Source organism: Aedes albopictus, chromosome 2 (genome assembly GCF_035046485.1).
Source record: "Aedes albopictus strain Foshan chromosome 2, AalbF5, whole genome shotgun sequence".
NCBI lineage: Eukaryota > Metazoa > Arthropoda > Insecta > Diptera > Culicidae > Aedes > Aedes albopictus.
In genome coordinates, this window is record NC_085137.1 from 119,129,858 (window position 1) to 119,201,946 (window position 72,089).

Here is a 72,089-nt window from a genome sequence, read left to right on the forward strand (position 1 = left end):
AGTGATTGAATGCAATTTCTTTGTTCCCTTCGATGGCATCGGCCGGCATTGGTAGGGCCGTTGTCGCTGTCGGCATTCCGGGTTGCCGTGCGCGCCGACGTTTACCTAATCTCAGGTCGTGAATTAGAAGTTATTACTCTACGTTGGATAAATACGTACATACTCCCATTTCGAGGGACCCACGGTTCCCGATGCCGGAAAGCCATTTGTTCTACTTTTTCCCGTCAAACAGCCCGAGATTATGGATTACAAATATGAACTGGGTCTCTCATGAGGTTGCATGTGCTTGGGACAACTTCAAAAGCGTGCGACGCAGCACGGTTGGTCCTATGCCGTACTGACACACCACCGCACCGGTGCAAATAGTCGGGTCAGCAGAAAGTGCATCGTCGCTGGAGAAACTTCTCGGCCGGATGCTAAAATTCTCACCCAAAATCAGAGACGCACGCGGCTCGTTTCAACGCGAGGCGTTGATGTGCAGCGGAAAACAAACGACACGTTATATATTGGCAAACAAAGCGTTCGGCTTGTTTTATGCATTGGACAAACAACCGCACTGCAAGGGGGTTAATTTCTGTGAGAAATGCAAATTTGAACGACAGCCAGTGGAAAATTTCCGAATGCATCCTGCGTGAAAAATACCTTTTAGTCACTTCTAAGTACATCAGCGAGCGCACAAACCCCGGATTTGAGGTTAAGAGCTGCTGCCAGACCAGGAAAGAAAACATTTCGTCCCCAATGAGTTCCCGGTTTTGGCCGTCAAGCATGTTTTGATTCGCTCGCTCTTCTACGAATTTGGAATTGTTGATGCTCTACAGTTGGTCTACACTCTCTACGGCTTCACCACCGTTGGAATTAACTTCATCGATCGGACCACCACCTCCACTTGGACCTAGATGTTATTTTTGTAGTTCAATTTAATGCCCGTCTCTCCCCGTTCCAAACCTCGGACCACTGCCATGTGCCAGAGGTATCTTCCCTAATCTAGCATCTCGGACGGCGTTTCGAAGCTTGGGGTACTTGAAATCAATTTCAATTTTGTGATAAGTTGTTTTTATTACCGGTTCGGCTCAAGTGGCCAAATCTCTCGGCGATGTTTTTCTTTGCCGGTGGAGGATGCGAGATGCATGCAAGCTGCCGGGCTGGTCATGGGCCTCAGCTGGGCTCGGGCTGTTTGGGCTCTGCACGCAGCAGCACGCAACGTTTTTTCAAGCCGACCGAACCGAAGCTTTGCCGTGTGGGAAAGTAAACTTTGATTTCGTTGGAACGGAATTTGTTGTCAAGTGGTTTATGCTGCACGATTTATAAGTACTGCCAGATTGGGAAAAGTGGGTCTGACTGGCGTGGACTTTATATCAGTTCAAGCTCTACGTAGGATAGTGGATAGTTTAGATTTTGTATTTGGGGTATTCAGATGGCTGCGGCAGCCACTGATGAAAAGTGTCATCCTAAAAGGATTACAGGTCGGGCTCGATTATCCGGAGTCGGATTCTGAAGTTTCCCAAACATACAGAGAGTGGCCAAAATGTTGAGAATAGGCATTTTTTTCTCACAAAACAGTTCAACATGCTGTAACTTTTCATAGAGTGCATCAAAAATTCTACAACTTCGACTGTTTGTCAACCTACTATATATGCATCATTGGTACAAATTTGAGCTCATTTGGTTATTTTATCGCGAAGCTAGAACAATTCTACACTATTTTTTAGACTAATAATTTTTGAACTGTCATGTATCGGAAACCAATGAACCGAATTGAATGAAATTTTGAACATTTACCAACAATATATTACTGCTTCACAAGTTTTTAAAACATAGGTGCTTTTTGAATGTTAAAAAAAGTTATGATGGATGGTTTTTTTTATCTTTCTCGATAAAAAGTAATTTTATTTACAACAACGTCCTTTAATTTAAGTTTTGATTTACAAAGATTTTCTATTTCTATTCTCAAGATAGCTCTAGTAAGATATATTAGAGCCTATTTGGATTAAAGGAAGAACACATTTAGTAATTTTTGTGTGGTATTGTAAATTTGACATATTTTCCTCTAAGGTACACCGGTGCAAGTTAAAACGGGTGGGTCAAGATGAAACGCGAAGTTCTGAAATATATTTCAATATAATTTGGAAATTTATCCTTCGCTAAAAGATTGTTTGAATTAAAAATTATGTGTTATGGCAATCAAAATGTTTATCATCATCAGAAAACATCATGTTCACCCGCTGTTTCATCTTGCCCCGGTGTATAGGTAAAAATATCGAACTGGTGTAACTTTGTTCGTCGTGTGAAAATATTACATATGATAACGCAGGAATCAAGTATTAATATATTGTTGATACACGTTCAAATTCTCATTCAAATCGAATAACTGGTTTCCAAGATATGACAGTCAAAAAATTAGTTGTCGAAAAATAGTGTTTTAACAAAACGGTTCTAGCTTCGCAAAAGATTAACCTATCGAGCTCAAATTTGTACCAATGATGCACATATAATGTTTGATAAACAGTCATAATTTGAGATATTTTTATGCACTCTATAAATTACAGCTTGTTGAATATTTCAGAGAGAAAAAAAAAAACAAGTTGTATATCCCATACATTTTGGCCATCCCCTGTACTGCCCCCACTCGCATAACAGTCCCATCTTTGCTGGGATTCCTATTCATATGGGACAGTTATGCGAGTGGGGGCAGTGTATATCTGACAAACGGAATGCTGTACAAAGTTGACATTTTGAGTACTTACTAATCAAAGTTAGCTTAACAATATGTCAAAATTTCAGCTACATACAGGGGATAGACAAAATGATCGGGACAGGCAAAATTTTCCCTTCTCAAAAAATATTCAAATAGCTGTAACTTTTCGAAAAGTGCATCAAATATTCTCAAATTTTTGCTGTAAGTGGGTCAACTAGCTGTGTATTAGTGGACAAAATTTGGAAAAGATCGGGCTATTCTGCACGAAGATATAAAGATTCTAGAAAAAGGTATATTTATCCGATAGCCAACTTTGAGCTGTTATATCTCCGGATTCAATGAACCGAATGCAATGAAATTTTGACCATTTATGACTTCTATAATGAGCTCTGAAAAACGTTCGACTCAACTTGAAATTATTCACAAGAGAAAAAGTTATAGCGATTTCATTTATTTTATGATTTTTTAGTAAAATGGTCTATTTTTAATATGCTTCCCATTACTTTTTTAATGAATTGCCGGCTATGTTGTTACTTTCTTTCAAAACATATTTATATTCAAGACAATTAGAGGGAACATAAATGAACTATAATTAGCATCATGAATTTTGAAACGATGTTGAAATTTAAGAAAATTTAGTGTTTTATTAGAAAAATAATCTAATCGTTATAATTTTCTTGCGTGTTAAGAATTTTAAGTTAGGTCAAAAGTGTTTCAAAGCTCATTATATAAGTCATAAATGGTCAAAATTTCATTGCATTCAGTTCATTAAATCCGGAGATATAACAGCTCAAAGTTGGCTATCGGATAAATATACCTTTTTCTAGAATCTTTATAACTTCATGCAGAATAGCCCGATCTTTTCCAAATTTTGTCTACTGATACACAACTAGTTGATCCACTTACAGTAAAAATTTGAGAATATTTGATGCACTTTTCGAATAGTTACAGCTGTTTGAATATTTTTTGAGAAGGGAAAATCTTGCCTGTCCCGATCATTTTGTCTATCCCCTGTATGATATTCCATTCCCGAAATATATGTTTTTTTGGTAGCTTCAGCATCCGACTCTGGATAATCGAGTCCGACCTGTACCTTTATGGTTCTGAGTCAGTTGGACCTGTTCCGGTCGCGTAGCAGGCCGGAACCGATTCCAGTAAGGACACAAAGAGAAGATCCAGGAGGAATTGCCATAGGAATTTCTGGAGGAATGCTGGAGAAATTCTGGTGGAAATACTGCAGGAATCATTTTAGGAATTACTGGAGGAATCTCTGGAAGAATCCTTAGAGGAATCTCCGAAGAAGTTCTTGGTGAACTTTTCTGGAGGAATTCGTGAAAAAATTTCCGGAAGAAGCTCTAGAGGAATCCCAGAAGAAATCCCTCGGGGAGAAATTCTGGGGAGAATTACCGAATGAATTCCTGGAGGATTTCCTGCAGAAATTCCTGAAGGAGTTGCTGTAGGAATTTCCGAAGAAATTCCTGGATGAAATCCTGAAGAAACTCCTGGAGGAAATCCTTACCTGAGTTAATTCCTGGAGGAATTCTTGGTGAAATTCCTGAAGGAGAAATGCCAAAGGCATGCCCCGGTGAAATGCCTGGATGAAGTCCTGGAGAAATTTCTGAAGGAATACCTGGAAAAATATCTGGATATTGTGGAGCGGACCTGGTGTGATGGTTAGAATACTTGACTATCACGCCGAGGACCTGAGATCGAATCCCACTCCCGACAAACTCATAAAAATGTGGGTTCTTCCTTCGGAAGGGAAGTAAAGCGTGGGTCCCGAGATAAACTAGCCTAGGGCTAAAAATCTCGTTAATACAGATAAATAAAAAAAATCTGCATAGATTCCCGGAGGAATTTCTGGTGAAATTTTTGGACGAATCCCTGGATGATTTCCTGGAGGATTCCTGAAGAAACTCTTGAAGGAAATTCTAGAGGAATCTCCGGAGGAATTCATGCAGGGATCCCCCGAGGAATTCTTGAAATAACTCCTGGATTGGCTCCGGAATGATTTCCTGGAGAAGTTGCGGTAGTAACTTCAGAAGGAATTCCTGGATCATTTCCTGGATTAATTTCTTAAGGATTTCCTGAGAAATGCCTGGAGAAATCCCTATAGAAATCCCTTGAAGAGCTTCTGGAGGAATGCCTGAAGGTATTCGTAAAAGAATTCCTGTGAGAATTCCTATAGTAATCCCTTGATGAATTCCTGAAGGAATGCCGGGAGGAATTCCTGGAGACATGCCTGTAGTAGTTTCTGGAGGAATCTCTAGAAAAAATCTTTAACAAATCTTTAGAGGGATTCTTGGAAGACTGCAAAAATTCCATGAGGAATCCCTGGAGGAATTCCTGGAGAATTTCCTTAAAGAATCACCGGAATACTTTCAGGAGGAATCCCTGGAGAAATCGCTAGAGGAATTCCTAGAGGAATCTCTAAATGTTTTTCTAGAGGAATTCCAAAAGGGGATTCCTAGAGGAATTCCTGAACGAATCCCTTTGGGAACTTTTAGAGGAATCCAAGCAGAAATTCGCAGAGGAATCCTGGAAGAACTCCTGGATGAATTTCTGGAGGAATCCCTTGAGGAAGAATTCTAGAAGAAATGCAAAGTTCAATTTACGATGGATTTTCAGGAGGAGTTTCTGAAGAAATCTCAGGGGAAGTACTGAGGAAATACAAGAAAAGTTCTTGTACCGACTTTTCGAACCCTCTAAGCAGAATACCCTCTTCGAATGAGTGCAATCAGTTATTGTACCATTTAATTCCACTCTCTATGGAGGGCGGAATTAAATGTTACAATAACTGATTACACTCATTCGAAGACAAGAAGAGTTCTTGTGGGGATTTTGGAAATTATCCTGAAAGTTGTTGGCGAAAGCATTACAGAAGGAATTCCCGGATAAATCCCTGGAGGAATTATTTGAGGAATTTCCGTGGAACCCTATGAGGAATCCCGCAAGCAATCCCATCAGGATTTCCTTTGGGAATCTCAGAAGAGCTTTCTTAGCGAATTTATAAAAGAATTTCTGTAGGAATCTCTGATTTGAAAAAACTGAAGAAATCCATGTCTGCAGTAATTTCTGGACGAATTATAGTAGGAATACTTATATGGACGTCTTAATGATTTTTGGTACAAATTTCTCAAGCAATTCCTGGATTATTTTTAAATAATCTCTAGTGAAATTTTCTGGAATTCATTACTGCAGAAATATTTTGAATCATTCTAGATGGAATTATTGGAGCACTACAGAGAATTCTGGGAGGAATATAAGGAGAAATTCCCGTACAAATCTCTGAAGGAATACATGCAGAAATACCATGAAGGATCTGGAGAAATTTCTGAACGAAACCTCGAAAAAAATAGCACTGGAACAAACATTGAAGGAACCTCTAAGGATATCCCAGGACAAATCCCCAAATATATTTCTGGAGAAATCCCTGGATGAATTTTTGAAGGAATCTTTGGAGGAATCTATGATGGAATCACTGCAGCAAACTTTGGAAAAAAATCTACGAGGAATTGTTCATACTCATATAGTATACGGAATTAGGAACAAATCTTAAACAGTCATTTTGATTCCTCAAAACAGCCCCCTCAAAAAAAAATCCTAGCTACGCTGCAGCATGGAACCCGCGGCAGAGATGCCAGATATACAGATTTTTCTGTATTATACAGATTTTGAGAGGTTGATACAGACAGGATACAGAGTACAGAAAAAATACAGATTTTATGATCTTGATACAGATTTTTCCTCCACATATTTTTTTCCTCATACATTCATGCAAGATGGAGAATAAAGTAATAAAAATTATTGATAATACAAACCCATTAAATTATAGATATTTTTCACATTTGACCTCAATTTTCAATCATTTCATTACAGGAAGTTTTTCTTTAGAATTTAATTTAATATATCAAATATTACGAAACATAAAATGTCCTAGATATGTAATAAGCATACGTTAAGGGCGTTTTTTATGTTTTTATCACGTTGAAATCTTAATCTTGTAATATAAAACTTTTTAAACTTCGCCCAAAATGAAGTTTTTAGCAAGTTTTCGAAGATTATGTTAGTATAAGGAACAATCGAATAAACTATATCTTTGCTGATTCTTTTTTATGTGTATTGTTGTTTGCTTGACAATTTGCAAGAGTCGCGAATTTCCAGTGAAATATGAAAATGTAAGGAAATTCAAGCTTCAGTACATGAAAAATGAAATAAAAGTTAGTAACTTTGCTAAGCAAAATACATGGTTTTCTTTATGCTTTTCATTTTTATATGTTGAATGAAAATAATGAGAAAACTTACGAATAGTGTTTTCGTTGAAAATTGAAAATAATGACAGATTTTTAAAATAATAATATCGAATCGAACCTGATAAGAAATAGCCAGTACACACCTTTTCAAACAACTATAAAATTATGTTGAAGATAGTTAATAGTAGAGGTTATAAAGTAGGTTGTTAATAGTAGAGGTTATAAACTATAGAGGGAAAATGTCGCTGGCGTTGTTACCGCTACATCTCTTACTGGAGGAGATCTAAATGAGAGTATATTACAGGTGGGAAAGAAGAAGAGATGACTATGAATTAGTAGGGAGAGATAAATGTAAACACAAACAGTGACGTCACTATTTGACACGCGTTCTTATGGGAGCTCGCTTTGCTTGTATTACTGAGATGGTTTGCACCAACCACGGATGTTACACACGCAAAGTATCTTCTTCCACACCTTTATTAGACTTTCACTGAGGAGATATGCAGGGATATAAGTGTCAAAGTGAAAAAGTATGCAGTTACACAGATAGATATCCGACATGTTTGCGAATGAGAACAAAGGGAACAACAGCGACATTTGTTGTATTTGTATGGAGTGTATGCTTTGGCCAGACTCCCCACCTTGAAGTCTACGTGGTATATCAACGGTCCCTCAATGGTGGCTCTTCAATAGCGATGAAATGTTAACCGACTTGAAGTTACTACTCGAAACTTCCAAATCGGCACCAACATTTCAAAAGGGCGTAACTGCATTTACAACCAATGTCTTCTCACAAAGCTGTGGAGCGTATCCCATCCCTCTCGAGCAATCCACTAGCACAAATAGAAAGATAAAATCCTCCTCTTTCGATTAATGGATGTGAGAAGGCATTGATTGCAAAAGCAGTTACGCCCTTTTGAAATGTTGGTGCCGAAATCTCTTCAATACGGCTTGATGCTGAGTTACTGTGTTGTACATATGGCTCGAAGCTTCTATGCAAGCCCTATACCAATGAATCTGGCGAACTTAATCCACATGTATATGCTGTGGAAGCAGCTTCTATGCCACCAAGTCATATCTCTTCTCTCGGCTCCTATGAAACCACTAACTGAATAACATCTTGAGAAGGCGCTTTTTTAGCCTTTTCACAGTTGTTAAATAATAGTTATACGACATCCCCAAATTAATCGATTAAATATAATTAGGATATGGATACCGTGACGAAATACATGTGGAATTGGAACTATCGTTTTTAAAATTGAATAATTAAAGTACTTGCCATTACTTGGAATCGAACTCCCGATCTCCGTATCCACTAATCCCGATGATGTCCTCGCTGCCACACTGCTATATATAAATAGCATAGAAAATAGCCCGTTTTGTTTTACTCCAGACAAGGCTTTAGAATTGTGCCACAAGAAACCTTACCCAACTTCATCATGCTGCAAAAGCTTGTGAAACGTCAAACGCAATAATGTTTACATTGAACAAGCTGTGTGATTGCGCCAATAGGTTCTTCGTCACAGCTTCTAGCTGAAAGAATGTTCTTTAAACTGCTTCGAAGCGCTGCTGTTTTGTGTTTTTGGCAACATTACAAAACGTACTGCACAGTTCGAAAAAAACCTGTAAATTTATGACGAATCGAATGTAACAAAAGGACCCCGTCATATATGATGGAAATTTTTGTGCGATCTTAAAATTGCATTGCAGATATATCTGTTAGAAAACATAAAGAAAAATTGAGCTCCGAGCGAGAATTGAACTCAGATCCTTGGGGTGTGAGTACCACGCCCGAGCTCTCTCGGCTATCCCAGCTTGTTGAAAAGCAGACAGTCAAAGTTAAACTGCTTCTACCATACTGCACGCATTCTCGACATGCTCCGGCTGCTGCAGAGAGTACTGAGAGAGACAACGAGGAAACCGCCACAGCTGCGAGCAGCCGTTCATTTAGCTGATGACGAAGAGTGGCTGGCATGATTTATAGCAGATACATGTAAATTTAAAGCGAATATGCTTTAAAATCTGTAAACAAGCCGTCTGACCAGCAGCGGGCTGCTCGGCTGACGGTCAATGTTGGTGATTTACTTTTTTCTGCCGCAAATTTCAGTTGATCTTCAATTTACGTGCTGTTTAACTTTCATATTTTTTTGCTGTGTGTATAAAAGCAGCTGTTTTATTTGTTGGGAAACTTATTCGATTTGCACTTCTTCCGTAGTTGGATTAAAATGCAATAAAAGCAACCCAAATAATTTCACAGCAAAGAGATGGATAGCTGTCAAGTATTTGTGTAGTTGCTATATATCCCGCTTAAAGTTTATTTTGACAATAATGTTTACATCCGACAAGCCGTGTTGGTTTCTCTAATACAGCTTCTAGCTGTAACAATATCGCATAATGGCCATCAAGGCACTTTGGATTCGTCAGTATTACGAATGGTACTGTATAGTAGCAGCTGTTATGTTAGTGGGGACTCCTGTTCGATTTGTTCAAGTTTTCACATCTTCCGAGAGATCTCCCGGAGTCGGAATAGAATGCAGTAAAGACAGCCCCAGTGACAAATGATAGATTTCAGAAAATCGAGTTTGGTAGTTGAATAGTGCTCGTTTTGTAGCCGTGTATTAGCTTATGGTTTACATTTGATTAGCTTCCCTTTTATTCAGCATTGACTGCTTCAATACGATTGTTATACAACAGAAAGCAAATGACTGAAGCTTATATCGCTAAAAATGTTAGTTGGTAGTGACCTATGATAATAGAAATTCAGAAGCAAAGAGGTGGGCGGCCACATTCTCAGCAGAGGCGGAAATAGAATCTAAAAGCAATCGTTGGTATGGAATCCAAAAGGGCATGTCAATTCAAGTGCACAGCAAAAAAATATGAAAGTTAAACAGCACGTAAATTGAAGATCAACTGAAATTTGCGGCAGAAAAAAGTAAATCACCAACATTGACCGTCAGCCGAGCAGCCCGCTGCTGGTCAGACGGCTTGTTTACAGATTTTAAAGCATATTCGCTTTAAATTTACATGTATCTGCTATAAATCATGCCAGCCACTCTTCGTCATCAGCTAAATGAACGGCTGCTCGCAGCTGTGGCGGTTTCCTCGTTGTCTCTCTCAGTACTCTCTGCAGCAGCCGGAGCATGTCGAGAATGCGTGCAGTATGGTAGAAGCAGTTTAACTTTGACTGTCTGCTTTTCAACAAGCTGGGATAGCCGAGAGAGCTCGGGCGTGGTACTCACACCCCAAGGATCTGAGTTCAATTCTCGCTCGGAGCTCAATTTTTCTTTATGTTTTCTAACAGATATATCTTCAATGCAATTTTAAGATCGCACAAAAATTTCCATCATATATGACGGGGTCCTTTTGTTACATTCGATTCGTCATAAATTTACAGGTTTTTTTCGAACTGTGTGGTTTGTATAACCACTATGTAGTAACATGTGATATAATTGATTGCAAAAGTTCTAGTGATATGAAGCATTGTAAATTTTCTTTTTGATCTTTTTTATATTGATTCATTTGAAAGAAATGACACTAAAACCATCGTTTATGATAACTTCAAATAAATTTCACCATTCTTTTATCATGAGCCAGGGTCCTTTATTTCCTCATTTCATTTCCTCACCTTTCCCCGAACCAATACACTACATTCTAAATTCCAGTCATCACTGTACCTAAATGAACTGCATTTCTCAGCATTAAAAACACAAATTTATTTTCTGTCAGAATTGTCACGATAACCCACGGGCCGGCCAGGACCAAAATGGAACGAATCAACGAAGAATATAAGGGCAACGAAGAGCCGAGCCGCATCTCCACGGCTTCTTTACCTTCCACTTACCTAATTCCTGTGCCGCGCTAGAAAGTGAAATAGATTCTTAATAGGAACGAATTGAATGACGGGCGCGCTGATAAATGTCCGAGATAAATTAATGTCTCCCAGAGCCCGTACCCTACCTTGGCTGGGTGCATTTGGCTTCGCCTTGACTGGGCAGCGTCAGCGTTCTCTAGGGGGAAGGGATCAGTACTCCTGGTACCAGTCTGGTTGTGCTTACTGCCACCCCGAATGAGAAGAAATATGCGGAATTTGCTACGTAATTTAGAACATCAGTAAGAAAAGTTGAGTAAACGTTGTAATAGCTGAATTATAATTATAATTATAATTATTACTACCTGTGATTTACTTATGCAGTTTTAGCAGCTATATTCATAACACGTGCACAAACATGCACCTGAAAACCTGTTGTAATTTTATCTAAACAAGTCCTTGATTACTAGGCTGTATAGTTCTTCAAAGTTGACGGGTTTTATAACAACATCGAAAATCTGCTTAGACAAATATTGTAACTAAATATGTAATACGTTCTAAACTAAACACATTTCCAAAATCGGGAAATAAAACGATCCAATTCGATTGAGGCGTGAGTGACTCATGCTGGGTTGACTGTATCGCGCTCATCGCTTTAGAACCATCAGGTCAGGTGCATACGAGCGAGAAAAAGTTTTGACTGACGCTGCTGGCGAAGGAGAAAGAAGCAAAGCGCAAGATTAATGGTGTGCTTTCGCTTCCGAGTGTCTTTCTAAGGGTTCGGGTCAGAGCTAGATCGAGATGTGGCATTTAAGAATGTTGCCATCAGGTACCTACTAGCGGCTGGAGAAGGAGAGAATGCGGCAGAGACCTCCCAAAGGGAACGTAACAATCCTTTGTCCCCAGCCAGGTTCGGGGCGATTTAATCCGCACCAAAGGGAAATGTAAATAATCAGATAAAGGAACTATTTTGAATAAATGCGATGCGTGATACTCGTCATACGGTTCCGAAGCGAAGGCGTTTGCATTTGAATAATGATGTTAAATGAATGACATTAGATTAGAGAAGAGATGAAGAAGGCAAGTCAAACAAAGTGTTCACAGTGGATTTCACAGCAGATGGTTTCACACTCACCGTTCTTTTCTAAGGTTGGTGTGTGCGGCTTTAGAGCAACAACTCTTTAAAGTAACTTAGATCGATAATGCTTAAATAACTTTAGCAGGATTTCTTTCCAAGCATTATTGGTCATGTAGTTTACCACGACTTTATCTAATCGCAAACATAAACTTTATCTTGGTCGAATTCTTCACTGCCCTACGATTGAAGCCTAGGAGATTAATATCGTCCGCAAATCCAAGAAGCATGTGTCACCGGCTACACATTTCCAGGGATCATCGACAGGAGGTGAAAATCGGGAGCCGGTTCAACACATGCTGACTGGAAGATGCTGCGGTGAAAAGGTCTTTCGTCGAGGAGCTGGAGAGCCGTGTTGCAGATATTCCAGAAGGGGTAGCGTAGAAAATCAATGGAGCGCCATCAAGAACGCCTTCATAGCTACTGAATAATTCGGATGAGCTACGCACTCAGTGAAAAGAAAACAGTGGATTACAGATGATACCTGGAGGAAGATAGAGGAGCGAAGGAACGCCAAAGCCGCGATAGAGCGAATGGAAACACGAGGAGCCAAAGACGCAGCCCGTCAGCGGTATTCAGCTCTCGGAAAGGAAGTGAAGCGCTCATGTAGGCGGGACAGAAAAAAAAACCGGGGAGAGGGGGGTTGGCGACAAAAAATACTTAGTGGGACAAAAATGAAAGCTCTGACCCGGCTGACCAGTTGAAACGCTGGTTCGAGCACTTTAGAAACCTTACTGGATACAAGGCGTCTTGGTAAAGGTACTCAAAAAGGGTGAGCTGACTGTAATTGGCGGGGCATCATGTTACTGTGTATCATTCTCTAAGCCCTATGCAAAGTGATCCTTATCCAGATACAGAAGAAAATTGACACACAACTCCTCGGCGACGGTAGCAAGCAGGATTCCGTGCCCTATTGTCATGCTCCGTATCTTACCTTACCTTAGAGGTCATATTAAACCTGCGTGTCCTCTGCTGCACGTAGAACTTGGACCATGGATGTGCGTCTCCAGTCACGCACTCTGCGAAGGGTCTGCAAATCGTCCTTCACTATCGGATTGCTCTCGATTGGGTTTTATCCGGCATCCTGATGACGGTATGGACGGTTCTCACAGCAGCTGATGCCTTGGTTCATTCTACTTCTCCAAGTCCCGTCTTAGAGATGCAACCAACACCTATCGTTCCAAAACTCCAAAAGGCCGTTGATCCTCTACACATATAAGCCAAGTTTAGTGCACATAGAGGACTACTGATCTAATCAGTTCTTTTCGATCGTAGAGTTCTGCGGAGTCCAAAGTAAGCTCGATTTACTGCCACATTGCGTCTCTGAATTGGAATGACTAATCCGATTTGCCGTGCTTCATTCTTCAGTCGAATATACGTTTACTCTATCGTCTCAAATTTCAATATCATCAGCGAAACCAAGCAACTCAACGGACTTTATGAAAATCGTTCCACTCGTGTTTATCCCCACTCTCCTTATTACACCCTATAACGCAATGTTAAATAGCAAACACGAAAGACCATCACATTGCCGTAACTCTCTGCGAGATTCGAAGGGACTCGAGAGTGTCTCTGATAATAATCGAACTACGCACATCACTCCACTATGGGCCAGAAATCAAAATTTCGCGACAAAATTCAAGAAAGTTGTTTTTTTTTTAAGATCAATCAATTTTCATGTTTGTATGATTGTTTGGGCTATGTTTAATTGTATACCGACTGATTTTTTTGATTTGTAATAAAATTGTATCGTTTTTTGTATGGAGAAACTTCTTATAAGCGAATATTCTCTTTAAGTTTAAATTACAATTTTACAATGTTTACTCAAATTGTACAGTTTATTTACCAATTTCTTCAAAAAGTAAAAGTATTCGACCGAATTCGATATGCAACCGATATAGGAAGCTAGTTGAGACTCTTCTTTTTCGGATGCTAACGGACTTTTTTGCGGGAATTTGCTAGAAACCGAGATAGAATGATTTAAGCGCATGCGTTGATTTTACAATGTTTTACGCTGTGATTTAATAACCATCCATTCTTAGATAAACTTTTGGCATTATGACGCAATCTTTTTATAGCTTGCGAAACAATACACATAGCAACATACTACTATTATTCTGGAAGGTTTCGTTTCAGGTAGGACTGTGAATTGTAGACGTTGAAATCAATATCACACACTTACTCAAAGTGCAAAGTTTCGGTACATCAATTCGTGTGGTCAATTATGATTTTTAATAATCTCAATTTATGTATAGATGTCATGTATGTATAGTTTTTGGTGAAAAAATTCGCTGCTCAGGTGTTTCAGATGTCCGGCATTTGGCAGAATGCCACTTGGCCGAATTATGTTCAAAATAATGCAGAGACCTCTTTTCACATTATAACTGCCAATTTGATCATCATTAATTTTTCCTTCTTCCTTCCTCCAATCATTGACTATTCTTTCTTATTTTATAATTCAGGGATTAGTTGGCGTTAAAACTGTCAATATTTTATCAGAGATTTTTCCTCCTTTTAATCAAAGGGGATTATTTTGAGTTATACTGACGTGGAAAACAGTGGTACGATCGTTTCTTCTTCAGCCAAACGGCATTCAGCCAAATGACACTCGGCCAAATGACTTGGAGTCGGTATTTGAACAATAAATTGTGTTCGCTCTTCGATCATATGTACAAGTGTAATGGATATATTTGTGATTAGGGAAAAGATTAGATTTTCCTTATAATAGGGTGCCGAGCCACTTGGGCGTGGCTTGTTTTTTGAGCACTTTTCCGCTACAACTCAGTAAACTTCGAACCAATTAACTTGAATTTTAAACAGGGCTAGATACTACACCTATCTCACCGCGTTCCAAAAATTGTGTCAATTGGTTCACAATTGACTGAGTTGTAGCAGAAGGAGCCCAAAATAGAGATTACTTCCCAAGTGGCTCGGTTCCCTATTCCAAATGCCGTGGTAGCTAAGTCGGTAAAGCACTTGTGTAGCATATAAGGGTCGTGAATTCAAATCTCACTTGATCTGTGAATTTGTTCCTAATTTCACTAATAATGTATCCATCTGTACATATGTACACACTTAATTTTGATTACCGAGTTCGGTAATTTTTTGACGAGATTAAAACTGCTGAGCACCGAATTCGTTCAGCAAAAATGCATTGTTTACCTTTTCCATACGATTTTGACAGTTGTTTTACTGAACCTCAGTAAAATCGATTACCGAAACTACCGAGATCGTACTGCTGTTATAATCTCGTCAAAAAAGTACCGAACAGGCAATTCAGAAATAAGTGTGTATGTACGTTGAGTTTATTTAAAATTCTTATTTTGATTGATATACCGAAACTTTGCACATTGAGTAAGTCTGTGGTCTTGATTTAAAAGCTTATAATCACATTTATATTTGAAACAAAACCTTCCAGAATGAAAGTTGTTTGTTGCTTTGTATATTGTTTCGCAAGCCATAAAGTCATAGCGTTGTAATGGCAAGAGTGGATGATTATTGAAGCACAGCGTGAAATATTGTAAAATTTAAGGAAGCACTAAAATAACTCTAACTTGGCTTCCCGCAAATTCCCGCAAAAAAGTCCGGTAGCATTCGAAAAAGAAGAGTCTAAACTAGCATCCTGGACCGGTTGCATGTCGAATACGGTCGAATACTCCTACTTTTTGAACACATTGGCTAATTTAACCGTAAAATTTGAGTAAATATTGTAAAATTTATTTTTAAACCTAAAAGCATCGCAACTTGTGCATCAAATATGCAAAATATACTAAATTTACTTTTAGGAAATGTATGCGTTATATTTTTTAATCACATTTTTCACCACAAATCACATTTTTCTTAATATTGATTAAAATCGAGAATTTTCGCTCATAAGAAGTTTCTCCATACAAAAAACGCTACAATTTTGTTACAAATCGAAAAAATCTGTCGGTATATAATCAAACATAGCCCAAACAATCATACAAATATGAAAATCGATTGATCTTAGAAAAACAACTTTTTTGACTTTTGTCGCGAAATTTTGATTTCTGGCCCATAGTGCACTCGATCCATCGTCGCATGTGATTGGTCATATCAGTTAATCCGGGAATTAGCATTCGTGCATAATCTCCCATAGCCAATCACGATTGATTGTGTCATACGCCGATTTGAAATCGATGAACAAGCGAAGTGTGGGCACGTTGTATTCGCGGCATTTCTGCAACACCTTGCGGATGGCGACCAACCAGATTTTTTATTTAATTATTTAAAATATAACAATATATTTCCTAATTTTTTATATAAAAATATTCTCGCAGGATTCTAAAGGATGATTCCACGAAGAATTCTACCAAAAAATCCTCCAGTTATCCCTTAAGAATCTCTGCCCATGTATTTCTTTGAACATTTCTTCAGCTGTTCCTCCTGAAATTCTTATAAGAATTCCTCCACGGAATATGCCTAGGGTCTTTTAAAGGAGTTTCTCAATAAATTTAATGTAAGGTTAACCCTGAAACTAGTCCCGAGCTTTTTTCAGAAATTCCTCCTAGAGTTTCTTCAGGGATTCTTTAGGAAATTTCTTTAAGGATTGGATTCCCGTAGAAAGGCGTGAAGGAATTTCGGTAGTAATCTTTTAAAAGTGTTGGCAGAAACCCATGCAGAAATTGCAGAAAAAGGTACTGGTGGAAGTTTTGACCAAACCGCTGAATAAATTTTTGAGGGATTCCTGGAAGAACTCCTGGAGATACCAGTGGAGGCATTCTTGGAAGAATTTCTTATACAACTTCTTTAGATATTAGTGCACAAAAATCCAAAAAGTATTGCCTGGAGCAATGCTGTACAATGTCATGGAAATGTCATGAAAAAAATTTCATGACATTTTCTAGTTCCATCATTTCCAGTGTAAATTTCTGCCCGTGAACACAAACCTGCAATAATGCAGGTTAGTTCTGGAATAAGAACGACATCATCGATTAACACGTCTTACTAAGGCCAGTGAAATTGGCAAACAAGTAAACGACATCTTTATGACATTTTACATCCCTGGTCTGTGGTTTTTTTTTAAATCTTCTGCAACCAAAAAAAAAAACAGATTAATTCACCTAGTGGTGATAATACCTTTCTCGTCGAATATGTATTCAGTCATTCCGTCGACACAATCAATCTTGCCTTAGATCGGCCGCAAATCTCTGTGCTTTGGAAACGGACGAGAAAGAAGAAATTTTGATTACAGCGACCTGGGACTGTACCACCTACGAATTTATGAATCCTGAGAATACTTAATTTAGAAAAGAAAGAATTTTATCAAAGTCATCATCGAACTGGAGCACTTATTTCGGCCTTATGTTCAACGCATAGGCAGAGCTGAAAATATCACTCCTCTCAGTTGACTGCATGACCACCTTCACTGGAGGCCGATTCACACCAAGATCACAATTACAAGCTAGGATATAACTGTTTTCACAAATCACTTTGAGGTCTTCGACAAATTTTGCTCTGTACACTTTAGGCTATATTTTATTATCATTGGTTACAAGATTCATGTAAAATTTGTAATGTAGTAATTTGTACTGCCAATTCAAAATCCCATTCAAATCTCAAACACATTACAGAGCTCACTCTCCAGTCACATAAAAATTTTGCGCAGTAATTTTGGACGTAAAAGGGAATTGAAAAAAAAAATGTTCGGGGTTCATGTGCTTAAGTTTGAATTTTTCCATACAATGTTGACGCACCCTACTGTACATTTACATCTCAGGAATCTAAAATAGCGTGATTTGATGAGATCGCTTTAGTTTTTTTTTTAGGTTTTTGGTTCTCTTACACATACCTATCGCTTGCATTGATTTTGTTCACACTCGTAATTCCGCTGAAGCACCCAACGCTGCTTCTGCAACACCATCGGTAGCCTCTTATGTAGTATGAGCCTATTTTCTTGCTAACATTTCATAAGCTTATTGAAATGGCACGATTTGATATGTTTCATGCATGAGTTTGATGTACTTTATATTTGGCCACTTTCGACAGGGCACCCGGAAAAGATTCCGGAACATTACCGGTATATTCAAAAGTGATCTTTGCTTATGTTAATGCTAACTGTTCATCAGGTTATCCAGAACACTACAGTAACTTCTGTAGACTGTGCCTATTATCTTATTATTGTCAGTTTACTGACAAAAAAGCGATTGATGTACCGCAAACATGGGTTTGGTTCACTTTTATATTTGTCCACTTTTGGTGGGACACCCTAATCCGGTTCCGAAACATTTACATGGTCCATTTTTACATTAGACCCGGTTGTGGAACACTACCAGTTATCTCTAACGTAATCCAAGGCGATTTGTTTTAGAACCGTTCATCAGGTTATCGGAAAAGCCGTGATTTGATGTGTCGCATGCATGGGGTTCCGTTCCCTTCTACATTTGACCACTTCCAAAGGGACACCCGGAACCGATTCCGGGAAACTACTAGATTTCCCAAGTATGATCTGAGATATTTTTTTTTGTTAATTGTTAATCAGGATACCTTAAAAGCCATTTGATGTGTCGCGAATATTGGTTTGGTTCTCTTTTACATTCGGCCACTTTCGGCGGGACACTTTGTACACTACCAATTGTTTCTAATGTGGGCTTGGCCTATTTTCTTTTAAACCGTACAATTAGGTTATCGAAAAGGCCACGATTCGATGAGTTGCATGTATGAGCTTGATTCACTTTTATATTTGTCCATTTCCGGCGGGACACCCGGAACCAATTCCGAAATGCTACCGGTTCAGATATGGTCTGAGTCCTGAGACTATTTTTCTGTTTACCGTTCATCAGATAATCGAAAATGCCGTGGTTCAATGGGCCGCATGTATGGGTTTGTTACATTTTCATATCTGGCCCCTTCCTGAGGTACCGGTCCGGACCACCTGAATGGCAATAACTTCGGAACAGCTGGACCGATCGGAACAATTTTTAATAGAAAACAATGGGGCAATATACCCCGTCGAATGAATCATCGGTCGTTGAAATCGGTTCATATATTCTTTTTCTTCTTTATGGCTCGACGTTCGCATTGAAACTTGGCCTGCCTCGCTTCAACTTAGTGTTCTTTGAGCACATCCACAGTTATTAATTGAAGGGCTATCTTTGCCTGCCATTGCAAGGCTATCTGGAGACCCAAATCGGTTCATATTTACTATCTAAAAATCGTGACCTTTTTGTACACATACACACACACATACATACACACAGACATCATCTCAACTCGTCGAGCTAAGTCGATTTGTATATAAGACTTGACCCCTCCGGGGGCTCTATCCCATTTTCGTTTATGGAAAGAACATTTAGCCTTTCGGTACGGCTTAAGGGGACAGACCAAAGAAAAATTGGAATACATGAAAAAGTGATCCGAATTTGACAGAAAAACCTTATGTCTTTCGACTTTTTGTCATAGATTATTTCGGTACACCTTGGTGCATGAGAAAGGCAAAAATCAAAATAATTGTTTGTTTAACCTTTGAAAGAATACCTTGAAGAACTTGACAATCTCTGGAGAAATTCCTGAAGCATTACCGGAGAATTTCTGAAAGAAGCCCTGAAGACAGGTCTGTATAAATCCAATAAAGCAAAACCTGGAGGAACTTCTGAAGATGCTATCAAAGAAATTTCCAAAAGAATCTTTGGAGATTTGTTTAGTGGAATTTCTGAAATGTCCCTTCATATATGGAGCATTAACTGAAGAAACCTCTCTGGAAATTGCAACAATTATTTTTAAAAAAGGCTAATGAAAAACAAATATGAACTACCGAAGGAAAACCCTAGAAGATTTTTGAAAAGAATCTCCGAATCTCTGTGAATCTACAGAAGTTTCTCATGAACTTTTGGACTCTAGGCGGTATCTTATGGAGTTTCATAAAATTTTAGAGGGTACCTTGTAGGCAGCATTCTATAGTGTGATCGCGCGGTGGTTCCTGTCGCTCTTTTTGTAAATGGGTCACACGATACCTTCCATCCATTCATCCTCCCAAATCTTGCTTATGATCCAGTGCTTTCACCAGCGCTTTCCCACCATATTTCAGAAGCTCGCTTGGTAGTTGATGGGATCTTGAGTATTTGTTGTTTTCAACTGGTCAACATTCTCTTCAACCTATAGATTTTTATATAAATAAATAATATAAATATATTTTAGATCAGGGGCCAGAATTCTTTCATCCTCTGCACGTACTCATGGATCAGTTCGGTGCTTGCAACGTCACTCATGCCCGCTTGTGGCACATAGCCTCTGTGCGAGCGGTTCAGCGGTTCTCGAAGGACTTCCATATGTCCTTAGCGCGGTGCAGCTCTTGCAAGTAAAAAACCTTTTTCTTCTTCTTTCTCATGCTACGTTCCATCCAGGACAAAGCCTGCTTTTAGCTTGCTGTTCCATGGGCACTTAAACGGTTGATAATTATAGCTTTATTTACAGTAATCACTAACTTGCATTTGTATATCGTGTGAGGGACATAATATTACTCTACGCCCAATGCAGTCAAGAATATTCCTATAACGAAAAGATCCTACAACTACCGGGAAACGCACCCATCACCGTCAGTATGATCTTGCTGAATACCCGCGCGTTTACCACGTTGGCTTTAAGGGCCCTTAATTCTATGTAATTCCTCCACGTATCGTGGATCCCGATATGAATAAAAAACAGAAACAAAGAGCATAACGGCGGGGAGAAAGCACCAAGCAGCGAGCGATGAATGAGAAAACGTCATCCAACCAGCAATCATAATGACGACGATGACGAACGATGACTGACAAGTGCCACCATCGCATTGCCGCCACCCGGCCATGGGATAAAGAACACCCCACATTATTGGTCCGGGTCCCCTCCCGGAGTGGTGCGGGACTACCGTACGACGCGCCCGGATACTTTTTTTTTGCCAACTGGTGGTCGGTAGCCGGCCGCCAAAGAACGCCTTCCGAGGCGGGGCCAATAAAGTTGGCTTATATTTTGTTTTAGCTCCGCGTCGTCGATCGTCGTCGGTCGGTACCGCAAACACTTCATCATCGCGGTGGCGCGCGACGGTGTGCGACTTTGGCATCTGGCTGGGGACGACGACGACGACGACTCAAGAGTGAAAGAGACTGAGTTTGCGTCTTGTGTTGTGTGTTGTGTGTGATGATTGTTGTTGGCCAGGAGAAATGAAAGGGGACTCTCCACATAAGCGACTAACAAGACAAGAGTTTCCCGCCTGATCAGAGCGCAGCCCGCTATAGTAATTAAGAGGCGCGGACCCAAATCGATTAGCGCCGGAGATTTTAATCGGACCGCAGCACTGCTGCTGCTGCTGTTGCAGTCATTCCCTGTTTTGTGCGATCTGGCTTCGATCGTCGTTGTCGTCCACCACCTGCGAAGCACGATGTGGGTAATTATTGGGTTGTGGTTTGAGCAATGCGCGAATCGAAACCGCCATACGGGGAAGAGCCGGGACCGAGAAAGATAATTGGACTATTTATGACATGATTGCAATATCTCAGAGCGAAGGGGGCCGAACTGCAGAGTCAAGTTTCAATTATGAAGACAAAGACGAGTGTAAATATTTTTCCTCTTTGGCATTACATTCCTACTGAGGCAGAGCCGGCAATTTATTTTAGTGGTTTCTTAGATGCGAGGTGCTGAAGGAAAAGAGGTGAACGAAAAGTCTCATAACAATCACCACGTGGCAGTTGGGGATTTTTTGTATTACCGTACGGGTTTGGGCCAAACGGTCTCAGATTTTCATGAAACTTTTTTTACAGGCAGGGCTCAAGGCGGCTCATTGGCGGCTGTTCGGGCCCGTATGAAGTTGATCATCAATATTAACTTCTTTTCTCGATCAGCCTAGATAGCTGTGAAGTGTCGGTAGCGATTGTCTCAATTGGCTAAGAATAACACTACGGACCGCCTGTTACGGTGGTAAGAGTCCACCAACAGGTGACCCCTAATTTATGGTGTGATGTGGCTTCATGCTTACCGTGCCTAGGAATTAATGGCTAGGGGGGTCTAGTAAAAACCTAACCGCAAACGGAGCCTGTGGAGTACTAGGGCGCCCTCCACAGTATGTTGGCCTTACTGAGCTTACCGGAGCAATGGTGCAGTGGATCTTGTGTTTCTCCGAGACAATCAGCTGCCCTTCTTTAGTCTCACTTGAGGCTAAATAAGGGCGGGATTAGGAAGATATTGTTAATTAGTTTAAATTTTCACCTATATGGTTTCGCATTATGCGATTTACACAGTGTATTCTGTGTATCCTCGCCTTTGGCGTTTTCCAATCGATACTGATCTGGTTTTGTTGCTGCTGTTCTTTGTTGTGCTGTTGTTGCGAAGAGTTAAATCTTGTCTAGTTTGGGTAGTGGCTGCGGTTAGGATAGCTCAGATAAATCTTCATCATAAAAAAACAGCAACAATCAATCTTTGCAGACTTATGCATAATGGTTCAGCCCAAGTGGCCTTGGTCCAAGAACCTTACTTCCGTAAGGGGAATTTCTATCTAGGAAACCTTGGGAACCCGTTGTTTACTACTTTCAGTAAACATGAAATGGCAAACTCGCTTGTCATGCCTCGAGCCTGTATGCTTCTCAACAATGCAATAGTTGCTACACTCATCTCTGAACTAACCACCAGAGATGTATGTGTTATCACAACTGATGTCTCTGTTGGAAATCTCAACAGGAAATACGTCCATTGTTCGGTGTATTTACCGCATGATGAACCGCCCCAACGGATGCCCTCACACAAGTCATCACATACTGCACTTCAAAAGGTCTTCCTCTAATTGTTGACAGTAATGCCAATGCTCACCATATAATCTGGGGCAGCTCAGACATCAATCTGAGAGGCTCCAGTTTGATGGAATACTTAAGTAGTACAGATCTTGGATTACTTAACATATATAGGCAACCGCCCAACCTTCATGGTATCTGCTAGGGAAGAAGTGTTAGACATAACGCTTTGTTCTAGCGGAATTAGTCACGAGCTGACCAATTGACATGTGTCACATGCAGAATCTTTATCTGACAATCGCTACATCTTTTTTGAACATGTGAATGTTACTTCGCAAACTTTGCGTTTCAGGAATCCCCGGTCAACCAACTGGGACCTCTTTGCCGATTTGGTTGCAGCCAAATTTCATGGATACTCACCATCCATTGACAACCCAAGTGATTTAGATGACGCCTTTAATACTACAACGGCCTTCATCATGGAAGCTTTTGAAGAAGCTTACCCTCTGCGGTCTGCGAAGACCACAAGAGGAACCCCTTGGTGGAACTCTGATCTGGCGAAGCTCAGGAAACAATGTAGAAAGAGTTGGAACAGACGACGTTTGGCTGGTTCGGAGGCTTTTAAATCGGCTCGCAAGGCATACAGGAAAGCTCTCCGGTCTGCTGAACGATTCGGCTGGAAAAATCTTTGCACAAATGTTTCTTTTACACAGTGTTGTTTACGACGATATTGAGAAAGCATTCACTCAAAAGCAATCTTGTTTGGGTGTTTTCTTAGATATCGAGGGTACTTTTGACAACGTGGTTTATATGCCATATTGGAAGCCGCACGGAGTCTTAGTATATCTTCGATGCTTTCCAATTGGATTCATCAAATGCTTAAAAACCGATATCTCTTCTTGGCATTGCGTCTAGCAGGGATTAGGAAATTGAGTGTTTGTGGATGCCCCCAAGGGGGAGTCTTATCAACACACACCTCATTGTTTCTACTTTTGGTGGATTGGGATGAAGTTGTCCTTGCTCCAAAAGATCATACAATTGCTTGTAATTTTCCACGAAATTCCCTTCCCGGGAAGAGAGGACATCTGATTATCTGGAGAGAAGTATTTCAGAAGGCATCGTAGGCTACACTGATGGCTCACTTCTCGAAAGTCGAGAAGGTACTGGTGTTCACTCTCGTGAGCTAAGACTACATCAGTCTCACTCACTAGGTAGACACTGCATCGTTTTTCAGGCCGAAATCTTTGTTCTTATGTGCAGAGTGCAATCAGCACTTCAGCAGCACGTAATGGGCGAAGTCATATACATCTGTTCAGATAGCCAGGTTGCTATTAAAGCACTTGCTTCGGCCAACTCTTGGTCAGAATTAGTTATCGCTTGTCTAACCCAAATCGAGGAGCTGAATTCGGCAAATGCTGTTCGCTGTGTATGGGTACCTGGCCATTCTTCCATCACTGGAAATGAAATGGCTGATGAGTAATCTCGCACTGGAGCATCACATGATTCCATCAACTCTGAGCCAGCTATTCCGATATCGAAGTGTTGGATGAAGCTTCAGACGGACACCTGGGCTGCCACTCAGCACAAACAATATTGGAATAGTTTGGAGTCATGTCGTCAAACTTAATTTTATTGTACTAAGCCATCTCCAGGGGTGGCGAAGTATATAACAAAGCTGTGCAAACAGAATTGCAGCATGCTCGTCAAAGCATTGACGGGTCACTGCCGACTCAGCTATCACATGGTGAATATTCAGCAAGTTGATCCATTTATCAGCTATCAAATCCCTTTCGTGATGAACCAGCACAATTGTGCTGTTGAGCGGTAACAGTTTTTCATATTTTTTCATCTGTTTATACCTTGTTTTATGTGATGTAAACTGTTTCAATATTTCAGCCATTACTTATACTTGTTTGTGTGTAAACAAACTTTTGTTTACATTGCCTGTGAAATTTACCACAACTAGGTAAACAAAAAGCGGGCAAAAACCGTAAAACATGAAAAAGTTTTATCTGTCGCCTATTTTTTATTTCCGATTTATCTAGTCAAAGCTAGAAATCGAAAGATAAAGAGTAGTTTTTTCAAATGACGAAAATAATTGTTGCACTTTGGGGAATCTAAAAGTTCTGGAGAACCAAAGTTGAGCAACTTGTATGGAAATTTCACTTTTTTGCGCTCCGTCTCGAAAGGAATATACAGCTGTGAATCCGATTATGGATTTGATATGTGACTGTCCATTTTTTGCGCAACTGCGCAACTTTTTAAATGAAACTGACTTCAGAAACCTGAACCTTCAGAATGTTCTGTTGTTCTTGACCCGCTGTTGTAAAAAGCTATCGGCTCTCTTTTCGCTTTATGCGTTATTACAGTGCCCTTTTCAGGGCGCTTATGCGTGTATGACAATCCTATTCCTTTACCTGTCCTTTTCCCTGTTCCATTATTTTTTCCTTCCCTTCTCCCTCAGGTAAATGATGATTAGGCTCGTGTTCATGGCGATAACATAAATTTCCAAATGGAGGAGAGCGTGTCTCTGAAACCGACCTACTGATACCTGAATCCGATGGGACTCCAGGGGTATGTTTAAAGGCGTCTCAGGGGGTAACCTGTGATGTCTAGGGTGCTACAGGGTGTTTTGAGAGCGTTTCAGGAGGCTTCCGGGTGGCCCCAGGGATGTTCCTTTGGAGGAGGAGTTTTTTGGGTGGTACCAGGAGATCTCATGACCGTTTCAAGAGGGTCACATGGGGTTTCAAGAGCCGTACCAAGACGTCTCAGGGGCCTTAAAGCGATTACCAGGGTTATCTGGGGTACCCAAGTAACACGCTTGTCATATAAGAGTTACGGCAGTGCAAGTTTTGGTTCTATAGACGTTAAGTTGACGTTATTCTAACATTACGCTAGAATAACGTCAAATTTACTACTAAACAACGACAATCTGCGCTGCCGTAACTCTTATATGACTTGGGCGGGGTACCAGGACGCCTCTGAGGCGCTTCAGGGTATGTCATGGGCGTTTCAGGGGCTTCAGGGGGCCTCTGGAGCATTTCAGAAGGTTTCAAGGAGAGGGCTCGAGGTACCTCGAGGTTCTCAGGGGATTCCGGGGGGCCTTCGGCCGCTTCAAACGATCTCAGGGGGTTCTAGAAAAGTTCCAGAGGGTCTCAGGGGCAGTTCAGTGGGTTATAGGAGTACCAGAAATTCTCAGGGGCGTTTCGAAAAGGTCCCAATTGGAAGCTTGTCATGGTGGTCTCATGAGGTTTCAAGAGGTGCCTGGAGGTCTCAGGAGGACTTCAAGGGTCTTAGAGGGACTCCAGGGGTCCTCTGGAACACTTCAAAGAGATTCAGGAAGTTTCAGGAATATTCCCAATGGACGGGAGTTTCAGGGAGTTTCATGAGCTACCACGTAATATCAGAGATGTTTAAAAAGGTTCCCAAGGTGTTTCAGAAGGAGGAATAATGAGGTTTCAGAACCCTTTCAGAGGACCTTAGGGTTGTCTCAGAGGGTTTCAGGGGTGTTTAAAACGCACCTGAGATCTGGTTCCCCTTGAAACTCTCTGAAATAGCCCTTAAACACCCCTGAAGCACTCTGGAAACCCCTGAGATGCCTTGAAGCACCTCAGAAGCAACCTGGAACCCCTTTGGACCTCCTGAAAAGCCCTCTAAACCTCATTTCACTTCCTTGAAGGCCTTTTGACATCCCCTGAAACCCCTGAGACTTCCATATACCCCTATGAAACCTATTAGGACCCTAAATGAGTTCTAGGGGTCGTCCATAAATGACGTAGCTTTTTAGGGGGGGGAGGGGGGTGTTTGTGATTTTGTGACGATAGGGGGGTAGGGTTCATGATATGCTATGTAGCTTTCTACTAAGCTTATTATTTTTTTTACTTAAATACTTCAATCACTATCCAGTAAATAAAAAAATATATATTGCATGATCTGTTTTTTTTTTCATCACATTAATGTAAATAACAAATAATGAACATAAATGCAGGCTTCCTTTCGTAAGATATGCATGCAGCTATCGGACGCAACAACTGTATCTTTGAAAATTTTTTTGAAGTCCTGCGTAAAGAATAATGAATAATGAAAGAATAATGTGTATCGAAAGAAATCCCGTGAGGAGTTCCTGGAGCATTTCTAGATGGAACTTTTAAAGAAATCCTGAATAAACTCCTGGAAGAATCTCAGAAGGAGCTATTTGTAGAGTCTAAAGTCAAAGGAAATCGCGAAAGAAATTATTGAAGAAATCCCGATTTTTTTTTTCATCTGTATTAACGAGATTTTTAGCCCTAGGCTAGTTCATCTCGGGACCCACGCTTTACTTCCCTTCCGAAGGAAGAACTCACAATTTGCGAGTTTGTCGGGAGTGGGATTCGATCCAAGGTCCTCGGCGTGATAGTCAAGTGTTCTAACCATCACACCAGGTCCGCTCCACAATCCCGAAAATAATTTTTGGGGAATCCCAGAAGATATCCAGATAGAACCCCTGATGAAACCTTAGAAAGAATATCCTGAAGGAATTCCAGTATGAGTGAGTGGATGGATGCAGGAAAAATTTCCTGGAGGAGCCCTGGGAAAAAATCCAGGATAAAACCTAGAGGGAAGTCTTCGAGGAATCCCAGAAGAAACTCCTAGAAGAATCTAGGAATGAATTCCTGAAGGAATCCGAAAAAGAACTCTTGGAGGAATCCCAGAAGCAACTCCTAGAGGGGTTTTGAAAGAATGCCAGAGGGATTTCCTACAGAGATCTTGGAATTCCTGAAGGAAACCAAGAAGGAAGTCCTGGAGGAATCCCGAAAGGGACTTCTTCAGGAAATCCCGAGGGAAATCCAGAATAAAAATTCTGATGGAATCTCAAAAGAAATTCTGTTTGAAAACACCGAAGAGATGTTCGAAGAATCTGCTGGTGAAACAGAGGAGAAGAAAACTTTAAAAGAACTTTCGAAGGGAACCATGGATACACTTTTAAAACAACCTTAGAAAAAAAAAACTCTCGGAGAAATCTCAGAAGTAACTTTTAGTGGAATCAAAGAGGAACTCCGGAAAGAGTTCTTGAAAGGATCTCTGAAGGAACCCCTGAAGGAATACAAAAAGAAGGAAATCTCAAATGGAATGCCAATGGAAATTCTTGGAGTCTGGGATTTCTCCCAGAAGTGCCGGAGAAATTAAAAAGGGGGAAATTCTCAAAAATGGGAATCCCAAAAGAAACTCCTTGAGGAATTCCAGAATGAACAGCTGGATGAATTTTAGTAGAAACTCCTTCAGGGTCCTTTAAATGTCGTGGTGAATGTTATTCATTATACATTATTGAAATCAGAACTAAGTTTCGTTTAATATGCTTTTTGACATGAAAATTTTATTGTTTGGGGGGGGGGGGGGTGTTTAACAAGCTATTAAAAAGAGGGGAGGGGGTATTAAAAATCGCTTAAAAAAGCTACGTCTTTTATGGACGCCCCCACTGTTTTTATTTGCCATCATAACTTATCGAAACATCGACAGTTTGAAAAAAATAATTGAGTATGTAAACCAGTTCTCCTGATTAGGGTGTATCATTTGGCTTAGGGATAAAACGTCGTCGAAAAGGACAAAACGTCGAAAGGAAAAAACGTCGAAAACGTGTATGGGCCTGTCCATAAACTACGTAGACTCGGAGAGGGGACGGGTGGTGGGTCTGGCCAAAGTCTACGGTCCATACACATTACGAAAATTTTGTATGGACGAAAGTCTGCGAGGGGGAGGGGTCTACGTAGTTTATGGACAGCGCCTTATCTAAGAAAATAGAGAGTTCTTTTAAGGAAACTCATTCTTTCACTTGTAACTGTTGACTAGCTCAGCAATTTTTTGAAAAGGTTAGACTCTGAGCTTCCTAATCATGAGCTCAGATTTGGAATAGGTGGTTGCTAACATGGCAAAAATCGCGATTTAACTATAAAATACAAAATAGCTGCCAAATCCAAGATGGCTGCCATAAAATATTCAATCTCAAATGAAAGCTCTAGGTATACTTTCTCTTCATAGAAATGTAAAGTTTTGTACATGTTACAACATGAATTTTCGGGATATTATGTGATAAATTATGTGCAATTTAATGAAAAACTTAATATTTGTCACCTTGTAAGCTCCTTTTCAAGCAAGGGGTCCATCAATTTAACCCAACCAAGGTGGTTTCTAAACCTATCCTAGCGAATAAGCAAGAAAAAATTAACCGTTTTGTGTCCGACAAACTTTTTGCTTTTTTTCTGCACCGTAATTTTTTAAGGGTGCTGACTGCTGAGTACCCGGGTACGCTGTCGGCCACACAAGGGTTAATATCACAGACTTTATGTAAATGGCGGCCTGGTTTCAGCGAGAATTACCCAGTTTCTACTTTTTTGATGCCAATCAAAATATGGAAGTCGACTTGAAAATCAGAGTAAAAATTAAAAAAACTGGACAGGCCTATTGATCAGTTCAAAGCAATTCAAAAGAACAGGACGTCCTGTCTTCTATACTGTTCTATTTGCATATCTGCGGGAAGCCACCATTGACAAGGTACTGTCTTGTACAAAAAACGGGTTAAAATGTAACGACTATTCTACCAATCATGACTAACCCATCCTACTGCAAGTGAACCACCGGTGCAACCCTCTGGAGTCTAGTCACAATCACCTTAAAATTGCTTCTGATAGACCTGCTGTTTGTTCGTTAATTGATCAAAAGAACCAGTCCCCTTGCGACATCTCCCCTTCAAGTCTTCACCGAGCAGAGACTAGTTCAGTGTGCGCCATCATGGATAGTATCATAATCATCATCATCGCCATCATTGCACTCCACTTTGCAGGTTAACCAAGAGGACCGTTGCCTGATTATAAAATTGTTATTTTGCATACACATGTAAGCTACACGCCTAGGAATTATTATCCACTCACCTTCTGGGACATCGGCTTTTTTGCAGAGCAGAGCAGTTATGGCTTCTTGTGCTTCTTCTTAGGCGTGTCTTTACTCCTTGAAGTCTTTAATTGCACAATGCTTTTCAGATTTTTATGAACGGCTACATAACCCAAATAGAATAACACATTGAAACACCTTCATATGTTCTTGTTCTATCAGCTCAACATTTTATGTTCCATATTGAACTTTATTTTTAAATTTAGAAGGGTGTTCTTATCGTGAATTTCACAGTTTTTAAAAAAAGACTCAGGCCCGTATAGCCACAGCTGTAAAGGCGTGGGTATCAGCATGACCAATGACCATGCTCAGGATGACGGGTTCAACTCCCGGTCGGTCCAGAAACTTTGTTTAAGGAAATTTCCTGCGCAAACAAATGCATAATGTTCATAGGCAGAGGAAGCTCTGCGTTAATAACTGTGGAAGCTGATAAGCAAACTTTACCTCAGTGGTGACGTTACGCCAAGAAGATGAAGAATGAGGCCCACGACTATGAGACTCCACAAGGGGTCGTCCATAAATGAGGTAGCTTTTTTGACGATTTTTGACATCCCCCTCCCCCTTCGTAGCCTATTTTCCTATACCTAATACATGGCTCGTCGCATAATCCGAGACTCCCCCTAAAAAAGCTACGTCATTTATAGAGGACCCCCAAGCAGGCTGATTATTTCGTGAATTTCTAGACAGCGTGACAAGCATAAGGGTCACATAATTCCATAATACAGTGTACCTACGACCCATCCGGTCGGACAGCCCCGAAGAATGGTCCCCCAAGATTATGTCACCTGTCTTGCTCATTGTGCTCGAGTGATCCCGAGCAAAAAAAAAGAGTTGAAGTGAATTTATGTCTTGCGCAAGAAAGAGTGTGCGACGGCGATCATTTTGCGCATGCGCGTACGATTACCTCTGTAGCAGCAAATCAAAAGCAATCTACGATAAAGTCTAGGCGACAAGCCCGCCGCCCCGCGTATGTGAGCGGGGACACTGCTGGATCGCAATCCGTTTGTCGGTACAACTCAGCTTGGACCACGATGATGACGACGACACCATCAGGTTTGGATCTATGATAGTTGCTGGCCCCCAAGAGCAAGACCAAGACCATAGAGGTACTACACACAATAAATGTGAAAGACATCACGCTGCTGGCTGGAACGAAACTGCCACGAAGAGGAAGCGGTTTTGTTGATCAAATCTAGATACAATCAAATAATCATGTCTTTTTAAATTTTACGATCGTCATACCCCGGTTGTTTACCTTTGGCACTTGAGAAGTTGTATGTCGCCGCAGCGCGGAGAGCACGCGCGAGTGCGGTGGGCAAACTGCCCGCGGTTAGGACGGGAGAAATTTGTTGCAGTTTGGACGAAATTTAGTCGAAGAACTTGACTAAGTATCATTGATAACTATATCAATCTTTTCAAGGGTTCTTTCAATTTCCAAGCGTTATTTTTCCAAAAAAATTGCAATTTTTTGCCGCATTTCTGATAAATAATCTTCCAGGATTGCTGAATTCCGAACAACATTCCTTCCAGAATTTCTTTGATAGTTTTTCACGGGGATTCTGCAGGATTTCTTCCAGGTGTTTTTTAGAATTGCTCATGAAGCTCCTGTCAAAATTATTCTTGGGATTTCTCCCAGGGTTTTCCCGGAACTCTTACAGTAGTTTATCCTACAATATTTGTCCAAGCTAGCTGTGAAGTTTCTTTTGGAGTTATTTGAGAATGACTTTTAGCGATGCTTTCCGATTAAGTTCTTTCCACGATTTCTTCCAGAGATTCGCGGGATTAAACCTGGTGTTTTTGCAGGAGATTCATGTGAGTGAGAAGAAAAAAAGCTCTTCTCGCAATTTCATCAGTATTTTATCACGGGTTTTTTACGGGAGTTTTTCTTGCCATTTCTCTCAGAGGTTTCAATTGTTTATTCTTTCCGAGACCCCAACCACATTTCTACTGGAACACCTCATGTTGTTTCCACAAGATTTTTTCGTGAGCTTTGTTCTAGAGTTTCTCCCAAGATGTTCACACGAGTTTTTCCAGGTATATTTCTTTAAAGTACTCGTGCACATCCCATGTGATTTATCTTGTAGATTCTCCCGGGATCTATCTTTGAAAATATTTTGGAAACTTTGGAAATATTTGAAAGAAGCGTCAGCAAAAAAAAAATCAGTGGAGAGAACTTCCACGATTCACAAAGAAATTCTCGCCACTGCTGGAGAATTTGAAGAAATCATGAAGCATCGTTAGGATATATGAAGAATATGATAGGAATGAGGAAGAGAGACTTGGAACGTGCCGTTTCATAAAATTGCTTTAAAGATCAGAGATAGTTTCGGCTTTGCAGTATAATTGTTTTTTTGGTACAACTATTTAATTTTGTCAGACGTTTCGAAATCGGATTCGGCTTTTTTTTAGAAGAAAAAAATACTCGTTTTTCTTTGTATTTTTTTCCCTGGAGAAGACACCAGGGTGTCGAAACGGTGGACAAAACTAAATAGTTTATTCCAATAAAACAAGACTGCAAAGCCGAAACTATATCTGATCTCCAACCACAATTGAACCAGCATAACATTGCTAAAATGTTTTGAAAATTCGTGTGTGTTTTTGGCACGCGCTCGACAAGTAGATGTCGAAAATTGACGTCTGACGAAATTTTCAAATCCAAGAATGTGACTTCTAGTTTTAGAAAACTCATGGAAACTTATGCAATATGAGTGTTTTCGGAACGCGTTTTCTCTACTATTTTCTTCTAGTCAAAGATATCAAAAATCAATGTCCGACGCCATTCTTAAACCCATGTTGGTTGGAAACACACAAGAATCTCAACTTGAATTTACAAAACACAAACAGTGTCAGAGTTGTTTCTGCACTTCGTACACATTGCGACTCATGAACACCCTCTGAGTTATTAGTTGCTCACTTTTCACTTCTAACTTTTTACTCCCCCAAACCTTCATACTCCTCGCTCTTCATCTTAATTTTTCATTCCTCACTGCTAACTGATTACTGCTCACTTTACACTCTTCATTGATTTACACTCCTCGCTCATCACTATTTTAGGCACTCCATTTTCAATGTTCACTTTTGCTTACTTTTCATTCATTCCTCATTTACTCATCGTTACTCAACTGATCATTACATACAGCTTAATGTTCACTCTTCACTGCTCACTCTCCACTTCTAACACTTCACAGCTTACTCCTAACTCTTCGCTACGTACTCCTCACTCTTCGCTGCACACTACTTAATCTTCGCTGTTCACTTCTCACTGCTTCACTCTCTTTACTGTGTATTCCTCACTGCTCACTTCTTACTTCTCACTTTACACCGCTAAGTTGTCACTCCTCACTTTTCACTGCTCATTTGCCACTTACATCTCATTCTTCACTCCGCATTGCTCAAATCTCACTCCTTATTTTTCATTATTAAAATTCAGTTATCACTGTTCACTTCTTCTACTCACTTTTAACTCATCACTGCTCACTCTTCAGTCATTTACTGCTTTATTGTCTTCACTTCACAATCTTCTCTTTTAACTGATGGCTCCTCACTAACCACAACTCACTTCTCACTTATCACATCAAAATTCTCGCTTATCACTTCACTCTGTTCACTTCACACTCCTCACTGCCCACAATTAGGTAACTTCTCACAGCTTATTAAAACTTTTCGTTCCACAGTCTACACTGTTCACTCTTCACTTCACATTGCTCACTCCTGACTCCTAATTGCATACTCCCCCCTCCTTATCATTTGTGGGTAAGCTTTTAAAGTGTATAAATTGAACATGTGACAATTTTTGAAAAAAAAAACAACTTTTACTGAAAATCGAACATGGTACAACTTATGATGACAAAATTTAAAAAGGGCAAGTTCGAAAGACCATTTGTCCGAAAGTCCAATAAAAAAAGTCGGAAACGCCATGAATTAACTTGAGATAACTATGCTGCACGTGGAAGTACAGTAATCCCATGAAAAACTCAAAAGCAGCTCCAGATCTTCTGTCCTTCTGTGACACTGGAAAATAATATAATAATTGATATTAGAATCAATTCTCGAACAACCCCTGGAGGTATCTCTAAAGATGTCTCAGGAGAAATTCTCGGAGGAATGTTTGATGACATCCCTTGATGAATTCTCGAAGAAATCTTCCAGAAACTATTCTTAAGATTCCTTCAGGAATTCCTTCGGGAATTCTTCCAGGAATTCTTCCAGGAATGCTACTAGGATTTCTACCTCACGACCTCATTTTAAAAATCTTTTGAAATTCCTCTACGATTACTCCAGTACGCGTTCCTCAGATTTCTCCATAAAATGCTATTGAGATTCCTTCAGGAAATTCTCAAGGAATTTCTCCAAGAACTTCTTCAGGGATTCCTCCAAACATTCCTTCAGAGATTTCATCTGGAATTTCTGAAAGGATTCCTCCGTAAACTCCAGACATTTCCTCCAGGAGTTATTAAAAGAGATTCCTCCTGGAATTCCCTGGAATTCCTTCAAGACTTTTTCCTCGAATTCCTCTGTAAATACCTGCAGCGATTCCTTTGGGAATTTCTGCAGGGGTTCCTCTGAAATCTTGCAGTGATTCCTCCAAAAACTTCTCCAGAGATGCCTCAGAGGATTCCTGTAAGGATTTCTCCAGAATTTTCTCTAGAGATTCCTCCAAGCATTTTTCCAGAGCATCTTCCAGAGATTTCTAAAGAAGTTGCTTCATGGATTTCTCCAGAAGAACCACCAGGAGTTCCTCCAGGAGTTCCTCCAAGAGTTCCTCAATGTATGTATCTCAATGTATCTCAATGTATGAGCATGTATCTCAAGAACAGATATAGGGTAGAGCTATAGGAGACCTGAAGTATAGCTGGAGCAGAGCTAGACTACAGCTAGAGTACAGCCAGAGTACTAGTAGAAAAGAGCTAGAGTAGAGTCATAATAAAGTTAGTGTGAAGCTAGAATAGCGTAATAGGAGAGCAAGAGTATAGTTAGAGTAGAGCTTGGATAGAACCAGAGTAGAGGAAAAGTACCAAGTAACACATTTGTCATTATCACAGAAAAGTAACGGCAGTGTAGGTTTTGGTTGCGCAGAAGTCACTGTGACTTCTAGCAAGTAAGTATTTGTTTGTTAGAAAATAAGTCACAATGACTTGTGTGACGAGTGTGTTAATTGGGCTAGAGCTTGCCACAAAAAATCAGCTTATTAGACGCAGTGGCTTAATGTTCCCCACAACGAAAATGAAAATAGTTGAGCCAGACTCTAGAGTACTGCCAAAAAAGAGCTGGAGTAGAGCCATAACAGAGCTAGTGTATCGCTAGAGTAGCGCAATAGTAGAGCAAGAGTAAAGATACGATAAAGTAACGCTAGAACAGAGCTAGAGTAGACTTATCATAAGAGTAGAGCTAGAGTACAGTTAGAACAGTGCTAAAGTGGAGACAGAGTAGAGTCTGCGCAGAGCATGAGTATCACAAGAGAACAGCTACAGTAGAACTAGGGTATAGCTTGAGCACAGCTAAAATAGCGCTAGAATAGCGCAAGAATAGAGTTAGAGTAGTGCTAGGGATGAGGTAGAATACACCTGGGGTAGATAGATCAAGAGAAGAGCTAGATTAGCAAAGAGTGCAGTAAAGTAGGATTTTTTCCTACCCTATTCGCCAACTTATTTATGATGGCTCCTCGTTGTTGAGCGGGTTGAGCGCGCACAGTTAGCCCCGTGCTCTTCCTCTGCGCGCGTAAGACCTTCGCAGTACATTCGGAGGGTCACACTCTTTTCTGATTTCTCGCTCCATATCTGGCAGCCGTAATCAGCGAATGATTTTCGGAAAATAAATATTTGCACTACATTATCAACTCAATCATCTCGCTGTCTGGTCGGTTGGTTGGGGTCGCTGCCAGGGTCTTCGACTTACCCGAAGGCTTCGCGCACTCGCGCCTTTATCCGAAATAGACTTTTAATGTGTTTTGCTTTCTTCCGCTCTCCGATATCTCATTTCCTTTCCTCTGATTTTTTTTTTGCTGAATTCGAAGCCAATCTTCAGCAATGACCAACATCCAGTGGAGGGTACTGGTGGGAATGTTCATGTCAGAATTTAATTAAGTATGTCCAAATGCGTGGGGAATGTGGGTCAGTTGGTAGTCGTGGTTGCTAACTACCGCGTAGTCGGCAAGTGTGAAAGCAGATGCTTTCTCGTGGGCAATCTCGACTCTTACAGTTTGCGCGCGCGACTTAAACCGAAGCAAAAGGACCACAAACCGCGCGGAGTTTATAAATCAAAAGCGAGAATTGCGATTCGATCCCGGAGCGACATGCACCCAAGCTGTTAAATTGGACTCACGCAAATAAATCCGATTTCAGTTCAAATATTTGTACCGAAAGATTCCCATGCCAACGCAATGCAAGGCGCGTTCGAGCGTGATTAAATATTTGCTCGGAGGACCCGTGCAGAAGCACATTGAATTGTCGTCAGCTCGGGAGCTTATGTTTCTAACATTTGCGTTGGTTGGGTTTGGAAGGATCGATTACAAAAACCAGGTAGCCGGAGAGGCGACACAACAGCAGCTGGAAACATGTAGAGAAGAGCGGGGTCAAAGACTCCCACTCCAGAGTTTAAGGATCATCCCACATCGGAAGACGTAGCTACGGTCCCTTAGGAGACTTTATGTGGCAGTCGAGGGGGTTATAGGTGACTTTGAGGAGTGTTCTTGCTATGCCGTTCAAAGTAACCTAGTCTGAAGTTTCAGAGAAGTATTTCACCCCACCTTCTCCTATTTATTCAGACAGGAGCTAGAAGGTGTGAAGGAAGAATGTTAATCCCCGACCAGGGCCAAATAGAATCCAAATTTCTTGGAGGTAAACATGACACTGCATGTAATGCACAGGATGCACAAAATGGGACTGAATGACGAGAGGGATATAGTGAGATCGCTCGATGTATGTCCTTCCCTCGCATTACCCAGCACACAGTTAGTTCTCCTCAATTTGATAGATCTGTTTTTGTTTCGGCGCAGGCGGTTGAAGTTGAAACGAGAGCAGCACAATAGAAAACCTACGCGCCGAAATGAATTGTAGTGCGACGAAATGGATTATTTCGGGCTGACTGAGCTGAAAAGGTGTCAGGATGTAACGGACGCAAAACGGAAAACACATCTGACAAATGAAATGCATTAAGAGCTTTAGAGCGCGGTTGCAGCAGGGAAGGAAATCGGTAAGCGGCGATCACCATTAAGGAGGTTTAGGTTTCCGAGACTTGCTGACTCATTTTGCTTCAGTTGTCCTCGAAGGGTCAGTTTGAAACGAGTGAGTGTTACTCATGGGTATGAACATGGTAGATTTAAAACAGAATATACAAAAAGTTTTCGTTAATTTCATCGTAAGCAATACGTTGACCAGTGACCACAAATTTTGTGAAGTTCCCAGGAAGCATGCAAAGAGTGTTTGCAGGATCAATACTCTGCGCTCCATGAACTTTTCGTTCTTGAAACTCCCTTGATTTCACGGTGTAAGGTCAACTATTAGACTCACCAGCAGACGAACGGAAACAGCCAACGACTCATGGGTTTTACCACCACAGTAGCACAACGAGCAAGAGCACTGCTTCTCTGTGGCTGGAAATAAACGTCATTCATCAAGAGTAGTTCGTCTTCGTCTTGTCCCGGGGCATAAATCACACAACGTAGGAGTCTTATCAACGGCTGGACGAAACATTTGATAAATCTTCAGCATAAGAGATCAGCAATGATCAATCTTTGCAGACTTATGCAAAATGTTACAGCCCAAGTGGCGTTAGTCCAAGAAGCTTACTTTCGTAAGGAGAATTTCTATCTAGGAATCCTTGTGAATCCGGTGTTTGCTACTTTCAGTAAAAAGGAAATGGTAAACTCGCGTGTCATGCCTCGAGCATATGTGCTTGTTAACAACGCAATCGTTGCAACACTCATCTCTGAACTAACCACCAGAGATATATGTGCTATTACAATTTCTGAAGTGGCATGTTTCAGATGAAGAATCTTTATCTGTCAATCGCTACATCTTTTTTGAACATGTGAATATTGTTTTACAAACTTTGCGTTTCAGGAATCCCCGGTCAAGCAACTGGGATCTTTTTACTGATCTGGTTGCGTCCAAATTTCATGGATACTCACCATCCATTGACACTTCTAGTGATTTAGACGATGCCGTTGATACCACTATGACATTCATCATGGAAGCTTTTGAAGAATCTTGTCCTCTACGGTCTGTGAAGACCATAAGAGAAACCCCTTTGTGGATCTCTGATCTGGCGAAACTCAGGAAACAATGTAGAAAGAGTTGGAACAGACGACGTTCGGCTGGTTCGGAGGCTTTCAGGTCGGCTCGCAAGGCCTACATAAAAGCTCTCCGTTCTGCTGAACGATCGGGCTGGAGAAACCTTTGTGCGAATATTTCCAGTCTGAGTGAAGCCAGTCGATTGAATAAAATCCTTGCAAAATCTAAGGATTTTCAAGAGAACAAACTTCGTTCACCTCCTCTGATGAGGAAGTTTTGGAATGTTGATTCAGTACACACTTCCCCGGATGTGTGGATATTACATCTTCGGATGAACCTGATGTCGTTTCTTGTAGTTATGATTCTTTACCTTCGGCTCGGAGTATCATAACTTTAGAATCGATTGAATGGGCACTTAATAGCTTTGCTCCTTTCAAATCTTCTGGAGCAGATGGGATTTATCCAATTTTGCTTCAGAAGGGATTTGATTATTTCAAACATATTTTGAAAAACAAACTACCTGTTTGCAGTTTTGCTGCAGGATATATTCCCAAGTCCTGGCGGGATATGACTGTAAAGTTCATTCAGAAAGGGGGTCGTACGTCGTATGAAGAAGCAAAGAGTCTCAGACCTATAAGTTTGACCTCTTTTTTTCTGAAATACCTAGAACGCACTGTCGATCATCACATCCGTGATGTTCATCAGGTCAATGTGCCTCTTCATGTGAACCAACATGCTTACCAATCTGGAAAATCCACTGTGACTCTTTTACACAAAGTTGTTCACGATATCCAGAAGGTATTTGCTAAAAAGCAATCTTGTTTGGGTTTTTCTTATCGAGGGCATATCGAGGGTACCTTTGACAACGTGCCTTTCGATGGATATTGGAAGCCGAACGGAGTTATGATATATCTCCAATGATATTCAATTGGATTCACTAAATGCTTAAAAACCGATTTCTCTTCTCGATATTGCGTCTAGGAACGATCGGAAAATTGAGTCTTGTCATCGCTTTTGTGGAATCTCGTAGCAGATACGCTATTGAGGCAACTCAATAATAGCGGTTTTCCTACTTATGTATTTGCCGACGACTACCTAGCACTGTTAGTTGGTATGTGCATCAGCACTCTTTTCGACCTGATGCAAAGCGTTATGATGCAGTAGTAATGATCAACATAAAAATGTTTTCAAAATTGCTATGTCAAAACGTGATTAGCGACCCACCAACGCATCTTGTGTGCGTTTTGCTTCCTGTCACATCAACCGCGTTGATAGCCGAGTGGTAGAGTGCGAGCCTGGTGATCTCAAGGTTTTTGGTTTGAATACATTTTTTGATTGTAAATCAGGTCCATGGTAAAATTGAAAACATAATTCTGTTGAAATGAAACTTGCCCCACTACACATTCATCTCAAACAAGAAGCACTTTCTTGTACTTATCGCCTACGGGTACTCGGTTTAGTAGAGGAAGCTCCTGTGAACCGCACATCAACACACACCTCGTTGTTTCTACTTTTGGTGAATTTGGACAAAATTGTCATTGCTCCAAGTGATCTTATAATTCAGGCCGAACAATTCAATAGGTCCTCAGTGCAGATGAGAGGCTCTCTTTAAGTCTCCTCTCTTTCAATTATAACGTGCTTGTATTTATAAATTTTATTTAACTTCTTACGTCGGAAAGTAAATTAAACAATCCTTTTCCGAACTACACATCACACATTGTCAAAATGTCCACTGTGACATCGTAATAATGCAAAGAGAATCGGAACAAATAGAGCCTCTCTTTTGCAGATTGGACCTTTAGATATGTTTGTCGCCAATTGCTTGTAATTTCCCATATAGGACATTTTCCACGAAATTCCCTTCCTGGGCAGAGTGGACTTCTGGTTATCTGAAGATACTTCTCTCAGACGGCATCGTATATTTCATTGATGGCTCTCTTCTCGAAGGTCGAGCAGGTTCTGGCGTTTATTCTGGTGAGCTAAAGCTGCATCAGTCTTATTCACTTGGTCATCTAGCTTCTAATCGCACCATGCTATGGGGTGAGGGTTCGATTCCCACTGCGGCCGATGAAAGTTTCTTCTCCGCATCTGATAATTTCTACAGAAACTGTCTCGGGAGTTCCTCTAGGAGTTCTTTGGAAATTCCTCTAGAAAGTCTTCTGGGATTTTTCCAAGAAGTTATCTTGGAGGAATTCCTCTATGAGCTACCCCAAGAATCCCTCCAAGAGTTCCTCCTGGAGCTCCTCTAGGAGTTATTTCAGGGATTCGTCCAGGAGTTCCTTCGGGAATGTCTACGAAAATTTTGTATCCGTTTCTCCTCAAATTTCTCTGGAAGTGCCTCTAGGAATTCCGTCAGTGAAACTCATTTAGGAACTCCCAGTAGAACTACTATGTATAAGAATTCCCGGAGGAACTTCTTGAGGATTTGTTGAAGGAATTCCTGGAGGAGCAAATGGATTGAATTCCTGGATGATCTTCCTGAAGAAAATTCAAGATAAACTCCTGGAGTAGTTCACAGTGGATCTCCTCCCAGTGAAACTCCGAGAGGAACTCCAGGAGGAACTTTTAGAGGAAGTATTAAGAAGGAATACTTCTGGTATTCCCAAAGATACTTTTGGAAGACTTTTCAGAGAAACGCTTAGAGATATTTTTAGGGGAAATTCCAGCAGTTATCAGCAGCACCTCAAGAATATTTCCCGGTGGAATTTGAAGAGAATTTCCCGGAGAAATTTCCGATGGAACTCCAATTGGAATTCCCGGAAGACCTCCGAGGATTTTTTTTAAGAACTCCGAGAGGAATTCGTGGAGGTATTCTGCGAGGAATATCCAGAGAAATTGCCGTAGGAACTCTTAGAGGAATTATTGGATGAACTTTTATAGTAATTCCCGAAAAATATCCTTGAGAAATTCTTGGAGGAGCTCATAAAGGAAGAAATTCCTGAAGGAACGTCTAGAGGAATCTCCGAAGGCACTCCTAGAAGAATCTTCAGAGGAATTCCTAGAAGATTTCCTAGTGTAGTTTTCGGGGGATCATTAAGAGGAATTTGCGGAGGAAATTCCTGATGAATTTCTGGAGGCAACTCCCGCAATCCCCAGAGGAACTCCCAGAAGAATTTCTGCAGGAACTTCTAGAAGAGTTTCCAGAGGAATCCCAGGTGGAACACCAAGAGAGGGACGAAGATTTTCAGAGGAACCTCCAAAGGAGCTCCTTGAATTCCTAGATCTCATGTGGGCTTCGTGGCCATGCAATTAGTGACGTCAGTTATCTAGGCGTGTCGTGAGCCTCGGAGTCGTTGAAAACTGGATCACTGGGTATTTCGTGTGCTGCCCTCATCAATTTCTGGGGCGATTCCAGGAAAAAAACCCTGGAACAATCCCCGGAGGAACTCCTAGAGTAATTCTCGGAGAAACTTCTAGAGCGATTCCCGGAGGCAGTGTACGCAGAATTTGGCACCGCAAGCGAAAAATAGGCAACAAAGAAGGCACGGCAACAACGCTTCGTTCTTTCGTTAGCAGAAAATGACAAAATCGCTCCCGAGCTTGTTCACAACAAAAACGGTAGGAATATTTGTCTCGTTCTATGCACATCGTGATTTTCGCATTGTTTCTCAACTAAAACTCGACTCTGAGGGTTTCAAGAGTCTTAATTCGTCCAAATGCTTATGAATTCGATGATATGGGTCGGAAATTTCAGCAGAAAACCGGAATATCGGCACACGCACGGCAAGCGATGTTTGTTTTATTGCCCTCATGGTTCTCGAAGAAACTCCAGGGACAATTCCCGGAAGAACTTCTGGAGGAATTCCAGGAAGAACTCCTGGAGCAAGTGCCGGAAAATCTCCTGAAACATTTTTTTAGAGGAAATCCTAAAGCTTTTAACGAAGGAACTCTCGGAGAAACTCCTAAAGCAATTCACAGAAGAACTCCAGAAGAAATTGTCGGAAGAACTCCTACAGCGATTCCCTGAAGAGCTTCTGAAGCAATTCTTGCAGGAACTGCTGGAGAAACTCCCGGAGAAACTCCTAGATCAATTCCCGGAGGAACTCCTAGAGCAATCCCATGAGGAACTCCTACAGCAATTCCCGGAGGAACTCCTGGAGTAGTTCCTGGAGGAGCTCCTCAAGCAATCCGGAGCAATCCCGTTGAAACTCCTGGAGAAGTTTTGGAACGAATTCTCGGGGGAACTCAAAAAAAAAAAATATTGCTGAAGCAATTCCCCGAGGAATTCCTTGAGCAATCCCGAAAGGATGCCTGGAGCTATTCCTGAAAAAAAAAACTCTTAGAGGCATTCCCGGAGTTCTTACTGGAACACTTGATGGAATTACCGGAGGAACTTCACGAGCAATTTCCGGAAAAACTCCTGGAGGAATTCTCAGACGAGTTCCTGGGGGAGCTCCTCACGGTGTCAAAATTTTGATTATTATCGAACTTTCATGTACCTCTGATTTTTCTTCATAGAATGTTAGAATTTCGGCTATAATTTGAGGGGCCCAGAATCAAAGGGGTGTAAGTGACCATTTTGTCAATTTTGAGCTGAGCATATAATAAAATTCTTCAGATTTCAAGCTTTCAGGAACTTTTTTAAGATTGTTTCTACGATGATTGGAAAAATTACAATAAATCAGAGAAAATTGGGTTGATTTTGAAACTCCATACATTTTGTATGGGGAGAAAAAATGGTCAAAAACTTTAAACCTCATTTACTCGAAAGTGGGTTTTTGTCACTTACACCCCTTTGCATCTAACCCCCTCATTTATAAATGCAAAATTTGAAAATATTCTATCGGGGAAAATTTGAGTTAGATAAGTTTTTAGCTATTTTCCATACTAAAAATCAATAATTACTATTTTAGCCCAAAAAACGTCCCATACAAAATGTATGGAAAAATTTTCGCCGATGAAATATTTTCTAGTTTTCCGATTATGAATATACAGCCCAAATACTAATCATTTTCGAAGAAAAATCCGAGGTACATGAATGTTCGATAATAATCGAAATTTTGACACCGTGTCCTGGAGAGATTCCCGCAACACCATCTGGAGGAATTCTCAGAAGAATTTCCAGAGGAACTCTTGTAGCAATTTCTGGAAGAACTCTTGAAGAAATTCTCACAGGACTTCCCGGAGGAACTCATGGAGCATTTTCAGTGGATTGTCTGGAGCAATTCCAGGATGAACTGTTGGAGGAATTCTCGGAGGAACTCGCTGAGGAACTTCTGAAGCAAGTACCGGAAGACCTCCTGGGGAATATCCCGAAGGAACTCCTGGAGTATTTGCCCGAGGAACTCTTGGCGGGATTTTCGGAGGAACTCCTGGAGGTATTACCGGACGAACTCCCGGAGGAACTCCTGGAGCGATTCCCGGAAAACTCCAAGAGTAATTCACAGAGGAACTCCTAGAAAAGTTTTCAGTCTAATTCCAAAAGAATCTCCGTTGGAAATTTGGAAGCATTCTGGATGTTTTTTTTCCTTGAATCACTAACGTTTTCTTGAATCTTGTAAATATTATCATTCACCTGGAACTGATAGATTTTTCCCGGAATCGCATTATTTTCTTCGTAATCATTAGTTGTTTTCAGGAAACTCGGCGTCTTCGTGAATTGGATTTAATTCAGAGGACAAACTTTATCAAAACATCGTTGACGAGATATGTAAAATTTAGAATTTAAAACAATTACCGGTGGAACTGAGCGGCATTTGGTCTAATTTTAACGTTCCAATTTTTTAAAACTGTTATAAATTTGGACCAAAAAATGGACCACCGCTGAAAACGACCTTAATGCCCTTATTATTATCTAACACGATAATCTATAACGGCGGTACGCTGTTATAAAAGCCATTTGCCGGCTTCTAAGAATTAAAAATATTTATTACATTAATTGCTTCAATAAATTGATACAACTGTTGAAAATATATGAATAGCTGATCATTTAGTTGATATTTTTATTGGTATTGGACGTGTCCAAAGTAGCCCCTATCCGGTTCTATATGAGATGTGTCCAATTGATATATGAACATTTTTTTATTTATTGATGTAGGTTATGTGTACCATACGATGGCCTAATATGCAACCCGCTTGACAATTTTGTCCATAACACATAACAAATAATTAATAGCACTAGAAATGATATGTTAACCCTATTACGCATACTAGGTAATGCATTTTTCGCCAATTGAAAGTAAACTAACGTAAATATTCTAAAACTTACTTAATTAATTACGTTGAAACGATTCGATACGATGGTATGCAACGTTGGTCTACGGTACAAAAAAATGGCCTATTAGTGGATACAACGTTGGTCTATTGGTTTCTGAGCTCTAAAACAATTTGTTCTCACAAATTTTTCAATATCTCTGCTGAAGTACTATTACAGTTTGTTTACTAATCCTACTTTCAACTTACATTTTCGGGGAAAAAATTCTACACACTTCAAATAAATCACTTAATTTGAGTTCTTTCTTAATTTAGTAACGAAAACAACGCAACCAGATTATTGTGTTATATTTTTATAGTCACCGCATACAAAATCTTTCTTCCTGTTTGTTTCTTCTGGTTCATACGCAAGCAATGTTGTTGGCGTCACTTTATCGATGTTGTTAATGTCACTTTACTAATGAGCATTTGGGTTCATAGTGAAAAAAATGTCTCCAATGTTCGGCCCACATTTAATTTGTAAAATAGTTATTTTTCGTTGAAAACATATATACAACTTTAAAATTACGTCTTTGACCGTCACATCAAATAATTAGTTATCGATAAGTAAATTCGATATATCCCAGGATCATGTCATATATGATCATGGGTATAATCTACACACTAAGCCAGCAGAATCATGGCGTCTAAAACCAAACAAAGTGTCATTTTTATTTCATTTTTGTGCTCTAAAGTGCTAAAATTGAAACAAAATGTTACAATTGGTTGATGCATAGCTAGGCCGAACGAAGGGACTATATGCCAACGAAGCATCCCAATACCCCATTAAGGCGTTTTACGGCATCATCAGCATCGGCAGCCATGTTGGATATTTGGCTCGAAATTTCAAAGTGATTATTCTCTGCTACCAAAGCAAATATTGGTTTTTCCCTCTTTCAAAATTTCAAGTTAAAATAAACATAAAAAACAAAGCAAATATTCGTATGAAAAAGTATCATCCTACATGCTCACTCGCAGTGATTGGGATGATACTTTTTCTTTTGCGTTGCTGCGGTATTGACAGTTTATTATCACTTCAAAAACGCGAGGCAAACAATCATTGAAAAACAAAAAGTCAATGATTCGTTTGAAAGCTTAGTGATGCATCATGACACCTTAAGTTCAAATTTTGCATACGCCTACATTCATACTCACAGTTATTATGTGTAAAAATTGTGAAAATGCTCTGGGAGTCATATTGTCATTAAGATGGAAAATCATGTAAAAGTGTAAAACAGAAGCCCCGAATGATGGTACTTAATAAGAAAATTAATTGTGCAGAAAATGAAAAATCATTGAAAATATTTGGAATGTGAACTAGGCTTCGATCTTCCGACCTTTCATTGTTTTGTCTCCTTACCTTTTATCATATATTCGCGGATAGCATACCACATTCTAAAAATTCCGAATTTGTTCAATGAGACGATCAAGAAGGTCCCTCATTCCTCTTCTTCAGCTTGTTCTGATGGGAATCGAATCATCTTTGGTGGGCTGCTTCTTCTGAAATGTGTCCATCGCTGGGAATGGACCGTCGTGTAGATTTATAATTCTGAGCAATAAAGTTTCCCAGAAACATCGAATCTTTCACACCGTTCGGAAAGCTAATCTGAGTCTCAGTCACCAGGCAGCAATTTGATTCATACTCCCTATTTTTTCAAGATGTGATAGAAGAGAAACGCAGATTTCTAAACGCTTAATCGAATCAACGGAAAACAACCACCGTCGCAAAACACCTCGTATAGTCGTACACGGCTCGGTCACAAATCCCATCAATATCACCTCGGCCGAGGATAGCACCACAGACTTAAGAAAACATAAATAGTCGAGTCGATACTGACTTTGGGATTGGAGCCGTCGTCGTCCGTCGCCGCATTCTTCTCCCGAATACAGAGAATCGGAGCCACTCGCGTCAAAGCCAAATTTGAACATGACACGATCGATCCGAATCACCCCCTCGAACCCCCTTCTCAAGGCCCATCCGAATGACACAGACGGACGGAGAGCTTGAAATGCTTGATGTGTATAAATATTGATTTTATGATTTGGGAAATTTATGATCCAACGTCAATATAATGTCTTGTTGAGCATCGGTAACATTTCGTTTCCCCCCCGACCGACCGAGTGACTCCGCAGTCAGTGCCTTTGCAACGGAGAGATTCAATCCCGGGACATCAACTTAAACGCGTGATCTCTTCAAGAGATCACACACTTCACGGATTTGATAGATTCTCAAATTTCAAAAATGGTATTGCACACTCAAACGCCGCTTTCGTTTGCAGCTGGCATCGTCGTTGTGGATGTCCTCTTTTTTCTTCAGCCAGGGGACCTCACCCGAGGTCGGAAACCGATATTGGCGTATCGTTTTGTTTGTTGAGACGATTGCTGGCTGGGGTCTCCCCACCGTTCGTACAAATCTAATTAATTTTTATGCCCTGGTACCGCTGACGACGACGACGACGACGACGTGGAGGTGGTCGACCGAAAGTTCACTGGCATTCGCGTTGGAGCGTTTCTGTCTAATATGCAGCCTGATAAATACTACTTTAAGTGTTGATATGGGCACCTTGGACAACAAACCCCTACGTGGATATATCCGCATTGATGAAAATTTTTAACAACAAGTGGTTTCTTTATATATTTTTTTGCCAGTCACTCAGAAGCTCTCATTTAAGGGCACCTTAAAATTTTCAGCCCAAAACACGAAAACATTTGCCATTTTTGACTCAATACTTCTAAATTCGTGCGCTGGATTTCATGAATCATTCACTTTTGTATCAACCATTTATGCTCCCCTAACATTTAAAAAGTGTTTATAAAAAAAAAACAAAAAAAAAACTTCTTCAAAAAATTATAGCTGAAAACGGTTTGTTGGATAATAATGTCTTTGAAGATGTTCGAAAATATTTGAATGAATTTAAGGAAAAAATACACTGAGAGCATCATTCATCACGGTTCTATGTTGAATGTCATATAATTTCCATTTTCCTTACTCGTCGATGTTTTTTATGATTTTTCTGTTCGACTTTTTATAATATATATATATATACATATATATTTGTATGGGACAAATATCAAATTCTCGCTCCAGTCGACTTTTTTGATTCCATTTAGGTCCCATATGAACTGTGCAATATTTCAGCGCAATCGGTGAAACTATAATTTAGCGCAAGCGGTTCAAAGTTTTCATACGTTTTACTATTGGAAAAGTTACACTTTCAGATAAAAAATCCCAGAGGTCGCCCTTTGTCTCCATAATTCAAAACGATCATTGCTCCTTGTAGTAAAATCATTTATAAAACTTTCTTTCGAAGACCGCAAAACAATTGGATGCTTGTGGGAAAAGTTATGGATTTATTACCGATTAGTGATCCAACGAACGGCTTTTTGCGTATATATGCGTATATATATATATATATATATATATATATATATATATATATATATATATATATATATATATATATATATATATATATATATATATATATATTGTGTATATATATTGTATATATATATATATATATATATATATATATATATATATATATATATATATATACAATATATATATTCTTAAAAACATTTGAGCAAGAATTCCTCAAAAGATTTCTCAAGGTATCCCTTTAGTATGTAATCATGTCTATGCATTTCTTTTAATTTTTTTTCCACAAATTTCTCCAAATATTCTTTTGGAATGTTCCTGGTGATATCTTCAGGAGTTTCTTAATAAATTTCTCTGTTGTTTATTCCTTAAACTTGTCCACGGATTTCCTCAGAAAATCCTTCAAGGATTGCTTCATATGTTCATGCTTGTATTCCTTCCTGTATGTTCTCAAGAAAAGCTCTCAAAAAGCTGTTTGTTAATTTCTCCAGAAACTTCGTTTTTTTTACAAAAGTTGTACTTGAAATTTCGCAAGAAATTCTTCTAGAAGTTTCATCAGAGGTTTCTTTAAGAATTCTTCGAAACATTTATTCAAGATAAGCAATTTCAAGGGAATTCTTTCACGAAGATTGGAAGATTTTGTCAGAGATTCTTCTAGAAATTTATCCTTTAGAAATTAAGAAAAAAATCAGAAACTTTCTCACAAATAACACAGCGTAACAAAAATTAACTTTTGGTCTGTCTCAAGAGCAATCTTATGTGTCTCTGACAGATTTTGGGCCGCTGAATCCAAATCTGGGCTCAGATTTGCTCCAGATCGTCACAATTTTGAGCTATACCCCAATTTATAGGGCAAAATATGCGATTTTAGGCTTTTCTAACTACCAGCCATTAAGCATGAAAATATTTTTTTATGTGCCAGAGACACATAAGTTTGCTCTTGCGACAAAAAAATGTTGTGCTGTGTAATTGTTGGAATTGCTCTAAAAGTTCTTTTGAACATTACTGCACTTACGTAATCATTTATTAAGAAACTCCACTGGATAATTCTCAAGAGATTCTTCAGAAAGATTATCCAGGGGTTTCTCCAATACCCAAGCAACACACATGTTATAATAAAGTTACGACAGCGCAAGTTTTGGTTGTATAGAAGTTTATTTTACGTAATTCTAACATTGTGTTGAAATAACGTAAAATAAACTTCTATACAACTAAAACTTGCGCTGCGGTAACTTTTATATAACATGTGTGTTACTTGGGTAGTTCATCCAGGGATTGCTTTGTATTTATTCAAACCATCCTCCAGGGATTGTTTAAGAATTTGTTTTTCCAAAAAGTTTTTTAACTCTTGCAAAAACTACTCCAGAATTGATTTCTTAGCATTGTTCATGGAATTGTTCAATGAATTTTTCGAGAAACATGTTTTCCTATAAATGTCTGCAGATTTTTCCAGTGGTTCTCTGGAGAATTCCTCCAAGGTTTTTGTTGTTACTCCAAAGTTTCTCCAGATTTCAGTGTTTATGGTGTGCAAATTCTTTCAGAAGTTGTATAAGACATATTTCTAGGGATTTCTGCACAGGTATCTCCAGGATTTCTTTAGAAAATCCACCAGGAATCCTTAGAAATTTATTAAAGGGTTTTTTTTTATAACAATACCACCGGTACTTTTGTCTGCAATTTCTGCAAACATTTTTCTAAAGATTCCTTCAGAAATTTCTCCATGGATATCGCATGATTTTTTTTTCCTTGCGCAATTTTTGGAAGAACTCCTGAAAATCCTTGGAGGAATATTTGTACATGTTCTGAAGAAATCCCAAGATGAATGGCTCTAATGGAATCGCAGCAGCAATTTCAAATAAAAAAAATCGTGTGATAAATTTCTGCAGGGATTATGGTAGCAATTTCTCAAAGAATTTGCAAAGAAAGCTTTTCAAAGATTTTTAAAAGAATTTCTGAAAAGCCCCTTGTATAACTTTCAAAGAAACCCCTTGCTGAAATCCCCGAAAAAATCCAAAAAAATTTGAAGAAGTCGTTGAACATCAAAATATCTCCATAAAGGAATTTCAGAAGAAATCTTCAGGGGTGAAAGTTAAAATACTTTCAAAAAAAACTATGAAAGATTATCTGCACAAATCTCAGGGGAATTCTTCTAGCAATCCCAGGAGCGAATTCTGAAGAACATCATGCAGAAATATCTGGATAAACTGGATCTGGATGAACTTCTGAAGAACATCATACAGAAATATCTGGATAAACTTCTCGATAAACGCTTTGTGGAATTCTTAGATTTTTTTTATAGAATTTTAAGGAAAAATCCTGGAAAATTTATTCGTTTATCAATCTGTGGACGAATTTCTGAAAAAAAATACGTAGGAATGGCTGAAGAAACCTGTAGATAGCGCATACAAACAAAATCTTGTTAAAGGTTCTCTAAAAAAAACTTTTGAGATATTTCTAAACGCATAACACATAACTGCATAAATTTCTTAAAGATTCCATGGATATTTTTCAAGATTTATTTTTAAAGGAAATGCTGGATGAATTTCTGGAGAACACTCTGAAAGAATTTATGTTTGAACTGCAGGAATCTTTGCAGGAATTCCTGTCTGACTCACTGAAAGTAATAACGCAAACTTCTCTGTAGGAGCTTTTTAGATGAATCTCTAGCGCATTTGTTCCTGAACACATTCGTGCGGAAATCTTCAATAAAATCCCTAAAGTAATTGTGGAACAAATATGTTGAACTTTCTGAAGTCCACCAAGACCTGAATGACGTTCTGGAGAAATCTTTGGATTATTTTTAAAATCCACTGCAAGACATTATTGAAGATTTTTTGAAAGAATGTCTAAAGCAATCCCTGTTGGATTTTTTGAAGGAATCCTGGTAGAGATTTCTGAAAATTTGTTATAACGAAAGCCTAGAAGAATGTCTTAAGTAATTCCACGTGGCCTTTGTAAGGAGTTCATACAAATCTACCAAAAAGAACTCCTGACGAAATTTCTGGAGACATTCATAAGGGTACATCTTATGAACGCTTTTGAAAATAATCTTAAAGAATCCCTGGAAGAATTTCTAAAAAAAAAACTTTTGGAGGAACTTTTGATTTTCCTATAAAATCACTGAAAACATTTCTGAAATAATACCTGAATGATTACCTGAAAAAAAACTCGTAAGAATTTCTGAAAAAAAGTATTTTTAGAGGAATTCTGGATTTTTGGGGGATCCCCTAACCGATATTCTTCATATTCGTGAAAGACTATTTCCCAAAGAAATTTCAGGAAAATTTTACAAAAGAATCCTTGCAGCAATATCGGAAGAAATTCAGAGAAGGTTTTATAAAAATGTTCTTAAATTGATTACTGCGTTAATGTCTGATAAAACTCAAGGAAAATTTTAAATGAAAGAATTTTCTAATTGAATCAATGGAAGAACTGCTAAAGAAATTCTCGGAAAAATCTTCGAAGGAATTTCTGGCTGAATTCTTAGAAGACTTTTCATGTGTGTTTGTACAATTTAGGGATGTTCAGTTCTGTTTGTGAATGTGTATAACAAGGTTGTGACCATTAATTTGCAAAGATCAACATTCATTTGCTCTCAGTTCAGAAGCATGCTTTTGAAAAACAATGCATGGATGAATTGAACCTTGTTGTTTCATCTGAAAGTTTGCCGAATAACATTGGGGTCGCAAACGTATACCAAAGTCGTGAGCGAGCTGTGAAGGCAACTTTCCATAGCGTGAATGTAACTTACATTCACCGCGTGGAGAGTTGCCTTCACAGCTCGCTCTCGACTTTGGTATACGTTTGCGACCCCAATGTTATTCGGCAAACTTTCAGATAAAACTACAAGGTTAAATTCATCCATACATTGTTTTTCGATAGCATGCTTCTGAACTGAGATAATAGCAAATGAATGTAAACCTTTGCAAATGAATGGTCGCAACCTTGGTGTATAACAGTTTTCTTTTTGAGGATTTTTTTTGTGTTTAGATATTAACTTAGTTACTTAATCTTATAGATCGTAGTACAGTAGATGTTTGCTGCCATTCTGTGGAAAAAAATCGGAACTTGTTTCGTGGTTTCCTCAATGTTACAGGCAAAATAACATAAAGAGGTCATGCGTACCCAGTCTCCCCTATTGAGGGAATTTACAGAAGAGTAAGCGAATGAATTTTGAAAGCTATTTCCGAAGACATTGTCAAAGGAAATCTGAAAGACTCGCTAAAGTATTTTTCAAAGAAATTTCCAAAAAACACAAGGATATTTGTCTTACTTGATGGAATTGTCAATGAAATTCATAAAGAAAGTTTCAAAGAAAATTTCACAGACATTTCTAAAGGCATTCTAAAAAACTGTAGCAGAAAGCAATAATGAAAATTCACGACGAAATCATCAAAAAATTTATGAATTCCTTGGAATTGCAGAAGGAATCCACAAAAATATTTTGTAAATTGCTTCCGCAAGGAATTTTCAAAAGAATTACGGATACAGTACCGGATTATAAAAATGCACCAAAGCAGTTTTCCCATACAATCTAGTCAACTTTAAATTGCCATATCTCAGTTATTTCTCAACCGATTGTTTTTATTTTTCTGTGACGAAATAAAAAAAATCAAATTTCAAAAACTATAAAAAAGGAACAGTGATAACTAAGCTAAGCCGAAAGAGAGATGAGTTTGTTAAAAAGGAGTGTTCACGGTTCCGCAGAATCATAACTTTTTCTGTGACTTAGTTGGTTTAAGCGCTGGTCCAGTGAATACAGAGTCGTGGGTTCAAATCCCACCAGAACATGTATTTTTTTTTTCAATTAGCAACATGTCGTGCCTTCTAATTAAAAGTTTTTCCAGTAATGATAACTATTGTTACAAAACTTACAGATAGATTGAACTTTGACAATAAAATTGCATTATAGCTGGACAACAGATGAATAAGCCGCTGTTAAGCTTGATTTTGAAAATTTTGGCTGAATAAGCTGTTATTCAGCTGTCATTGTTACTTGGGATCTTTCATATGTGTTCAAAAGTAGTTCCAGTTTTATTTATTTATTTTAAATACTCTAGTATGCTCATTTTACCATTGATCATAACATTTCGAAAAGCACACGGCCCGAAATAAGTTTTCAACTGTGTAATTGATCGGCGGCAGCGGCGTTTAGGGTCTCTTCCGCGGTTATCGTCATCGTCGTTGTGGGTGGGAGAATTAAATCGTGCCAGCAAGACGGCGGCGGCAATCGATCCCAAAAAGGAAAGTATTTAACGACCAAACATCCACGCTCTCCCAGAAGCAGCAATAGCGTTCCGGTTCCAGCCAGCAATACACATGGAAGAGATCAAACGAAAGTCCTAGGAAGCGCGCGCGTTGTTCCTAGAAGATGGCTCAGCACGGCGGTCCGATTCCAATACGACACAATTAAAGTATACAAATTTGTTGATTTTATGATAGGCATTAAACTAGAAAATTTGAATTTACTGCTCCTTTGGGCTGCGTGGGGATTTGTACCTAGTCGTGAGAATTGATGGTAGGGAAGGGAAATAACAACCAATTGTACCTACAAGTCCATGAGGATGTTTGTCGTGAGCTCGAGCATATGATGGACTGGGATCATTCAGGATTAGGCGATTCGAGGTTCTTGCCCTCGTGTGTGGTTTTTATTGTTGTGTTTTAATGACGGTTCGATTGTTGGTAACGTTCCAAAATGAGCTTCAGTGGGGCCTCAAAGCTTGTCATAGCTCTGATATTTTGATTGCATCGAAGAGCAAGTTATCAAAATGGCTAGGATCATAACTGGTAAAAGTCTAGAGATGGTATTATAGCTTCAGCAACTGTTGTTCAACCATATTATTACACTCAAATGATACTACCCGGATCTCAGAATATAAAATGGTATTTAAAAATGCAACCTCCGCGGTTCACCAATTCCCCTCGCACCAGAATTGAACAATTATGTCCGTTCCACATGTTACCACGATCGCGACATGATTCCGAATCGATTTTCCTTAAACGACTGCGCACACTTTGACCGACACAATGCTGATGGCGCTGCTGCTCTGCTGAAGCCTGATCGGTCGCCGGCTGCCAATAAATCGACTGCTAAATCACGACCGAACCCAAACACACCATCCGGTTCGGACCCTGGGCTGACTGTTTTCGCTCGACAATGCACATGATTCCCACACGACCGGGCACCCCTGGTCGTGTATAAGTCCACTGCGGCTCACGCGCCACGCCACTTCACCGTTCCGATGGGCTTGTTGCCGTGGCAGATCGTGATCTTTGTCTATTCTGCAGCCACGGCAGCATCAGCAGCAGCAGCCCGAGCCCGTCGAAGATCGTGTGCAATTTCTTCCGTTCTGCTCCCCATCCGGCCACTGCATAGGGTGGCCCAAAATAGGTTCAACCTGGTGTTTACTGAAGATAACAAGATGACTAAGCTATAAGCGAAAAGGACCCCCTGTTCAAAAGGTTCCGTACTGCATTTTTGCATTTTGCATATTTGGTTTTAACCCGTAATACCCAACCCCGCCTTTAGACGAAGTAAAGTTTGAGCATTTTGGTATTTTTCTTCCTAGGCAATCAAAACCTTTATATTTTTGGGACTGTTTTGTATATCTCAAAATAGTTTTCAGTTTATTTTAAAACATATTTACATTGCATAAAAGTCATTGATAAATTAATGTTTTGGCCACCTTTCAGATATCATTGTTTTTTTTTGTTGAAACGCAACAATTAACATATTTTAATTTTTTCCACAATCCATTATTGTAAAAAAAATTAGGGGATCTGAATAGACTCTAGAATTACCTGCTTTGAAATTAAACGAAAAATAAAATTTAAAAAAAATATTTTAACAATTATAAAATCTTAAAATATGTTAATCTTATGAAATCAGTATCATAAATAGGCTAAGTAACCAGCTCTTGAAATCAAGAAAAAAAATCAACTCTCTCTCAGTATGGGCACCCTTGCAAATAGGATACTTAGAGAATTTTCGGCAGCTTTGGTCGCTTCATTATGGGGTGTTTCATATTACAGCAAAATTCGCTTTAAAAACTTTCTTTACCAAACTTAATTATAAGGTCGAGTTTCAGGAAATTTGAATCCCTCATGACGAAAACAACAAAAGCACCGAAAATACTCAAAGCCACTATTTAAGAACGAAACCTATGTATTGTTTTTACTTTTTTTGCGATTCCATACAGGAGAGAAATTAGCTTCTCAGTGAAATGATGAATTCTTTCCGCTCTACTGTATATAAAAAAATCGGCTTTGTGATTTTTCGATATTTTTGCGATATTAATGAGGATAACAAAAAAAAATTATTGCCATGGCAAAATCAGAGCATGGTATCCAGATTTCAGCGCCCCTTTACTGGTATACTCTCATGATTCTCATGTACGAATTCCAGGAGGAAATCCTGAAGGAATATTGAAGAAGTCTCTTTAGAAATTTCCGAAAATATCGCTGAAGACATTTCAGAAGGAATTAAAAAAAAAACAGATGAAAATTCCAAATTAATTTCTGAAAGAGTTTCTGTAAATACAGGAATATTTAGAAAACCAGCAGATGGACTTTTTGAAGCAATGCCAGGATGATGAATACCTAAAAAAAACATCTGGAAACCCCTGGTGGAATACCAAACAAAACTTCTTGAGATATTTTCGGAAACAAACCCTGGAGAAATCCCCTTATAAATAATCATTATTTTTAATGAATTCCTGAGGGAATCCATAGAGAAATTCCTAGTGGTACGCTTGCGGGAAATCCTGGAGAAATTCTGCAGAAAGTGCCTAGAGAAATACCCGGCGGAATTTATAATGAAATCTTTGTGTGAATTTCTGCAGGAATCACCGCTAGAATGTCTTCCAACCTTTCCGTAAAAATCCTATTAGAATCCTTATAAGGATCTCTGAAGAATCTGTAGAAAAATTTCTGAACACTTTCTTAAGAAATCTTTGGAATAATTTCTGGAAAAGAAATGTCTTGAAGAAATATCCAAAGGAATGTACAGAAATTATGGGAATTTCTTTAATAATCACTTGAAGATTTTCTCAAACAATCCTTGGAAATAATTTCTGAGGAAGCTCCTTAGAAAATTTTGAAGGAGTTCTGAATCTCTGATTCTTGATATACTGCCCCCACTCGCAAAATAGTCCCACTCGACTGATCATTAATTATGAGTTAAAATTGTGAATAGTGATTACTTTCAATGCATTTCCAAAATCCATACTAAAAATTGCGGATTTTTATGACAATGTGTAAAAAAATACCAAATCATGAGCGTGATGACAGTCCGCATATTAGTTCCATCATAAATTTGTGTACTCTATAATATAAAATTAAACAATTTTGCCGTAAACATAATACTTTTCGCAGTTTTGTATTGAGATGCAAAGCAATATGTGCAATAGGCTTGTCCACCTCTTCAAAAATGATCTCTGATCTCTGCTTCTCTAGTCCACCCCCATATTTTGATTGGCATCCTAAAAGAAGTAACTGATCAAAATTCCAGACAAATCCATTGAATTTAAGAGGTGCATCAAATCAATTTTGTGTTTTTCGACTATTTTACAACTTCAAAAATCATACCTACACTAAAACTTTTCAAAAATTCATTCTTTCGGTAAAAATTGAAAGCAATACTTGTTTTCTACAAGTTCTGATTGCCACCAAAGAGCTAGTTTTTAGGCCACATTTGGCTTTCACGAATTTAAATATTTTTTGCTCAACTCCTACAGCATTGGTGTCAAAGAAGCAAATAACCAAAAAACATGAGAGAATATGATGCCGATTTAAAATATCAAACTTATTACGTATATTAGGGTGTTCCAAAACGAAATCTATCAAAAAAATTAACTTTTTAAGGTTTTTCTGATTACAAATGTGATAATTACGCATGTTTCCTTTAATTTTATTGGAACACGTTGTTCGGAGAAGTTGTAGCAAACAAGTATAGCTGTGGCTCATATGCGAAATGGGGCAGTGCATCCGTAAATAATTTTCTAAAAAATTAAGCCATGCAGTATTTTTGAGAAAGATCATGGAAAGTTTTCTGGACGAATGGTTTGAAAAAATTATGGATTTCTCTATGAAAAAATAATCTGGAGAAATTCGTAGATGAAGTTCTGCAACAATCTATGAAAGATTTTTTGATTGGAATTCTAGAATTTTTTTTTTCTAAAGGAATCAATGTAACATTTTTGGAAGCTATCCGTGAAAGGCTTAAGGATTTCTTGGAGAAAATTCTGGAGGACTTTCTAAGGTCTTAAGGAAACCCTGGAAGATTTTGCGAAAGATTTTCTGACAGAATTTGTTTAGGATTTCCTAGATATTATTTTAAAGTAAATCTACGAGGAATGTACAAAAAAGTCTCTGAAATAATTTCTTTAACAATCCCTGGGAGATTTTTTCAGGAACTCGTGAAAGATGTTTTAAATGTTAATTTCCATGGAAAGATTTTAGCAAAGGTTTAGGAAAACATTAAAGAAAAATCTGTGGAAGTTTTTTTCAAAGTAATCCTGGGAGAAATTTGTAAAAAAATAATCTTTGGTGGAAAATCTGGAGATATTCTTAACTATTTGTCGAATTTATAAAAAAAAAACATAGGAGATTTTCTGAAAGAATCCCTCGAAAAATTTGTGGAATAACCCCTAAGGCAGTTTCTATAGGAATCCCTGCAGAATATTTCCGAAAAGATTTCAAATAAAAAAAATGGTTCCTGAAGGTTTCTAAAGAAATTCAAAGAAATTTTTCCGACAAAAAAATTGATTTTTATAAAACAAAAAACCCTGGAGCAATTTCAGAAAAAAAACCCGGAGAAAGTTTTGAAATAAATCCTTGGAAAACTGTTTGTGAGAAAGCTTAAAAGAATTTCCGAATGATATTTTGAAAAAAAAATCTAGAATGGTCCAGAAAAAAACACGGTAAATATCAAAAGGATTTTCTAAAGAAAGCCCTGCAATAATTTCTGCAAAATCTCGTTCACAACTTTCTTACCTAACACTTTGTGAAACTTCTGGAGGAATCCTTAATGGCATTTCTGGAGAATTTGGAATTTGCTGTGAGAATTCCAGGGTTGTTACGAGAAGGATGGAAAAAAATCCGCGCCAAATCCGCGCGAGCTTAATTTGAATCCGCGCCAAATCCGCGCGATACTAGAAATGAATTCACGCCAAATCCGCGAGAGCGTGAATCTATTTTTTATTTCTTCACGTTATTGAAGAAATCCATTAAATCCATTAAACTGGAATGGACTGCTGGATGAAGAATAAACTTTTGATTCGTAAATCAACACAACTCATGCTTTCTGAAAGTGAGTTTAAAGACGTTTCGGCAAAACTTTCGTTATTTTTTTTTCAAAAACATTTCTTAAAGATCCATTGGGCAATTTTTGAAAAGAATTTTCTAGACAAAATCTCAGGAGAAACATCCCAAGAACTAGGTAGTGCATTCGTGGAAAAAATACTAAAAAAAAATGAAGAAATTTTATAAGAAACTGAAAAAAAATCTTTGAAATAAACAAAATGGAACTTTCTTGGCTTTCTTTAAGTATTACTGAATATTTTTGGAGACAGTAACCCGAACATTTTTTTTAAAGAATTTTTGGAAACCAGTATGAGTTTGAGAAGGATACTCATTAAACATTCTCATAAGATCACTTCGAACATTTTTTGAGTAATGTCTTGGTAGTTCTTGAATGAATCTTCAGGGAGAAATTTTCCAAGGAGAATACTTGGCAAAACCTGAGAAAACGTCCCTTAAAATGAGTAATCTCATTTTATTTTATTGATGCACAAGGGGATCATGGGGCCAAGTCTCCAATGCAATTCCAAGAACTCACATCATCCATAATACACCGTGGAATTCGGGAGTAGGTATTGCAACCTATTTAGCCATGTGGCTTTAAAGTTTTGCGTGGCCTTAAGGATGAGGAAAGGTGGGAGATTGATTTTGCGAATTGAGCTGTGAAAGAATGTGTTGTTAATTAAATTGTCAACGTTATTTACCTTTGCGTATTTTCACACAAAATGAACAAATTTGACGATCAAGCACCAAGTTCAGTGAACTAGCATAAACAGCTCTTCTTGTGGTTCTTGATCTTGTGTCTTCAATATTGGAAGCTTGGTTAATAATAATTTTAAAAAATAGAAAGATAAATTGTGTAACAACCTCCTTCCTTATGGAAATAGAAATCAAATACCTATATCAAAAACAACAAAAAAAGAGCCGTGACGCTTCTTCGTTTGATCACGAAAAGTATCGGTTCTTTTTGGCACCACGAGTGTGCATCTTTCTCTGTAGAGTAAAGATACATTTAAGCCCCCTGACAGCAATCAAGCTGATCACAAGGTTGTGCCTCTGCCCAGAGGAAAACGTCCCTTAAAATGGATAATCACTGGAAAAATCCTAGAAGGACAATGTTGACAATTTTCAAAATTTACTTGATGGAGTCCTTTGAAATTCCTACAGGGTTTTCCTGGATTTTTTAGGAGTTTCTCCAAGAATTCCTGCAGTAATATATCCAGGAATGCCGACAGAGATCCCCCAGAATTTTTCGCCAAAGTTTTTACTAGCAGTTTCCTCTAGGATACCCTTCACAAGATTTTTTCCCGAAATAATCTAGGGTTTTATCTAGAAATCTCTTCAAAATATATACACTCCCGTTCAAAAGTTTGGGGTCACCCCCTCAAAAACATGTCATTTTTTTAGGCCCATATCTCCGCCAATTTGCGTCCGCTTTCAAAGCCCTAGGTTTCATTCAAAAGATAATAAGTCAAAGAAACTTTGAACATGATTTAAAAGAAACTTTTTCAAAAAATTTTGTATGTAAACTCAACCCAAAGTTGCCGAATTTTCTAAAAAATGAATATAAACTAACGGCAGTGTCGCTGGAAGTTGGGTCGACCAAATTTCAAGATAAGAGCGGTAATATGACCCATTTTCTATTAGCTTTCAACTGCTTTTTACAGAACTTATCTAAAAAATCTAGAAAAAAAGTTATTAAGTAAATTATTCCTTGATGTCATCGACCAAAAGTTTGGGGTCACCCCTCCATATGATGTATCGGCCAAAAGTTTGGGGTCACTATCGTAAAACATGGAAAAGTGATTTGTTGATATCTTTGTCATCTTTCATTCAATTTTAATTCTTCTTGGCTTATTTGAAACAAAATGAATGATACTTACTGCATCGACATTGAACCACACATATTTGTTGAAATTTACATACTAAAACTTAACGTAAAGTTGCCTCATTTTTTTAAGCATGGTAAAATGTGCTAACTTTACATAACATTTTTATATACAAAAATCGTTAAATACGTTAAGTTGAAGACGTAAACGTAAATTTAGTTAATTGTCTTTGAAATGAGCCAAAAATTATTAAAATTGAACTATAGATGACGAAGATATCACCGAATCACTTTTCCATGTTTTACGAAAGTGACCCCAAACTTTTGGCCGATACATCATATTGAGGGGTGACCCCAAACTTTTGGTCGATGACATCAAGGATTAATTCACTTAATAACTTTTTTTCTAGATTTTTTAGCTAAGTTCTGTAAAAAGCAGTTGAAAGCTAATAGAAAATGGGTCATATTACCGCTCTCATCTTAAAATTTGGTCGACCCAATTTCCAGCGACACTGCCGTAAGTTTATATTCATTTTTTAGAAAATTTGGCAACTTTGGGTTGAGTTTACATACAAATTTTTTTTTGAAAAAGTTTCTTTTAAATCATGTTCAAAGTTTCTTTGACTTGTTATCTTTTGAATGAAACCTAGGGTTTTGAAATCGGACGCAAATTGGCGGAGATATGGGCCTAAAAAAATGACATGTTTTTGAGTGGGTGACCCCAAACTTTTGAACGGGAGTGTATAGCTGGTGCCTTTCGAAATTGTACCAGTAACTCGGGCAGATTACTATTACCCTTTCGGCTTCCGATAAACGGATATCTTTCGGATATTACATTCAAAGGAACACCGCCGATACGTTACGTCAAATTTGATTTTTTTTTTTTTGAGAAACGAAAACTCGAAAGTTGAAAAAAGATGCACATCATACCCGCAATGGAATTTGAAGAATCGTTGCACAATTTCTTCAAAGAAATTTTTTGAAGAGCTGATGAAATTCGTAAACGATTGCCGTTAACCAAAACGAAAACTTGCTTCAAATTCTTCACTAGTAGGATGTTAAGGTCAACATGACCCAGTCAGGCACGCTGAACGTACACTACGCTATCGTGGTGCAAAAATTCTAACATCTTAGGAGGGTAAAACAAATATTTACTTTTCATAATTTCTAATTCAAGTGCCGATAATCATTCAAATATTTCGCTATAGGTACACACTACAAAAATCATTTCCGCGCCAAATCCGCGCGAGGGCCAAATTCCATGGGTAAATCCGCGCCAAATCCGCGAAAATCGCGAAATCCGCGGAATTTGCGAAATCCGCGCTGTTGTAACAACCCTGGAATTCCATGGAAGATTTAAAAAAAATCCGTGAGTGAATTGTTGGACGAATACTCGAACAATTTTCTGAAAAAAAGCTTTTGAGAAAATTTTTTAGAAGAATTTCTGCAGGAATTGTTGGTAGATATTCTAAAAGATTCTCTAATAAATTTGGAGAATTGCCTAGAGGAATTTCTGAATACATATTCAGAGGAAATTCTGATGTAATCCCTGGGCGAATTTCTCAAACAATATCTGAAATGATTTGTGAAAAATCATGGAGAAATTGGTGAAACAATTCATGCCAGATTCAGTAAAAGATTTTTTTGTGACATTTCTGGAGGAACACATGGAAGATTTTCTGAAAAAATCTGTGAATCAAAAGGAAGTTTTCTTCGGTGACCGTCGTAATAAAGCCGAAACTTCTGGGTTCACTTACTTTTATTCAACTCCGGATTTAAACAATGGGCGACCGAGTAGATAGTGATTCTAACCTACATTACTCATACAAAAACATCATTCGGCAAATACAGCACAACCATAACTACGTTATATCAAGTTATGAAAGTAGTTATGAATCTCTAAATTTCCGGAGGAACCCCTGGAGAAATTTCTGGAGCCATTCGTAAGAGAAAATTTTAGAAACAATTCGTAAAGGAATTCCGGGGTAAACCCTTGGACATATTTCTAAAGAGTTCCCTGCATAAATTTTTGAACTTTATGAATTTTTTGGGACATCTATGCAAATAACGTTATTGTGTATGCCCATTGCTTAAAATATTGGTTTTTGTATCAACTATACATATTTTTGGGGGCAAAAGATTTCGATCGTAGCGCTAGATTGCTGGATAGTGGTTTATTCGAGTGGTTTATAGCGAGAATTACTAATATACACCAAAAACTCCGAGTATTTTTAGCGAAAACTCAGTTTTCTTGCAGTTTTTATGTATTTTTATTCTTATTGATATAAAGTTTTAATAGAGTAGTGTGCGGTAGTTCGGCAGCAGCAAAGTTTCGCGTGCTCGCTTTGCTAGATTTTTGCGATTTTTTTTTCTCTTCTCTCTGCGGGGCCCCGACGACGGGACGCCAAGCAGTCAGTAGTGTGCGGTAGTTCGGCAGCAGCAAAGCTTCGCGCGCTGGCTTTGCTAGATTTTTGCGATTTTTTTTTCTCTTCTCTCTGCGGGGCTCCGACGACGGGACGAGTGTGCGCGCGCCGTGGTTCGACTCGGTTCCGAATTTTTCGCTTCCCTTCGGCGCTAGTTTCCAATACACTTTTAGTTGATAATAAATATTTTCTTTCATTTTTTGCATTTACACAAAAGAGTGAAAATGTTACTTCGGGTTCGCTGGTCGAGAAAAAAATCCGGGCGCCGACAAGTGAGTCGCGTTCAGTGTATTTCTGTGTGGAATAGACTAAAGGTTTCTTCCCTAGTGTAGTGGAGACGCGCGATAGAATTTTCGTTTTGGCTAGTTCTTGCGTCGAAAAGTGGTCGGTTGTTAACGGCGGTTTGTGTATATTGATCCATTGTCAAATCATATCACCAACCATAGGTGACTCCCGGACTGACAATGTACCTTACCTTACTAACAAAAAATTCCTTCCTGATTCAAACGTGGAGATGCAGCGATTCGCGGTCTTTTTAACAACGTTTGTCTTACTAACATTCCCTTCCATCCTCGATGACCGTAAGGACGTGGCCGGCGCCGTTATTGACCTTATTAAAGTTGAGAGCTCTCGACCTGTGTACATTGAGAATAGTAAGCCAGTCCCAAGCCCTATTCATTGGTTCCTTGTGCAATTTCGATTGCTCTGGTCAATCACGGAGTAGCAACTACGAATTGTGCGGTCATCTATGCTCATGCTCATGCTCATGCTCATTATTGATATAAAATTTTAATACAAGTAAAATTTAAAAAATTGCTTCGATTTTATGTAAAGTTCGACATTATAGAATTGACATTTTGGAAAACAAAATGTCCACTAAATCGAGGTATAACTGTATTGGGACTCTTCCAGAAGTTCGACCAGTATTCTTTAAGAAATTCATTCAAGGTTAACTGCACATATTTTCCTAGAAATAACTTTATGGGCTCTTTATAAAAATCTGTCAAGGATTCATACAGAAATTTTCTGCGGGGATTTTTACAGTTTCTTAGAGGTTTATTCGGATATTTCACTAGCTATTCCTTCGTAATTTATCAAAAGATTATTCTAGAAAATCTTGTTTCAGAAATCTTTTAGTGATTCCTTCAGAAATTCTTTGAGAGATCCCGCCACGAATTTATTCATATTTATCAAAGCAGTCAGTTCAGAAGATATCAAAGCACTATCTTCCGAAAATCTTCGAGAGTCTTTTCAAAAAAAAATCGCAGGTAAGGTTATTTTTTTTTCAGTTCTTCCAGAAGTTACAGAAAAAAAAACTGGAAGAATCTTGACAGAACCTCATATTTTTTCAAGGATTCCCTTCATAAAAAAACTCCTGATGATACCTTTGGAGATTTCAAGAAGAAATTCTTGAAAATTTTCTAAAGCGATTGCTGGACAAAAATTCCTGAAAAAAATCTTATTTTTCAGAAAGAATTACGTGCTGAATGCTTGAGAAAGTACCTTAAGAAACTCTTATCTACTAGATATCTACTTGATTTCTGAGGAAAAATTTATTCAAAATTCATATAGCGATTCCTATAGATATCCTTAGAGGAACTTTTGTGGCAATTTATTAAAAATGTCTACCGAATCTTTGCAAAAATCGTAGGCAAAAGTACTGATGGAATTCTTGAATAAACCTCTCAATAAATTTCTGAGGGAAGGATTTTCCGAAAGAATCCTTGGAAGAATTTCTGGAGATACCTCTAGTGGAATTGATAGAAGGGTTTTTACACAACTTTTGAAAACAAAGGCATTTCTTAGAACTTTCGATCAGTTTGTTCTTTCAAGAAAATGTGAAAAACAGGAGAACCCGCTGAAGGTTTCCGTTGAAAAAATCCTTGAATAATCTATGGAGAATTTTTTTAAGTATGGTCAGAAAAAAATATGGAAAATTCCTGCTGAAAGGACGGAATAATTTCTTAACTATGCGCTGGAGAAATTTCTAAATAAATGTCTGAAAGAATCTCTGAATATGATTTGGAGAATAATACCTGAAAGAACCTTCGACGAAATTCCAACAACTATTCGTGAACTCTTTTGATTAAATCTTTGGAGGAACTCCTTGAGAAACCCTTGAAGAAATTCATTGAAAAATTTCTTGAGAAATTTCTAGACGAGCTCCTCGAGAGATCCTTAAGAAAAATTCTTGGAGGTTACTTGGATAACATTTCTGGGGAAATTCCTACGGAAATGTTTGAAAGGATACATGAAGGAATACATACACAAACTTGTGAGCTTTGTGGCGTTAGCGGCGTCAGTCGTTTAGGTATCGCAAGCCTCGGAGTGTGGGATCGATTCCCGCTGCAATTAGGGAAAACTTTTCGTCAAACGAAAAATTCTCCATTGGGTCAGTGAGTGTTCTCCCAGTTAACACAAAGTTTAAAATGATGTTGAAGAGGATGATAAAGTGGAGCCCATATGCCTACGTGCTTCCATTTAACCGCGTGTAAAGTGTGCGTATATCGCCACCACTTTTGCATCCTATACAACATCATATGCGATCGTGTGTTGACTGGGCATTGTATTGTTCGTTGTCGAATGTTTGTTTGTAATGTTCTGTCTGTGGAGGCCGCAAGGTCGACGACGGTGTATTTTTTTGTAACTTTCGTAGCAATCCTTGTAGTATTTTCCTAAATCATCTCTGAGGGAACTACAGGAAAATATTCTGAACGAATTTATGAAGGAGCTCGTGAACTAGTTCCAAGGAGAATCTTATGAGAAATTTCGTGAGAAACTCCTGAAAAAGATCCAAGGAAAATCCCTGGAGAAATTTTCAAGGAATTATATGGGCAGGAATGCATTTTAAAGGGATGCCTGAAGCAATCTTTCGAAGAGTTTTTGCTGAAATCAATCAAGAAAATCCTGAAAAAATCTACTTTTTTATAAAAATTCCGGATACATTTTGATAAATCCTGAAAAAAAAAAACCCTAAAGGAATTCCTGGCGATGTCCCTGGAGGTGATCATGAAGAAAATTCTTGAAAAATACATGGGAGAAATAGATGCTAAAAGTATTTTCGAAGAAACCTATAGAAGAATCCTTATTGAACCCATTCTAAGGATGTCTATTTTGCGATAAACAGAAAGCAAATCGTGAACAAATAATTCGTGGAGTGGCTTCCCCAGAACTAATGAAACGTAATTTTGAAGTCATTTTATTGAGAGCTTACTAGTTAAGGGGACGCTGAGATTTGAAAATTTGCCACTGCTTATGGTCTTTTTTCATAATTCACGTAATTACGTCAGATGTTACAGGATTCCATTTCCGTTTGATCCAGGCCCTTTTTGTAATGGAAATGGATTTCATCGATTCCATCAATTAGAATTCTCTTACCTAACATCTGTGAAAGTGTTCATTGAACACCAAACTGGAAAATGCGGTTCATCTTACTCTCAAAGAATAAGAAGACATACCAGTAAATCTTCACTGCAGGATGTAACCTTCAAAAACTCAGATTAAGCCTATATTGGCCCACTCTAGCATATACCCATTCGCTGGGATTGCTATAAGTAGTTCTATTTCACCCACAGGGGCGCTCCTCACGCTGTGAGAGCCGCTGGACGGTTGGTCGATCGGTTGGTTGGTCGGTCGCAGCAGCGCAGCCCTATTCAGGCCCAGACACCCCGGCCAGACCCAAGCCCAGACCCAGACACGACCTCAAGCCGTCCGTCCGGGCGAATACAATTCATTCAATTTGTTTGCTATTTTATTAGGCATTAAATTATTCAATTCCTGGTGCCTGCTTCAACATCTTGTAGCGCAGTGTTTACGTTTGTTTATAAATATGTATATATTTTAATTTAATGAAACAATTGCGCCGGTCGGCCGGCGATGATCGCTGAGGTTCTTTGCCGGACCAGATGGGCCTCTCGTTTGCGTTGCGCTGAGCTGCGGTGGTATCTTGGCGAGAATGCAATGCGTCCCATAGCCAGGTGCTGGAGGTGGAATTGTAATTGAGTTAAATAGAGAACATTGGCATGCACTGTCATACACCAGAGAGAGTGGCGGTGGGACGGAGGCTCAAGATGCAGATGGGATGAAGATACATGCAAAAGATGCTAGTGATGCGCGGATAGGAATCTTGGCGAGTTCTGGTGTGGTTTGAGGTGTTGCTTGTTGCGGCCGATGCTCAGAAGCATCTGCAGTGATGTATAAAGGGTAAAAATTCAGAACCATGTTTGCGTTAGTTTGGCTATGATAGGCAGGGCTATTATAGCCGAAGCTGTAAACGCTCAGTTATTCAGCAGTATCATGTTTCACTATTATACAATATTTAAATCAACAATATTTCTGGCAGAACATCTAATAGTTCCCTTAGAAGTTTTTTTTAGATTCTTCGTGTAGATCTTTCTGATATCCCTCCCAATATTTCATTGAGTAATGTTTTGTTTTCTTTATACAGGAGTACAAGTTCTCTAGGCTTTTTTGGAGACTGTCCAGGTGATTTTTTGGAATTATTTTGAAAAATCCTTTGACAGTCCTTAAGGCGAAACTGGAAGCATTTCCTCATTTTTTTGGTTTTTGATTTTTTATTAAATAACGAAGCAATATTTTCAAAATCGGTTTTCGTGCACATGTAGAGTATGGATCAGGGTATCTTCTGAATTTTTTACGCGGTAGAAAATGTTTTTCGTTTTTGCAGAAACTATTTTTTAGTGAAATTTTGTTCAAAAATGGTTTGTGCAAAAACGAAAAACATTTTCTACCGCGTAAAAAATTCAAAAGATACCCTGATACATACTCTACATGTGCACGAAAACCGATTTTGAAAATATTGCTTCGTTATTTAATAAAAAATCAAGAATCAAAAAATGAGGAAATGCTTCCAGTTTCACCTTAAGAGGCTTATTCTGTCGTTTTCAAATAGGTCGTAATGAGTTTCTCTTAGAACTCATTGAAAAATTCTTCCAGGGATTTTTTTAGGAAATTCATAGGTCCTTTCAGTTTTTTTTTGCAAAGTGTTCTAGAGATTGCCAAAGAAATAAAAGTAAGTACTGCTTTAAAAAAACTTTCCTAGTATTTCTTTCAAAATTGCTGCATGGACACTTTCAGAACATCTTGCATAAAATGCTTCAGATTTTTTTCCTTCAAAGCATCCTGCAGTATTTATTCCAAGAGTTTTTCAAACTTCCATGAGTTTCCTCAGAACTTCCTCAATAAATTTCTTCAAGAAACTATCCATGGGTGTCTGCTTTCAGAGATTCCTTCTGATTTTTTTCAAAAATTTCTTTAGAAAATGATCCACAGACTCCTACAGATTGTTGTCCAAAGTTTCCTTTAGATATTCTTCCAGGGATTCCTACAGACATTTCCTTGGAGAAGCCTTCAGAAATTATTTTTGTTTGAGAAATCTTCTATCAGTTCCTTCTTGGTTTCTTTCAGGAATTATTCTGGGTGTTCGGTCTTAAAAATTGTCAAGGATTTTTTAAGAAGTTTTACAAGGGATGCCTTCAGATATGCTGCCAAAAATATCTCCACATATTCCTCCAAGAATTCTTCTAGGTGGATTTCTACCCAAGCAACACACATGTTATATAACACTTACGGCAGCGCATGTTTTGGTTGTATAGAAGTTTATTTTACGTAATTCTAACGCAATGTTGAAATAACGTCGAATTAACTTCTATACAACCAAAACTTGCGCTGTCGTAACTCTTATATAACATGTGTGTTGCTTGGGTATATTTTCCTTCTGAAACTTCACCTAAGATTACGTTATAAATTTATCTTAGGGAAAAAATCTGGTTAGATAGTCCTTGGAAAGTTTCTCTACGTATTCCTTCAAATGTTTCTACAGGGATTACTGCAGATATTCTTTTATAGCTTTTTTCATCGACCATTGGTTTCCTTAAAGATTCCTTCTGAATTTTTCAGAAAATTCTGGTATTCATCCAGAAAGTCATTTTATTATTGCCGGAGATTCTTGCATTACTACTTTCAGTGATTCAGAAAGCAATTCTTGTAGAGATTCTAGTAGGAGTTCATACAGAGATTCTTTCAAGATTTCTTTGTGTATTTCTGAAGAAATTTCCCCGGTTGTTCTTCTAAATCTAAGCATTTCTTCATGGATACTTTAGCAAATTTAAAAACATTCCCTAGTTTAAGCAGTTTTGAGTTCAGAAATGCGTTTCCCCAAGTATTTCCACAGGAATTCCTTGCAGAAGTACGTTAACAGATTGCTCCGGGAGAATCTCCCAATCCTTCCAAAAACATTCCCAAAATTCCGAAATAAGCGTTTTTAGGGATTCTACTTAGGGTTTTCCAAAGAGTTTGTGCAGCTGTTGCTGTGGGAAGTTCTACAGAAGCTCCTCTTGGGATTCCTCTAAAAGTTTGTTTATATATCCTACTGAGATTTTTTGAAAATTAAAAATATCTCCTGGGATTTTTTGAATATTTCTACAGGAATTGATTTGTAATTATCTATAAATATTTTTCTAGGGTATTTTTTAAAGATTTTTTTCCAGAATTTGCGCAAAAAACAGAAATTCTGAAAGATTCCTAAAGAAATCTCTTATGGAGGATTCTTGAGAATTGATTGAAGGAATCCCTAAAAAAACTGCTTGGGGATTTCTTGAAGATGTTTTTGAAAATATTCTGAAAGGATTACTGGACAAAAAATCCTTAATCAATTTCTGAATTATCTTTGAAGGAACTTTCTTCAGATTCTCCAACATAATTTATTTCCAAAAATCATGAGAAATTTCTAGGGAAACTATAGAAGTAACTCTAAGAAAGAAATGCTTGATTATTTTCTAGAAGGATTCCTGGAGAAATCCGTAAAAAAACATATGAGGGTATCTCTTAAAAGTTGCCTGCAGAAGTTGCAGACAAAGGTGCTGTTGGAGCTCTTGAAGAAATCCATCAATAAGTTTCTAAGGAATCCCTGGAGGATATTGTGAAGGAATCCTTGGAAAAATACTGGTAATACCTTTGGCGGAATTCTTAAAAGATTTTTTTTATACAATTTCTGAAGGTATTAATACACAAAAAATAAATTTTTGAAAGACCTAAAAGTAATCCTGGAAAAATTCTATTTTTTATGAACTTGAAAAAATAATCGGGAGAAATAGGGAACCTTTTACAGGTAAACATTAAATAATCAATTGAAGAGTTTCTTGAAAAAAAATGCAAGCAATAGATTGTTGATTTCGGCAAGGATTGTTTTTTTTAGAAATTTCTGTAACATCTCCAGAAAATTCTCTGAAAGAATTGCTAAACAAAGATCTGAAAACATCCTAGGAGATCCCTGGAGAAATACCTGTAAGAAATGCTGGAGAAACCCTCGAAGAAATCTCAAAAAGAAGTTCTTTAGCATTTTCTAGAAAAAAAAATCATAACAGGTACCTAAAAGAATCCCGGGATGTATATGGAGCCATATCTGAAGGAACCTCTTGAGGAATTCCAGCAAGACAGAATCTTTGAAAGAATTTTAGAATTTTGAAGAAAATAATCTTCTGGAACGGCATATTCTTAGAATAATCATTGCAGAAATTGTAAAAAAAATCTGGAGAAACTCCAAAGAAAAACTCCTGGTGGAAATTCTGATGATTATCCTTCAGGAGCCTTTAGATTTTTTTGAAGAAATATTCGAGAAAAAACATGTACAAACTTATGCGGCACAACCTTAAACAAACTTTTAAAGGAATCACAGGAGGAATTTCTAAAGAAGCACGTGGAAAAGTATCAAGATGAAGCTTTTGATTTTTTGTATGAGATCCCAAATATTTTTGTATGGCGCGTAAGATTTCGTGAACCCCCCCCCCCTCTCCCCATCAACCCTTACGTAATAAATAGACAGCTCCAAACCTCCTGATGGAAACCTAAAGGAAATGCCTGGAGGAATTTCTGAAGGAATCACTGGAGGAATCCCTGGAGAAACTTTCACAGAAAAACATGAACAGGAATTTATAGAGCAATCTGTAGAGGAACCTTCAGAGGAATTCTTTCTGGACTCATTATTTTTTGTGAAGAAAGCCGTATGCTACAGACTAGCTAGGCTTACCCTAGAGAAATATCCGAAGAAACTGCTGGTAAATACCCTCAAGGGACTCCTAGTTGAATCCCTGGGTGAGCATAAGGAATCCTTGAAGGAATCCCTGGAGGATTTCCTGCAAGAGTTTCAGAAAAATATTCCTAGAGCCAAGAGGAACTCCTGGAGGAATCACCGAAGGAACTTCAAGAAAAATCACACAAGAACTCCTGGAGCAAACCCTAATGAAAAATGTAGAGAAATCACCAAAAACATCAGGTAGAAGCTTGGGTGGAAGAAACTTCAGGAAGAATTCCTGAAAGAACCCCTGATGGAGTTCTTGGAATGAGTTCCCGGAGAAATATTTGCAGGAGCTGATGATGGAAAAATGCATAAAAAGAGTGTTATCACTCCAGCAATTTCGAGAGATATTTCACTGGAGGTATTTCCGTTGGAATTATTTATAGAAACTTCTAACGGAATCTTATCACGCATATTTGTAGTTCGAAACGATAAGTCCGAATTACATCTACTAGAACTAGACTGTAATGTATCCATAACGAAATTGCATTCAAATGAGTAGCACTCACGCTCTCGCTAAACTTGTAGTAGGGTATTGATTCCCTTATTAAACATGTGACTCTCACCATTTTTATCCTACGAGAAACAAAAGATTGAAGCGCTGTTTGTTTTGTTTCTAATTTTTGTATTTTTGTTAGAAGTGGGTAACTCATGAAAACAAAAAAAAAACGGAATCAATCGATGCAGTAATCGCTTGTTTTCGAATAGGATGAATATGGGAGCGTGAGATTACTGGTGGCACACATACCCTATTTTCCCACCAAATTGTGCAACAATGAAAAATTAGCTGTTAGTGAAAGGTAATCGACCTTACCATGATAGTTTTTAGAAAATATCCTATCTTGTAGACAGTCATTCCACGACAATCCTTGAATGAACTACATGAAAAAAACCTCTAATAGATTTTCTGAAGGAATTTCTGAAAAAAAAAACTTTTGAATGAATCCCAAACGGCGTTTCTGAAGGACTCCCTGACGGAGATCTTAAAAGAGATCCTGGTAAAATCTCTCCAGCAATCCTAGGAGAAATTCCTGGAGATGTTGTTCAACGAATTTCTGTAGAAATACCTGTAGGAGATCCTGAAGGACTACCCGAAGAAATTTTCTGAAGAAATCCTCGAAGAAGTTCCGTGAAAAAATCCTGAAGGATTTCTTGGAGAAAGTGAAAGTGTTCCTGGAGGAATCTCTTGAGCAATTTCAAGCAATTTTTCTGAAGAAATTGCAGGACTAATCCCCGAAGTACTGAAAGAATCTTTGAAGTAGAAATCCTTGTATGTAATTCCTGAAGAAATATTTCTCTAAAAGAAATCCCTAAAAGATTTCTAGGAATATTCCTGAAAACATCCGTAGGGGAATTCAAGAATTCCGAGAGAAATCATCGAAGAATCCGTGAAGAAATCAAGAGTTCCTGGAGGAATACATGAAGAAGTTTACGAGGAAATCCCTCAAGAAATTATAGAAAAAAATCCCACAAATAATTTGAACAGAAATAACTGGAAAGTTCGTGGAGAAGTCCCTGGACAAATCCATGAAGGATGGAGAATTCCCGAAGAATTTTTAAGAATTACCTGAAGAAGTTTCTGGAGAAATCCATGAAGGAGTTAACGAAGAAATTCTTTCTTCCGGAAAAAAAATCCACAAACAGTTCTAGAGAATATTCTTAACGAAAATCCTGCAGAAATCCCTGGAAGAGTCCTGGGAGAAATCTCTAAACAAGTTTCTGGACGAATCCCCGGAGAAGCTCCTGGAAAAATACCTCATGGAGTTGCAGTACAAATAAATCCTAGAAGAGAATTTTTTCAGGGAATTCCAGAAATCTCTTAAGAATCTTCTAAAAGAAATCCTGACAAATCCCCTAAGCAAATGCTGGATGAACTTCCTGGAGAATCCAATATAGAGTTTCTGGAGGAATTCCTAAAGGAACTCTTAGTGGAATATATAAAAAAAATTCTGGAGGAATCCCTGAAAAAAAAATCTTGGAGGATTAGAGGAAACTATGAATAAATTCCTGGAAGAATCACGGAGGAATTTCCTGGACAAAGTGGGAGTGTGAGCTATGTACAATGTCCAGTTGGATTGTCAAGTGAGTCGACACGCAAGGTTCTTC